The 71,438-nt window shown below is 47.3% G+C and overlaps 3 protein-coding genes across 3 annotated transcripts in view; all 3 read left to right on the plus strand.

Annotated features, from left to right (window-relative positions):
- Positions 1–8,945: 8,945 nt before the first annotated feature.
- Positions 8,946–42,702, plus strand: LOC309960154 (serpin A9-like; the record flags this gene model as incomplete). The annotated part of the gene is given in 9 exon segments (XM_082836785.1): positions 8,946–8,967; positions 12,939–13,038; positions 20,653–20,800; positions 22,415–22,510; positions 38,688–38,957; positions 40,888–40,930; positions 40,933–41,024; positions 42,503–42,593; positions 42,596–42,702. Coding segments are annotated over 9 exon segments (969 nt in total).
- Positions 42,703–52,360: 9,658 nt separating this feature from the next.
- LOC309960162 (uterine milk protein-like) lies at positions 52,361–60,320 on the plus strand (the record flags this gene model as incomplete). The annotated part of the gene is made up of 4 exons (XM_082836798.1): positions 52,361–53,122; positions 55,936–56,203; positions 57,920–58,067; positions 60,114–60,320. Exons 1-4 carry the CDS (start codon positions 52,486–52,488, stop codon positions 60,318–60,320), a joined length of 1,260 nt encoding a protein of 419 aa, XP_082692924.1. The 5' UTR covers positions 52,361–52,485.
- Positions 60,321–64,422: 4,102 nt separating this feature from the next.
- The window catches only part of SERPINA11 (serpin family A member 11), an 11,162-nt gene continuing 4,146 nt past the window's right edge, over positions 64,423–71,438 (plus strand). Inside the window, exons 1-3 of the mRNA XM_082835458.1 lie at positions 64,423–64,493; positions 67,762–68,407; positions 69,568–69,841. Of these exons, the coding sequence (XP_082691584.1) occupies positions 67,765–68,407; positions 69,568–69,841 (917 nt within the window). The 5' untranslated portion in view covers positions 64,423–64,493; positions 67,762–67,764. The remainder of the gene's footprint in view (positions 64,494–67,761; positions 68,408–69,567; positions 69,842–71,438) is intronic.

Below are 71,438 nucleotides of genomic sequence, written 5' to 3' on the forward strand. Positions count from 1 at the left end.
GTTCTAAATTCTATTCTGTAATGAGAGTTGTGTACAATATTTTCTATATTCTATTCTCTAATGAGAATTCTATATAGAGTTCTCTCTATAGACACGGATGATTTACATTCTATTCTATATTGAGAGTTCTATATGTCATGTTCTATAATCTATTCTATAATGAGATTTCTACATAGAGTTCTCTCTATAGACTCGGAAGATTTACATTCTATTCTATAGTGAGTTCTATACGGCATGTTCTATATTCTATTCTATATAGAGTTCTCTCTATAGACACGGATGATTTACATTCTGTTCTATAATGAGAGTTCTATACGTCATTTTCTATATTCTATTCTATAATGAGAATTCTATATAGCGTTCTCTCTATAGACTCAGAAGATTTACATTCTATTCTATAATGAGAGTTCTCTACCACATGTTCTAACTTCTATCTTATAATGAGAGTTCTATATAGAGTTCTTTCTATAGACATGGATGATTTGTATTCTATTCTATAGTGAGAGTTCTATACGACATGTTGTATATTCTATTCTATAATGAGAGTTCTGTATAGAGTTCTTTCTATAGACACAGATGATTTACATTCTACTCTCTAATGAGATTTCAATACGACATGTGTGAGCTCGTCCCCACACTCCCACAGGCAGAGGAGAGAGGATGAAGAACTTATGACTTTGTAGGAACAGAACCCCTAGGTGCTACCATCACTGGGTTTTCCTCCTACAGGAAACCGGCAGGGAAAGGGGCCTCAGGGGGACACGGCCAGACTTAGGACTGAGGCTTTAATGCAGGCCTGATGAGGGGCGGCGGTGGCACTGCAGTCACTCAGAGCCGTGCAAACGCACCTGGCGGGTCACTGCTGTCCACACACACAGGCATGCAATCTATGGCCAGCGAAGCAGCGACAGCTGACAGAAGCAGCGGTCCCCTCCCCGTCTCCCCTCCCCCTCCCCAGGCTCCAAAACACAGCCTCACATGACAGGAGTCTTGGCAGAGACAGTGGGCAAGCCCCCCACGGGGAAAGAAGGCCATGAGGAGGCCACTGTTCTCCAGGAAGAACTTTCCAGAAGCAAATGCGATTTCTCTCTTGGCAGGCCTTAAACTGGGGTCTCTGAGCAGATACCCCAGACCTGCTGAGACTGGAGTCCCCACGTCCTCTGCTGGAAGCGGGAGCAGGGCTTTAACGGGCTCCAGTGTCTCACTGGGGGGATTTTTTTTTTTTTACACCTTTATTGGAGTATAATTGCTTTACAATGGTGTGTTAGTTTCTGCTTTATAACAAAGTGAATCAGTTATACATATACATATGTTCCCATATCTCTTCCCTCTTGCGTCTCCCTCCCTCCCACCCTCCCTATCCCACCCCTCCAGGCGGTCACAAAGCACCGAGCTGATCTCCCTGTGCTATGCGGCTGCTTCCCACTAGCTATCTACCTTACGTTTGGTAGTGTATATATGTCCATGCCTCTCTCTCGCTTTGTTACTCCTGCCGTTGTGCCAAGGAGTAAGGAGTGCTGCACGCCCCCGTCCCCCCATCCCACAAAGCTGCCGGCGCTCTTGATGCAGAGGCCGCAGAGGGGATGACGCTTCAACATGTCTGTCTCCGCAAGGTAGCAGCCCACGCCTCCCAAGTGCTGATGCGCCGGGGCTCCGGGCCATAAAGGAGACATTCCACACTATGGAGGGGAAGCCTCCATCCGCTCTCCCAAGTGGCCCTGGCTCCAGGCAGCCGTGCTGTACAAAGCTTGCTGTTACACCTGCCGTTGGGCCTGGCCTTGGCCCTTGCTGTTTGCACGTCCAGGGGGTAGCGACTTCCTCAGCTGGGCCTCAATTTCCACATCTGGAAAATAAGGACGTCCTTCCAACCACAGAGGGGTTTCTGAGGATCAGCTGGAAAAGGAAGCCGAAAACAGCTTTGTGAATCTCCAAGGTCTGGCCAAATGCACGGAGGCGGTTTCAGACACCTGGTCAGCCTACTCACTTCAGTAGACAGGCCACGTCCCAGTGCACCTCCTTCTTTTCCAGAAGCCACCGCTCTACCCTTCACTGGGTTCTCCTTTCACTGACTGTGTCCTCCTGCCCTTGACAGCATATATGTGGCCGTGTAGTCCTGAGTGCGCCGTCTCCCTCCCCAACCCGCACCTGCCACGCCCTCAGCTCCCTGAGAGTGACTCTACTGTGTGCCATTGAGTTCCCTGCCATGGCTTCAGCTGGGGGTCTCACCCACAGTTCGTTCCCCCTCCCACGGAAACTAGAAGCCTTGGGGGCCATGGGAAGTGCCCCTGATCTGGCCCTGAGCACGGCCAGTGACTGGTTGACAAGTGAGGGCCCCTCTCTCAGGGAGGCACGGCACAGAGTGCATTAGCATGGGCTGGTGAGGTTCAGGAGTCCCAAAGCTGCAGAGGAACTGGGGAGGCAGAGGCAGAGTCAGATACAGGAACAGAGGCAGCAAAGGTAGGGAGGAGTTGAGTCACCTTCAGGACAGTGACATTCGCCCCCTCCTGAGAGCCTGGCAGCTGAGTTGATTGTGCCCAAGGGTGGTTCCAGCCCTGAGTGTGAACTGACAGTGTGGCTGCCCAGCCCCTCCCTCTCCCCCCTTACTTCCTCCAAATAAGCTCAACTACTGTGTAAGCTTAGTACTGCTGGTATTGCACCCATTTTACAGATGAGGAAACTGAGGTCCTGAGAGGTCAACTACTTTCCCGAGCTCACTCAGGGAGAAAGCAGCAGAGCCAATGTTCAAGTCTGGTCTTTCTAACTCCATATTCTGCATCCCTCAGAAACGCCGGTCGCAGCAATCAACTGGCTTGTCCACTCATCTCAGGGCTGGGTCTGCAGGAATCATCATGTAAATGTGCGCTGCTGGTGGGTTGCTTGCTTCACAAGGAGAGAAAACAACCATGCTGGCTGGGTTCCAAGCCCCCTCTGATCCTGCGTTATTCCAAACGCATGTCCCATGAAGTCTGGGGCGCTTCTCCAGGCTCCTCGCGTGTGTGTCGGAGTGTATAAGTGTGCACCCAGGCCCAGGGTCTGCCCCAGGAGGCAAGGAACACTCTGGGAAGCTCAGTGCTTGGTTTAGAGCGGAGTTTCTCAAGCTGACACTCTTGGCATTTGGGACTGGGTGTAGGTGCTGTCCTGTGCAATGAAGGATGTTTAGTAGCATCCCTGGTCTGTACCCACTAGGTGCCAGTAGCCCCCGCTACCACCCAGCTGTGACGACCCCAAACCTCTCCAGACATTGCCAAGTGTCCCCTGAGGGGCAAAGTCACCCCATTGAGAAACACAGGGGTAGAGAAGCCCGCAGCTCTTCACCAAGGACCCCGTCGGCCTTGGTGTATGCTCTAATGTGTGAATCTTACACAAAGCACAAACACGAGTCTTACATTCTCCTTTTCTTTTCCAGCCCTTTCCCCAGGCTAAGCCTCAGGAGCACCCATCTCCCAGGGGTGTTTCCATCTGGGATTGCAGGGCAGTTCACCAGGCTCGGCAAGGACAAGGCTTCGAGTCGCCAGCAGATGGCGCAGAAATCCTTCCCAGGCCTCCGTGGATCCTGATTTCTTCTCTGTGTCCTGAGTTAGTCTGAGAATCTGGCGCTGAAAGGGACTTTAGCGCCCCCGTCCTCAACTTGGGGTGGGGGGGATTTTGCCCCCCAGGAAACCTCTGGTGATATCTGGAGACATTTTGGATTGTCATCGTTGGGGGAGGGATTGCTACTGCCATCTAATGGGTAGAGACCAAAGACGAGGCTGAACACCCTATGACGCACAGGACAGCCTCCTGCACCAGGAATGATCCAGCCCAGAATGTCAATTGTGCCGAGGTTGAGAAACCCCTGTTTATAGATGGGTAAACAGAGGACACAGAGGGAGAACTTAATTGTATGGTGGCTTCCCAGTATGGTTATAGGATGTAGTGATAAGATGAGATGAAAACTGTGATGAGGGTTTATAAGTACCTATGCTTGAGGGCAGGGGGTCTGATTTCTTTGTTTCTCTCCCTGCATCCAGCAGAAGTGCTCAGGAAAAGTTGACTGAACTGGATTGAATTGGCCGCTCCACGTCTGAAGATGGGCAATAGCTATAGGTGCATTTTGGCGCTGCCTCCTGATCAGATGTTAACATCTGCCCGGAGCCCGGGGTTGAGAGGTGCTGGGCTCAGCAGGTAAGAGTGCTAGGATCGACTAGTCATGTCTGCTATGAGTGCAGAACCAGACAATCAGAAATTCAGCCATTTTGCTTACCCTAGAATAGATGATCAGAAGACTGGGAAGAAAAGATTCCCTTAGAGAGGACTTTTCTTAAAAATCATAAGTCCTCTGAATTGAGTCACTGTAAAACAGATAAACAAACACCAAGATGCATTTAGAGCATCCTAGGAAACATGGAAGAAAATATTAGAACTTTGTTTACCTTTTATCGTTTTAATAAAAAAGAAATGAAGCTCTGCTCGTTTGTAATACGTGGTTAGCACTGGCTCTCTTACTCAGTTACCTGTCACCCAGGCAACTCCACGTGCAGAGTCCAAGTTACATTGGTAGGGGGAACACCCCACGGTGTGCAAGGGGCAGTATTGTCCTTGGTCCTTGGTTCAACTTCTGACGATTGGTTCACATTGCAGTTTCTGGCTCAGCGCACTGACAGAGCATACAGAATATATTACCCAGGGGTTAGTTAAACTAACCCTCACAACATGAATAACCCACTTAAAGAGATTCCTACAAAGCAGCTATGGATTATGGATAATAAAACCAATTATGCAAACAGAACTGTACAAACAGGAAATGGCGGAACTGACATGTGTTGCTGCTGCACACAGTTGTGCAAGTTGTGGACTGCACAAGGGCACTCGGGCAGGAGGCAAGTGGGGGCTGAAATCCATCTATACTCCACTGGCCAGTCCTTCCTCCCAAGTGCGGGGCTGTATCCGTCTAGACAGAATGCCTTTTCCCCACCTGCCCAAAGGCTGCTCTGGCCCACTCCTGCTCCGAATACTGGCTTCCCATCAGCCCCAGCACAAGGCGCTCTGAAGGTCAAACCACATCTCATAAGGCACCAGCCAAAGTGCTCCAAAGGCCTCAAAGATCATTTGAAATACAGCTTTACACCCATGAGCGTAACCACTCCAGGCCTTGCCTTGTGACCCTGCTCAATGCTTCTCCAACAGCCAGCGTCTCCTTCTTGCTAGCAGAACCCCAGTTTTATACAGAGCAGCCATGTGCTCTACAAAAAAACTCCATTCCTAGTTTCCCTTCCTACTAAAGATGATAATTGAGCAGAAATCTTGATAAAGAGAAATAATGGGACATCTTCTAAGGATTTGGGGAGAATTTTCTTTTTCTAACGTAGGTAATACCCTTCCTCCTTGTGGCTTCCTCCTTCCTCCTTTCTGTAACACAGATGTGATGACTAGAGGTGTGGCAGCTCTGTTGTGATCTTGAGAGAAAGGACAAAACAGTGGTAAAGACTAGTCCTGAGGTCTGTGAGCTGCTGAAACAAAGCCAAGAACTCTCATCTTTCTGTTGTACGAAAAAACCTTCTAATTTGTTTAAGCTGTTATTTGGTCAAGTCTTGTGTTACTTGCAGCTGAACACAGTTCCAGAAGGTTGACTCCTCAGTAGATGTTATTCCCTGAAATATTAGCTCTGATCATGTGGAATCATCACAATTAGCCAGCTATGTAAAAACTAAGACCAATCTCAAGATTTTTTCAGCATTGTCTAAACTCATGTATTCAATCTGTCACATTACAAAGTGCTATTCATTTTAATAACACATTTTAGAAATCTCTTTAAATATGTTTTATTGAAGTGTAATACACATTTAGAAACAAGCACGTATTATAAGTGTACAGCCCGTTCATTATTCACAGACGGAACCCATCCAAATAGCCAGGATACAGATCAAGAAAGATAATGTGACCAGTTTCTCAGGAGAAACCTCTTTTTAGATATCTTTCTCAATAATGAAAACAAAAGGTCACATACTGTTGGTCTTAGAAAAATGACTGAACCAGTGCATGGAAAATAATATGGCAACAAACTAAAATGAATTCATTTGTTAGCAAATACTGTTTAATGAACCAGAGAAAACGTTGCTGAAGATCCGAAGCAGGGATTTGAATCAAACAAATTCCTCCTATGGGTGGTTTGCTCTATAGTTAGATGACAGTACTGAGACTAATATGTCTCAAATTAGGATGTTTGCTAGAGTCTTTTCAATCTAGAAGTTTGCTAGATTCTGTTTCAGCAGTCAAATATACCTAAAAAACTATTATTTTTTTGGTGGAACACCAAAGGAAAGGTTACTGGAGAATATATTTTTTTCAACACTATGTTATGTCTTAAGTCAAAACAATATTTTTATGGGGAAAGAGTGTAGGCACAGGGGCTTCCCTGGTGGCGCAGTGGTTGAGAGTCTGCCTGCTGATGCAGGGGACACGGGTTCGTGCCACGGTCCGGGAAGATCCCACATGCCTCGGAGCGGCTGGGCCCGTGAGCCATGGCCGCTGAGCCTTCGCGTCCGGAGCCCGTGCTCCGCAACGGGAGAGGCCACAACAGTGAGAGGCCCGCGTACCGCAAAAAAAAAAGAGTGTAGCCACAGATGCAGCATTTGTTTAGACTAGAAGATACAAAGAATTCAGGGCTATGTTTATACAGGTAGCACCACATGTGAAACTCCTTATATAGGTGAAAGCAAGCTATATTATCAATGTGTGTTATATTATCAAAACACACTTTATGTAGTAAGACAGTCATTTTCAAAGTCTTTATTTGAAAGATATTGTCAATATAATGAGTTTTATAAAATAAACATCTCCGATTGAATCTTTAGGAATCATAAGATAGGGAATTATTTATATTGAAAGCTTTGATACCACACAGAAATGTTCTGCTTATCTTACGTAAAGTACTTGAAAATATGATTCTTAAAGATGAGCTGCACATTTTTTTTCTTTTACACAGGATAGGTGTTTCAAATGTGTTGACTTTTTCCTCTGCAGTTAAAAATGGGTCTTATTTCGAAGTGGATTTACTTCCAAAACACAATCTGTCTCTTTGATATAAAAAAGGTTTTAATCATGAGTGAGAAAGTAACAGTTTTCAAAAGACAAACGAATAAAAACCAGCCTCATGCTTTGAAAATCTCTTGAAAACAGACATATGGAAACATTTCTATTGTTATGCAATGTTGCTACTGAAAGCCATGTAAAGGTGTCACCTGCAAATACCCTCATATGTGTAAACCTGCAAACACTTGGCAACAAAATTTTCCAATCTATTTAATGTTTTTTCCCAGCAAAGAGTTTCAGGGATTGTGAACCTGGAGTAGACTGCTGCCCCCTCCCTAAGAAAAGTTGATGTGTTGACTCTGGGCATTCAAGTAAGTGCAGAAGTGATGCATGTCCCTCCTGGGACCAGGTTTCACGAACAAGCACAGCTCACCCTGCCCTTTTCCCACCTCCACCGAGGCTGGGAGGGAATCTGGGTTCCAGAGTGAAGCAGACCAGCAGCCAGCCCGTGACTGACATCGAGCATGGGGCCTGGCAAATGTGGCAGGGGAGGGGTAGTGATCCCATCTGACTGAACCGCAGGGTAAAAGTGGCAGAAAAAGAAGAGATGAGGTCAGAAGAGCAGGTCAGGACCATACTGAAAAGGAGAACAAATGCGACTGGAGAACAGGTTGTGACTGGAGGCCCTGAGCAATCTGGGAAGGGTTGTGTGTCGACGGGCACCAGGCAGGAGCTCCCGCTCACAGAGATGAATAGCGCATCTTCCCCAACCAGAGCAGAGGAGAAATGAGAGGCATCTGAAGCGGGTTCACAGTTGGCAGTGGAGGGGAGGGCTCGGAACTGTGAGGCTGACAGAGCGAAGGTCCGTGAGTTCCTGCAAGTTTATCTGGAGCAGTGAGAACACTAGCTTTGACCCCCTTTACCGGGTATTGGGGTCTGTAACGTATACTTCACAGGCATGATAAGGATTATAACATTAGCTTACATTTGCTGAGCGCTCTCACACCAAGAATAGGGACCATTAATGTCTTCATTTTTCTATGTGCTCATGATCTTAGGCATCCCTGGTGTAGGTTACAAACATCACCCCGACTCTTCACCCCTTCCTGCACACATTCGCTTTGCGCATCGATGTGTAGTGCCCTCTGCTCGGATCCCGGGTTCGACCACAAGACTTACTTTGGCCAGCAGACTAAGGTTACTAGTTCTCAGCCCTGGCCTTGCATATTTCCACTTGAGTTCTTTTGCCTCTGTCATCACCGGGAGAAGAAGATACCCAGGCTGGTCTAAGGGAGAATGAGAGATATGTGGAACAGAGCTGCGTCACTCCAGCAACCTGGGGGAAGCCAGCTTAGATTAGGTGGCAGTCAGCCAACTTCCAGACATGCCAGCAAAGCCCAGAAAAAAATCAACAGCACCCAGTCCCCTAGCTGACTCCATTCATACACACCACCAGTGCCGATCATATACCACTGAAGTTTTATGGCTGTTTGTTACGCAGCATTATTATGGCAATAAATAACTGATCTCAGGACTTCCCTGGTGGCGCAATGATTAAGAATCCGCCTGCCAATGCAGGGGACACGGGTTCGATCCCTGGTCCGGGAAGATCCCACGATGCGGAGCAACTAAGCCTGTTCACCACAACTACTAAACCTGTGCTCTAGAGCCCGTGAGCCACAACTACTGAGCCCGTGTGCCACGACTACTGAAGCCCATGTACCTAGAACCCGTGCTCCACAGCAAAGAGAAGCCACTGTAGTGAGAAGCCCGCACAGCGCATTGAAGAGTAGCCCCTGTTCGCCACAACTAGAGAAAGCCCACGTGCAGCAACAAAGACCCAATGCAGCCAAAAAAAAAAAATTTTTTTTTAATTTACAAAAAAAGAACATTGTATCAAAAAAAAAGAAGAAGAGCAAGAAGGATGGTGAAAGATGGAGAAGGGCAACCTGTCAGGTGAGTATTGCAACAGCTGATGACAGGTGCTGGCAGCCTGCGGTTGGCTTGGGGGTGTGGTCGCCCCAGAAGATTTGTGGCAGCAGGACCTGGTGATGAGGGACAGGGAGGGGGCAGGGGGACTGCAAGGATCTGGGCTGAGTGCCTGGTGGACAGGCGTGGCATCCCCCGAGGTCATGAACACAGGCAGAGGAGTGTAGTAAGGACTGGGGACAGGGGAGGCCACTTGGGGCCTGGGAGCATTTGGTGAGATGTCCAGGGCAGTTAGACAAAAATAACCCGATAGAACAGCGTTTCCCATGGCTGGCTCCTTGTCCACCTTCAGCACTCGGATCAAACATCTCCTCTTCAGAGAAGCTTTTCCATACGCTCCCTCCATCCAGGGTGGTTACCTCCAAGTCACTCTCTGATCCATTACCTGTCCATTCTCACAGCATTTACAGTGTCTTGTTCGTTTATTTGCTTGTTTCTAGTCTCTCTCCCCACAGGTCTTTAAGTCCCACATTGTTTGCTGCCAAATTTCAATTGCTCGGAACGGTGTCTGCACGTGGCCAGGGCTGGATCAAGATTTGCCGAATGAAAGAGCAAACGAAGAAGCCCAGGAGAAGGCCCAGCGCTGCTGGCTGAGTTGGAGTTTGGGTAGAAGATGCTTGGCGGCGATCAACACCTGTGAACGGAAGTGAGGGGAGGCAGGATGGAGCAGACGGGAAAGTGGAACTGCATTACCAGCCCCACAAAACTTTGGCCAAGAGGGAACATTGTTCAGTAGAATTGTCCATCTTGGGCTGAATTGGCTGGGCTGTTAAATCCCCATCTTGCTCGGTTAAAGGAGCCGAGAGCTGAGCCCTGTCTGCTGACCACACCCCCGTGGCTGAAGGCAGTGAGACTCCATGTCCACCAGCCTCGGACTGGACAGACAGGTTCATCGGGTCATGGGTGCTCTTGGTGAAAGTAGTGTTGAAACCAGGGCAGTGAGCAAATGCCACGCAGCAAACAGCCCGTGAGCCGTGCCCTAGGAAACGTGCAGGTCAGGTACAGTGGGGAAGAGAAGGGTGTGGCCTCTTCTAACTGCAAACAACCCCGGAGGCTCTCTGGAGGTGTTGGAATTTGACTTGAAGGATCTATTTGTCTGCAGCTATAGGGAGCTGGATGGGAGGGAGTTTCCAAGAGGCAGTGCAGCCCCCGGATGTTTGGGAGAAGGGATGTGCAGCGTTAGCTGCAGTGTGGACATGTGAAGGGCTAGCAGGAATGCTTCTGGAAAGGTGGGTAGAGGCCAGCGTGTGGGGGAGTGGTGAACTGCAGAAAGCTCAGCTGTGAGGACAAACGCTTACCCGGCGATGGAAGATGCCCTTGCTTTCTCTTCGAAGACCCAGCACCGCAGCAGAGAACCAGACTCCTGCGGGGCTGCTTCGGAAACAGGAGCAGGTCAGCCAGGCAGACTGATGGTGGGAGGTTGGGCCCCCTTAGAAAGTGACGTTATGCAACGGCTCCAGAATCAAAGTCCTGTTGAGAGAGAAGTTCAAGGGAATGTTGGCTTAGGGCATCTCTTTAGAAACTGTTGGGAAGGACAGAAAGGAAACAGGATCACAGGAAGCCCAAGAAGTGACAGAGAAAGCTGTTTTCTACCACAATCCTCTAGAGGCAGAGTGGAGCGTTCATCATCCAAAGAAACCCCTATAGCTGTGGCTGTCACCGTCCAGGTGGGAGATGAGAGCTGCTGGCACACTTTATCCCTTCGATTAGAGACAGAGTGGGGAGGAAAGCCATCGGTGGCGCGTGCCAACCTGGAGATCACCTGATCGTGCTCAGTGCCTCCTGTCCGCACTGCAGGGGGCTCTCCCCAGGCTGCATTCCAGGTCCAGAGGGGCTTCTGCCCGCCTGGACCCCTTGGCCTCCTTCCCTCCTTCTCACTTCCTCCCAGGCGAATCCTGAAGCCCCCAAAATTCCCAAGACTCTGGCCACCCTGATTGTCACCTCAATCCCTTTGCCGCTCGATCACGGAGTTCAGCTGAGGGGTTATATGCCTGTATTTTTTTTCCTTTTATTAAATATCTGGGTTTGGGGACTTAATTATCTAGATCAGCAGACTTTGACATAGCAAACCTAGAGATGAGTTTTTAGACCTTTCTCCAACTGGATTCCAGATAAAAGGAGAGGGAGCCATTGTATTTTTCTAGGGAAAACCTACATTTGTGGCAACCTGGGGGAATATTTTAGCATTGTAGCCCCGGAGGCTACCACAGTGCTAGGCCCAGAGAAACAGTCAGTGAAGACTTGGACAAATGAATGAATGAATGGTAGTGGAGGGGAGGCTGAGAGTGGGAATTCCATCTTAGGCACCCCCTGTCCCACTCTAGGAACCCTCTGCTATTTCTCCCACCTGTCTGTCAAAGGCTACCTGGATCCCTTCAGAACCTTTATTCCCAGTTAGGGATAGATGACCGAAAACACGTCAAAGCTGAGGGGCTTGAAGGTTAAAACATATTTCAAGAAAAAGGGATATAACAGCACTTTTTCTGTCAGCCAGAAATTGTAATTAAATATTTATTAAGATAAGGATTTGTTGACTGTCTACACTGCCTCCACCACTGTCACTACTACCACCATCACCAACACTACACCACCAGCACCACTATCACTATCACCACCAGATGGTTGGCCACCAGATGCAGGGACCTTCCACAGACTTCTCACCAGCTCCCAGAACCCTGGGGAACCTCATCCCTGGAGTAATCCCTTATATCCCATCATTCACCTTGGTTTTGCTGTCCTGACAGAAGCCCAGCTGATCACAGCAGAAGCCAGTTTGCAGAGAGAGAGAGAATAAAGCTGGCACACAAACCAGTGCAAAGGTCGGAGCAGGTGGAAGCTTCTGGCAGCCTCACGTCACAGCTCTCGCAACCTGGGCCTTCTTGAAACCCAGTATCTCCCGCTGACTCAGATGCTGTGAGCTGAGACATTTCCTACGTTTCTCCTGAATTATGCAGTTGAGGAAACAGAGGCTTTGGGAGCTGCAGGAGTTTGCCAGGGCTGAGGTAACTAGCTAGTAGCTGAGACAGTTCTTCAAACCAGGTCTGTTTGACTCAAAACCCACAGCATGTCCCTGCCACGCTGCCGTCTCACGAGGTTCTGTTCTGCCAGGTTCTGTTCCTAAGGAGCTGGTATCCAAACACTCGAAGGCCAGCCATGCAGAAGTAGGCAGGCAGATGAAAGAAGACCATTTCGGAAGTGCTGAACGCTATGAATAAACCAATCCAGGGGGATGCGCTTCACACTCAGGGAGACGTGGCGGAGACCACAGCACAGAGAGAACGGCAAGGTCAGAAACTGCCGCCCGCCCGCCCCGCCAGAGTGAGAAGGTGGGAGAAAACAGTCTTTGGGGCAAAGAAGAGCTCCAGGGAACGTGCTAGGCGATCAGAGCAGTCTTCCAGGTCTTGATTTACTGCTTCTTCTCCCTGTCCTGCACCCAGCCTCTTGTCCCCCTGCCCACTCCCACCCCCCATGGCCTGGACTCCACTCCCCTTCGCCTGTGGCTACTGAAGCCCTGACTCAAATGACCGTGGACTCAAAGCTCCACCCCCTGCCTGTCTCCAGTCACCGGTTGCCACCACCTCAGAAGCCCCTGGGCCCTGCACTTCCCATGGGCCCCCTAAGTGCCTACACTGGCCTAGATCAAGTCCCTGGGATCAGATACACTGGTCCAGAGAACATCTGGGCCCACCTGCAGGCCTCCTCCCAAATGCCTGCATGGACCCAAATCTCATCCCACCCCAAGGTCAGCGACCATGCCCAAATCAGACTTCAGAGCCATCTCCAAAGACCCCCCCAGGGCCGCGCCCAGTCTCCCTCACCCCCCCACCTGGCACTGAATTCAGAGCATTGCTCCCCACCTCCACCAGCTGTACCTGAGAGTTGAGTCGTAGCCGCCAAGGACTGGCTGAGAGCACCTGCCTCCTGGTTCCGGCATCCAGCCCCACCCACACATCTGTGGCACAAGCCTGCTGACCAGCCCGGCGCACCCAAGGCCGCCAGAGTGTGCCAGATGGGAGACAGCTGCGACTGGGAGGTGGGGTGGGTGTGGCAAGACGCGGACCTATCTGTGGAGATGCTCTGCCTTCTGTGGCTCCATCTCCATAACCAGCGTCACCATAAAATAATAATTTAAATGATGTATAATAATGGTAAGGATTAAGCAATAATTCCCACAGAGCGCCTCCATGTCTCAGACACAGCTCAAGGGCTCTGCATGGATTATCTCAACAGAGGGGAGGTAGACAGGATTATGCCCATTTTACAGGTGAGCAAGTTGAGGCACAGAGACATGATAAGATTTGAGGAGGCACAAGGAATCTGACCTTTTCCAGACCCACACCTCTTCTCAGGCTGTGAACCCCCAGGAAACAACCAGACTGACTTGGCTGGTCATTTGAGGAGGGAAATCATTTCTGGCCTTGGAAGCGACACAGGAGCTGACTGGTCAGGTTTTTCTGGTGTTTAGAAACGTGCCTGGAGACTGTTGGTGGTTGTGTGATGTGTAGGTTTTAATCCTAACACCACACAGCTTTCGAGCTAGGCACACAGTATTTTTTTTTTTTTTTTTTTTTTTTTTTATCTCTGAAGGGAAGAGTATGAAAGCTACTGGTCTGGCCCCGAGGGACCCCTGCAAAATTCCAAAGTCATGGAACAGTTTATACAGAGGCAGTGATGCTTTATACCACCCCTATTACAGGCACTAGTTCAATGAATCCTCCCAGTGGATTTCTCAAGCATTCCTCCCCAATTTTATGGGTGAGGAAATCAAGATCATGAGAGATGAAGTATCTTGAGGAGGTGGTGCAGTTGGACAGTAGCAGATATGGAGACCAGACCCAGATTTTCTGACCCCAGATCGAATCCTCCAACCCCCGCCCTTCTGTTTCCCCGTTCTCTGATCTCTCCCAACTCAGAGATCTTTCTCCCCTGCTTCAGATTCCCAGGACTCTGCTGTTTCCTTCCTTGCCCCCATGAATGGTATCAGATAGCAGTCATTTACATCTTAGTATGAGTAAGTCTCAATCAATATATTCTTTCTCCAAAAGCAATTGTCCTTCATTTTATTCTGGATTGTAGAGCCAGTCCTCTGTAAAAGGACAATCTGGTATCAGCAAACAGGCGATGTCAGCTGAGAGCATACCCTTGCAAGTAAAGGGCACCTTCTTACCAGCCCATGCATGGTTTTCACCAGACTGCTTTCTTTCATCTTGGAAGGAGTGCTGGAAACATGGATGAATGAAAGGAACCTTCCTTCCCATTTTTCTGATATGCCTGGTGCCTCCTTCCATCCGCAGGGTAAGCCTGTGATGACAGCTTCCAGAGCTCTGTCATTCCTCATTTCTGCACTTGTGGCTTGTGGCTGGTCCTGGACCCTGTGTGGGATTGCGTGGAGCAATGCTGGAAAATGATATATAGCCTTGGGGGTTTCCACATCACTTCTTCACCCACATAGCTTGGCTTCCCCAGCCCTTGGCCCTTTCCTTGGTCTCAGGTAGACAGCCATTCTGTTTTCCTCAATTTCTAAAAACTCAGAAATGAGTATTTCCCATCCTTGACTGCACTGTAACACATAAAACACCCAGTAATTACCCAAAGACAGCCTTCTTTTCCTGTGCTAACTAAATTACCTACAGACCTCAGCCTTCCTTAAAACTCTGTTCTCACTGCCTGATCCATTATTATAGCATTTTCTATTTGATGGGGAAGAACTGCCCTGCTCCTGGGCCTCCAGCAGCATTAAGCCCCCAACACACTCTCTCTAGATGCCAGACGATGAAAATGATGAGCAGTACGTGACTTGGAAGACCAGAATCAGCTGTTCCTCATGTCCGTTACTACTACTACTATTATTATTAATTACTGCTATTATTACTGATTATTATTAAATCGCCACCTTCACATTGCCTGTTGCATTTGATAGCATTGCTAACATCTTGGTGGAGTGGGCAAAGCAGGTACTTCTGTGATCCCATTGGACAGATGGAAACAGTGAGGCAGAGAGAGGCGAGGCGACCTGGGCCAGGTGGCCCGGCTAATGCGTGATCGACTGGGATTAGAATGCAGGTCTCCCTGGCTTTAGGACCTGTGCTGCACCTCGGGACCACAGTGCCCCCCTGAGAGTGGGGCTGAGAGTGGATGAGGGAAGCCGGATGCTGCTGGGCTGTTTGGAGGTCTTGACTTCATTCAGTGTGCACCTGTGATGGGCGCGTGCAACAGTGAGCCCACCCCACCCAAGTCTCTGCCTGTCCTTGACTTGGGGTGGCCACAGTGTGCTGCGGCTTGAAGCAGGATCTCAGTTCCCTGATTGGGAATCAAATCAGGCCGCGGCGGCGCAAGTGCTGAATCCTAACCACTGGACCCCTGAGCCACTTCTAGTGGCTGGAAGCAGGGCCCTGGCTCTTGCCTTCTTCAGAGAAAGAACTTCAGCAAAGAGACGGAAATTTGTAAAGCAGATAGAGCGTTTATTAGAAGAAAAGTATGTGCAGAAAGACACACGGGTGGGTTCAGAGCGTGTCGGCCGCCTTGGGATGGTTTAAACATTTATACGGGGCAGTTTTCCAGGTTCCCTCTGGCCAAACATCTCGCGTTGTCTGGCTCAATGTCCATATTTGGTCTGACTCAGGGCCCTTCCAGATGTGCATGACATCTTTTAGCCAAGAAGGATTCCAGTGCGAGGGTCTCTGGGATGTCAGCAGAACATATTATGGGCTAGTGACCTCTCCCTTCTCTGACCCCTGAGGAACCTTTCTGTGAAGGTGTAGTTTGGGAGGTCTCCTTGACCTCAAGGATGAGGAATATGTAGCTACCTTATCGTTTTACCCAAGCAGGGCTCAGCTCCTCTCTGCTCCTGCCATTATATTGATCTTGAAGTGTCTGTCCTCAGGGGACACACTGCAGCTACTCAGCCTGGGGCCCATCTACCTCCTGCCTCATCCCGTCTGCCCACTTCCCTTCTCCGAGCCTGCTCAGCCCTGCCTTTCTCTTCTCTCTGTCCCCGAGCCCAGCATGATGGGAGAGTTTGACAAATATGCTGCAGGCTGTCCCCAAGAGCTCAGCACTTAATAGCAGTGACCTTAAGTGGAGCTGTGGAGAGAGTCCCAGTTTTTCCTCAATTTCTCCCAAACTTTTTCCGCTAATAGCTTCTACATTTAATTTTTTTCTTTCTTTTATATCAAGATATTCTTAGGAGGATGTACATCCACTTACTAACAATATGATATTCGACAGATTGTTCACTATCCCGAACCTCAATTTTCTAATCTGTATAGTGGGAGTTATAGCAGCCCTTCCCTCATACAAAGAATTAAATTTATATATGTGTGTGTGTGTGCTTGTGTGTGTGTATATGTGTGTGTGCATGTGCACACACTGCTGGAATCAAATTGGCGGGTGTAGTATTGTGATATAATAAGAAATATGTGTTTGGTTTTTTTCCTCCATTTCCAGCATTGAGCTCCGAAAACCCTTGGAATTTCCTGTGATGAGATCGATAAAGATGCCTTTTGTTATGTTAATGAGGTGACTTTTGGAAAGCGCTTAGGTAACCGAAGGATGAGGGGCTGGTTGCCAGGAGAACCAACTGTGTGAGTAGAGGACTGGGACTTTCCAGCCCACCCTTCTGTCCTCTGGGGAGAGGAGAGAGGCTGGAGGGTGAATGGCTACCAAAGGCCAATGATTTAATCAATCACGAATATGTAATGAAGTCTCCATGAAACACAAAACGACAGGTTTCAAAGAGCTTCTGAGTTGGTGAACACAGGGAGATCTGGGGAGAGTGGGGCTTGGAGAGGGCATGGAAGTTCCATGACCTTTCGCCCTACCTTTCCCTATGCATCTCTTCCATCTGGCTGTTCCTGAGTTATATCCTTTCACAATAAACCAGTAATCTACCAAGTAAACGGGTTTCCTGAGTTCTGTGAGCCACTCTAGCAAATTAATCAAACCCAAAGAGGGTGTCTTGGGAACCTCTGATTTGTAGTCAGTTGATCAGAAGCACAGGGAACAACCTGGACTTGTGACCGGCATCTGAAGTTGGGGGAGAGGGGGCGCTGAATCCGTAACCTGTGGAATCTGTTGCGATCTCTGGGTAGATAGTGTCCGAATGGAGTTAAATTGTGGGACACTCAGTCGGTGTCCAGAGAATTGCTTGGGGGGAGGTAAACTACCCATCCCCCCATTAGAATTGGGATCTGGACACTTTTAGTGGGCTTATCCTAAAGGGTAATAAAACCTTTAGGTTTTATTTATAATATTTAGGTTTATTTATAATAAATTAGGGGCTTTGGGGCGGGAGGGGAGGGGGGAGGGCCTGCAATTTACAATGTTCCTCTCATGAAGATTTTCTTCTGTTGTTCTGCTGTTGCACTAGACTCTCGTCCTGGCTAGACTTAGGTCTGTGCTATTTAAAGTGGAACCGATTGACAGCATTGTTGCCAAACCAGGCTTGTATGCCTGACGCACAGCAAGCCGTACGCTGAGATGCCGAGGTCTGCGGCAGAGAAAGTTTATTGACAAGGCAGCCAAGTGAGGAAACAGAAGAACAAACGTCCACCAAAGGCGAGAGACTTGAGATATTCGTAGGATAAGTAAGCTGGGTGGTCTTAGATGTGGGGAAAGCAGATTGGCAGGGGGAGAAAGTGAGGGAATCAGTGTTCTTCGCAGGCACATCTGGGTTACATGCTTCTTCATGGGATACATGTTCAAAAATGGAAGGGCTTAGCATAATATGAGGGCAGAGTTTTCAGCCCTCCAACCTCTAAAGGCCATCCGTCAGACACCTGTGCCGGCCCAGTCTGGAAGTCGGCGGTCCCAACCAGTCTTGGCCAGCTTGAACTGGGCAGGCGCTGACTCCAGGTTTCTGGAAAACAACTAAAGCCCCCCATTACTTTAGTGCCCCAAACATCAGTGGTGTTATCTATAGCGGTGGTTAGGAAGTCTTGTGATGTTACCTTGGCTACATGAAGCTTGGAGGGTATGCAATTAAAGGGAAAAAAAAGGAAGCGGCTTAATCAGTAAAGGCGGGTTGCAGGCAGAGGGGTTTTTGAACAGGCTGTTCCCTTGTCTGCTGTTCTGTAACGGCACAGAACACTCAGTCCTGCACACTCAAGGATTTCTGTTAAGGCACCAGCTTCTGTGCCTGTGCGGCATGGTTTCAGGATGAGTAGCAAGAGATTGGCCTCCTCGGGTAGCCATAGACCCAGCGCATCCCCCTGGCCCCCACTGAACACGGTGACTCGCTGCTTGCTTTGCACACGTGCATACCCGGACTGTGGACCCTTGGTGACCTTCATGTGAAATAGCCGTGGATCATTTTGATGTACGATCCTTTGTCTTGAAAACGTATATGACGGCGCCCTCGACTTCTCACAGGTGGAACAGTTCTCAGAGCTTTCTGAGAATCTGCTTCCTGGGTGATGATCCTCAGTTTGGTGTGAATAAAATTTCCTTCTTTTCTTCTTGACTTGAAAGTTAATTGCATTTTTGTCAACAGTATGTATGAAAGTGTCTGTTTCTGCCGAGATAAGGGTAACGGAGAAAGTAAGATAAAGAGAATGAGATGAAGAAAAGCAAAGCCAGACCCCATTCACAACGCTTCAATGCATATTTCCCCACATTCCTTACCTGCCCATTAAGGAGCATATATGGTTATTACTGATGCATAAGAAGTCTCCATTGTGAAGACCATTAGGTCTCTACCACGCACACACGTTCCTGTTTGTGATTGGTCCTTATTTTGTGTATGCTGTGCAGAGTTTTAAAACATGATATTACTTTATATCCATCTTTCCTTTCATGGTTTCTGGCTTTTGTATGTATAGTGAACTTCCTAGTTCACTTAGGTGCTTAGGAAGTTCACTCTAACAGATTTTCCTTTAATTTAATTTAATTTTTAAATGATGTGTTCATTTCCCAATTTTTGTAGAATTGATTACCTTGTCTCCATGGTTTCAAAATGCCATCTTGGATGCAACGGGTTTTACTATTTACAGAATACTGCCTAAATTTCTTATGACTTGTATTTATACCTCTCTTCTTCTTCTTTTTTTTTTTTTCTTACCTGCCTAGATTTTTTTTTTTAGGAAAGAGTTTCAACATTTTGTACTGAAACCTCTTTGGGGTGACCTAAAGTCTTGTTGGAAATTGCTTTAAAAATAAATGTTCATGGGGCTTCCCTGGTGGCGCAGTGGTTGAGAGTCCGCCTGCCGATGCAGGGGACACGGGTTCGTGCCCCAGTCCGGGAAGATCCCACATGCCTCGGAGCGGCTAGGCCTGTGAGCCATGGCCGCTGAGCCTGCGCGTCCGGAGCCTGTGCTCCGCAACGGGAGAGGCCACAGTAGTTGAGAGGCCCGCGTACCGCAAAAAAAAAAAAAAAGTGTTGAATGAATGGATGAGTGGAAAGGTAAGTTTGAGAGTCACCGGGCCTACTGTTGGTGTTTAAATCCACGACACAGAATGAGATCCCTCAGGAGGAAGAAAAGATATACAAGAGAAGAGGAGCAGTGGGGAGCCTGGGAGCACCATGGTGATGAGACAGGCAAGGAGGCGGAGCCGCGGAGGACGAGAGGAGTGGCAGTAAAGGACGGGGAGAGCAGAGGGCATGGACTTGGGTGGGAGCGCTTCGAAATGGAACAAAGCATTGACTGTCTAGTGCCGCTCTCGGAGATTTGGCTGCTGACTCTAGCAAGGCAAGGTCAGCGGCAACTCTGGAGAAATGGGTTGAGGCAATAATGGGAGAACGTGGAGATGGTAGAGACAACTTCTGCCCTGAAAGAAAGAAAAGACATGGGCTGGAAGCTGGAGGCGTGACTAGGGGCCAAGGGAGATGTTTTTGCTTTTGATTTGAGGGTGGGGGCTGTTAGAGCCTGCAGTCTGCCCCGGAGGGTGATCCAGTAGATGTCATTTATGGACGGTGCAGGAGAAAAAGGAAATGAAGGCAGGAATGAGGTCCTTGCAGAGGCAAGAAGAAATGGGGTCCACGACCAGGTGGACAGGAGTCCAGGGTCCACAGGTGCCTCAGGACATCTGACCCCAGGCCCGGGGCAGGGAGGCCAACCCAGGTCCCACCCACGGAGGACGTGAAACTGCTCCTTCAAGGCCAAGGGGAGACACTGACGCTGCTGAGAACCTTCCACGCATTCGCTTTAGCCCTCTTCTGGCCTCGTGGGTGCTACCATCGTCATTTTCATACAAGTGGCTTAGAGAGGTGAAATCATCTGCTCCGAGTCACAGAGCTCACGGAAGGCAGAGTGGATTTGAACTCATTTCTGCCTGGCTTCCGGTCTCAGGGCTCTGCTGCTTCTAGCACCAGGTTGCTGGGGTCACGATTAGCTCAGGGCTTGGGCATGGCTGAGGCTACAGTGGGGAGACCCTCAATGGCTGCGCTGAAGGCGTCCTGAGACATGGGGACTCGAGGACATTTCTGTGGATGAGGGCACGGGCAGTTTTGATGGGAAATAGGAACACAGTTCAGAGAGCATGGATGTTTTAAAACCCCATCCCAGGTTTAAGGAGCCTCTCCTCGTTCTGTGGATGGAGAGGAGTTCTGAGACCTCAGGGGCTGGGAGGACAAATGCCTCATCATCACCTCTCCTAAAGCTGCCTGGAAAAGCGGCAGGGTCCTTCTGCTCATCTGTGTCACTTTCTGCTCCCTAGGGGCACAGATGTGTTTGTGCCCCGGGTGTTCATCACCGGAAACCTCGACCTGAAGAAGACTCTTTCCTACCTGGGCATCACCAGAATCTTTGAGGAACACGGTGATCTCACCAGAATCTCCCGTCATCGAAGCCTGAAAGTGGGTGAGGTAAGCCTGCCTGGCCCAACGCTGCCCCCTCCAGCACAGGGAGTCTTCATACAGCCCCAGGCCAGAGCCACTGTCGCAGCAGCTGTACGAGCCAAGAGTTCACCCACCAGTCAGGCAGGGCTGAATCCAGCTCCGCCTCTAACCAGCCGTATGATCCTGAGCAAATCACACAACCTCCCAAGCCTCGTGTTTCTAGTCTTTAAAATCTGAACCATCAATCTCCTTGTCCTACTTTGGAAGTTGATTCAATGCAGCAAACAATGGATGGAGGCTTGGAACATTCATCAGGCCTAGAACTGACCCAGGCTTGTGAGGATTGAGTCATAAACATGTTCTACGTAATGTAGAGATAAGCAAGCAAAGGACTCCATGGTCTCCAGCAAGGCTGAGCACCTGCCTATTGGCAGCAGTCAGAGAGGACCACTCGGGGTAGGGTGCCCAGATTTAGCAGATAAAACACAGGACACCAGTGAAATTCAAGTTTCAGATAAGTGATGAATGATTTTTTTGCGTATAACTATATCCTGAATATTGCATGGGATATACTTGTGCTAAAAATTTCATCGTTTATCTGAAATTCAAATTTAACTGGACATCCTGTATTTTATCTGGGAACCCTACTTTTAGGCTTCAAGGGCACTGAGAAAGGGGAAGATTTCAGCAAGCAGAGAAGGGTGCGGGCAAGATCTTCCTGTAGGGGGAGCAGCATGGCCTAAGGAGAGGAAGTGGGAAGGCGTGGAGCCCAAGTGGGTGGGGATTGGCTGGGGCTAAATTCAAGCCAATCTAGGAAGGATCTGAGTTGCCAAGATGAGCTGACAGTAGGTGGATCACTCAGCTGTATTTTCTAGCTTGCAACAGGAAGAAAGACAGTTAATAGAACTTTATTGCTTTTAAAATTTTCCTGCTGCAGACTTTGCATAAACATTCCATACCACCTGCCCCTTTCCTATAGGCCTTTATTGAGTTCAATGGCCCTTTTCTTTTCCGCAGTCAGATGTGCTGATAGCTGCGATTCTATACGTAAACATCAGCTCTTGGCTTGCCAGTAAAATTGTTAGCATTTTGTAGAATGGAATGAAATGTATCAGTATTTCACAGAAGCCCATCAATTTCCCAGTGTCAATTACTTAGTGACAGATGTTGATGCCTTTCAGGTGGATCTGGGGTCTGAGTCATCAGTCTGTGGAATCTGACTCCTTAATGTTCCACCAGGAGGATGAAAGGAGTGTGAAGCGGGCTGGAGGCTTTGGGCCAGGGATGCCACCATCTCCCTTCCATCTAGCTAAAGTTCAGGATAGCTTTTCTGCCATTATTACCATTGATGCTGCCCTGTAAGTCATGGGAAACATAGCAAACCCCACTCTGTCCCCCTCCCTGTAGCTGATGCCCCCGCTGCATCATTTCTTTCCTTCATGCTGCATCTACTGTTGAGCATCCTTCAGTGATGACAGCAGAAAAGCCAGGAGCCCTGGGGCAGCTGGCACCAGCCAAGTTACTGCTGTGCTGGGTGACTCTGGCAGGGGCCTCTCCCTCTCTGGGCCTCTTGCTGGCCTTTGCCCAACCAGGACCTCCAAGCGGCTTCGCAAGCACTGACTTCGCTCCTGTTTCCCTCAGGTGGTGCACAAGGCTACCCTGAAGATGGATGAGAAGGGCACAGAGGGGGCCGCGGGCTCCGGAGCACAGACACTGCCCATGGAGACACCGTTTAAGGTCAAGATAAACAAACACTTTCTGCTGATGATTAGGGAGAATGGAATGAATAACCTGCTCTTCCTTGGAAAGATTGTTAATCCTTCTGGGAGATAAGGGGGAAATCTGACTTGCTACAGACCTCAACTATGTTCTGGGGTTGGATGCGTTTTGTCTCCCTGGGATTGAGACCACAGGGACTTTCTCACCTAATCTCACACTGTCATGCGCTCCCCAAACCACTGTCCGAACAGGCCGCACCACTAACTTGTGGCCATCAGTTTTCTCCCCATTCAAATGTCAGGATTAGATGCTCCACCCACAACCACTTGACAGTGATCTTCTCCCCCTCTGGCCAGTGGAGGGGTTCTGTGATTTAATAAACAACACCCCCAAGGTCTGGTGACTGTTGGTGGACAATATGGGGAAGCTGTGAGCCACGATGAGTACCTGGGGTTCAGAATGAGTGAGACCCGGGTTCTAATCTTAGAAATAAAGTGTCTTTGGGAAAGCCATACCCTCTCTGTGCCCCTGTTTCCCTACAGAAACAGACAATGATTGAGGACAAATGATAATCCCCTCTAGGGCTCTGAGGAAACTAGCGCACTGCTTCAGAGAGGTTAATTCCCCTTTGAGAGCCCTTGGCTTTGAGTGTTTGGCACGTGAGCTACACAGATATCTCCCCAACAGGGTCCACACGGGAGCTCTGGACTCAGCCCAGCAAAACAGGAGTGGGGCTGGTCCAGCGTTAGAGTACATGCAACCTAGAGTAGCCGCAGTCAGGACTCAATGCCAGGTTTGTCTGACTCCAGAGCCACTATTTCGGCCCAAAACGAAGAGCCCTGGGGCTTGAACCTGTCAGCAAGCTCAGCTGAAGAGTGAATGGGGTCCATGCACCACCCCTGGAAAGCATGCCCCTGCAGGGTCTGCATATGACCACCAGGGGGCACTAGTGTTCACAGGGCTAAGAATATGAGTATGAGGTTTCTTTAAGCACTTGATTCCGTTGTTTCCTGCTGTGAATTCCCAAAGCCAACGCTGAAGGTGTTTTGGGAGGACGGGATCCTCACTGGCTTGACCCTAAGGAGCCTGAGCTGGAAGCAGTTGCCAACCCCTAGCTTTCACAGCTCACAGTGCCTTTTGTGTTCTGGTCTCGGCTACCCCTTGGCAGTCAGAATGGACACTCATAGGCCAGATGTGGAAAGTGAGGCTCAGAGAGGTGAAGTGACTTCCCTTTGTCCTAGTGGCTAGGCGCAGGCAGCAAACAGCTGTGTCATCTGGTTTGGGCAGGAAGGGAGGGACTCCCCGTAGACCTGGGGGTCCGGCTAGTCATTCCTCAGCTCCAGTCCAAGGTAAGAGAGCTGCCCCGTCCCGGTTAGCGTGTGTGTGTGTGTGTGTGTGTGTGTGTGTGTGTGTGCACGTGTGTGTATTCAATAAGCACCTTCTCCTCTGTCCTGGGTACCCGCAGGGCCCTGGAGATCTACCCCCCACAAAAGTCGGTAAGGAAGGCAACCTGGAGAGGGATAGAGCCGGTTTAGGGTGTTAAGTGTCAAGATTGGGGAGCACCAGAGTAAGCAGCCTCTCTCTGAGAGGGTGGGGAGGGCAAGAAGGTTGAGATCCTGTACCCAGGACACAGATGTGGGAGCAAAAAGACCCCCATGGAGTACTTTGCTGACAGTCACCATTTCCCTGGCACCAGCCTGGGGATGGAGGTAGGAGGACACCAGATGAACACCAGAACCCTCATGAGTCGTCTCAGGTCCATGACGTATGCCACTGGGGACATGGGACGGGAGGGTAAGCCACTTAGTAGCTGGGTAACTTGGGCATGTCATTTAAAGCCTCTGAGCCTCAGCACCCCCTCCTTTGTTGAAAGGTGCTGTCCCCTCTACTGGGCATGCTCACCTCCTGCCTAATGAGCTCCTACTCATCCTTCAATGCCCAATCCTTTATGACCTCTTTATGGAATTTTCTCTACCAAGAAGCCCTTCAGTAAAGTACTCACCTCCACGCATTGTGATGGCTCCTGGGTCTGAATTTTCCCTCCACCCCCATGTGGGCTACAATCAAATCCTGCATGAAACAATGGGGCAGCAATCCCTGGGCTAGAAGCTGATACAAACAGACCTGGCCCCTGCCTTCATGGAGTTAATATCCAGTGAAAGAAACAGCCATGAATCGAGTAACAACACATAAATGTATGATCATGAGCTCTAGTGAACATGGTGAAAGGCGGTCATGGGGTGCTTTGAGAGTTTGTAATGGGAGGGTCTGACCCAGTGTGGGGGATCAGGCCCTGGGAACATGACAGTTGGGAAAAGCTCTGAATGCTGGCAGCATATCTGTTTTTGAACCATAGCTATTAATTAAAACTGCCTATGGGTGTATTTTTCCTCATGTAGTTAATAATATGTAAAACACTGGTTGGTCTTTCAAATGGAAATGAAGCTTAATATCTAGTGCTTTATTCATCTTTATTTTAACTAACTTTATTCTAAAAAGGACTGTTGCACCTCTTCAGTATTTTTCTATATGATTTCCTACTTTCACAGCCATATTTTCATTCTTCACTACAGAAATAAATTCTACCTGGGCAAAAAAGAGGGGGAAGCATCTGGGATGGGGAGCAGAGGGAAACCGTACCAAGCAGAGGGAACAGTATGTGCAAAGGCCCTGAGGTGGGATGGTGGTGTGGACAAAAAACTGAAATGAGATGAACATGCCAGAGCAACAAAATAAGGCAGGAGGAAGTGGGCGGTGAGGCTGGAGAGGAAGGCTGGGGCCTCGTGGGCCACGGGGAGAATGCTGGTCTTTAAATGAAGGACTGTGGACAGCTTTAGCAGGCATTTAGTTGGAGGGTGACCCAGACAAACTCGTGCGTTGTTAAGTGTCCCGATGGCTGCAGACTGGGTGTCCCTGTGTCCCCAGGGCCCAGAGCCAGGTCACATGGAGAACATGCTCAGTACGTGTTTGCTGAAAAGAAAGACTGTCCCAGAAATCACCCATGTTCCGGACACAGCCAGCCCCACCCAGAGCTCTCCTCTCCTCAGGGAGGGAAGGCCATGCGCCTTTGCCTGGCAGGCCTGCCGTGGGGCTCAGCCATGCCTGCTTCCTCAACACACCCTCTGCATCGCCACCTCCCTGCCCTGCTCCTGCCGTCCCACCCCTCCCGGATGCTCCCCTTGTTCCCCATACTCTCCCCCTCCCACCAGTTCCTTTCAACGTGTTACTCATCCATCCAGAAAAGGCTGACTCCTACTTCTTCTAAGAAACCTTACCAGGCCACATGTTTGGGGACTGACAGACCTCGTGAGCGGATGAATGTGTTTTGACTTTGATGTAACCAGCACTGACTATATGCCTCTCAGGAGCCCGGCACTGCATAGGGCCTTTCCCCAAACCCCTGACACCCCAACCCTTCAAGTTAGTGTGGCCATTCCATTCTACGGATGAGAAAACTGAGGCTCAGGGAGATCACTTAATTTGCCCAAATCCCCACAGCTAGAAAGCCACAGAGCTAGGACTCTGGAACATTTGTCCATCCATCCATCCATCCAACGAAGGTTTGCCAAGAGTCCACTCTGTGCCAGGGACTGTTCCAGGGGCTGAGACACATCAGTAAACAAAACATATCAAACTCCTTGCCCTTGTGGGGCTTCCAGGCTGGGAGACAGAGGCAGATGACAAACAGGAGTGATAACTAAATAAGAACATTGCATAGCGCAGGCCAGGGTGATTGGAGGGACTGCTGGTGGTCAGGTCGACCTCTGTGGGAAGGTGGCATCCCTGAGGTGCTGCTTTCCGTGGTCTCTGAGGTATGATCGGTGTCTGGAGACTTCTGACCCAGGAGATGCCCACGAATGGGTGTACTTGACGAGAGGAGAGAGGCTAGCCTCGGCCAAGGACGGAAGTGCCCAGCATCACAATCCCAGGGTAGGAAGGCCCCTGGGACGTGATCCAACTTGACCTTCCAGTAATGCAGAAAGCCTTTATGTGGCTTCCGAGCAGAAGACTTTTCAAGCACACGCAGGGCGCCAGGAGGCTGGTTTCCTGTCTGCCTGGGCTGAGGTCATTCGTGCGGTCACACACCGGAAGTGACAGGCTGGTGTGCTGGCAAGGATAATCACAGGTGAGAAGCCCTCCTTCCTGGCCCTGCTTTTCCTGCAAACTGTGTGGCTCGGGCAAACACCTTCTTCTTCCCGGGCCTCCATTTCCCATTTGTGCCATGATGGGGTGGCCCTGGATGGTCCCCCAAGGCCCTTCTATCTCAGACAATACTTTGACACTCATATCGGAAATGACAGAACTGACTCCAGAGTTTTATCTGCTTGTTCATTCTTCCACGCATTCATTGAGTCAACAAATATTTTTTGAGCATTTGAGGCTGTGCCAGACAGGGTGCCGGTGTGGGAAAGCCAGGCGAGAGCTTAGGATCCCGTGGCCGGCTTCCTCTGGCGCAGGCCCAGCCACGAGAGCGTTTCCCACCCTCCCGGGTCACCACGTCAGTGATCAGGGGTGACAATAAGAGTCCAAGGCCAAGGCACCCTTTTTCTTTGTGAAACGTGCTTTCCATTTCCACTTAATTTCCCAACTTTCATCCACTCCTGAACCACTTTTACGATTGTGGCTGAACCCCCATCTCTTTCATTCCATTATTTACCTAGATTGATCTTTAAATCGATGCACGTTTTAAAAAAAAAAAAAGTTTAAGCAGAAAAATTAACATCACAACCAAATATAGAAAATGAAAAATAAAGACTTGACACAAATAAAAATTAATTGTAAAAATATACAACGCAACCAAGGTGGTGATTATATTCCAGCGAGACCGTTTTCTCCTGCAGCCTCCGAACCTGAAGCCTGCTCTCTTTGTTAAAAAGGAAAGTTAACAGCCACCCGATGGCTGTAGAGACATGCTGGCACCGAGGAGAGACTTCCTCCTTGAGGAGATCAGGAAGGAGAGCTGGTAAAGGAAGGATATTGCTCCTGCACGGGTCCACGTCACAGGCAGAAAGCACCTGAGGCTGTTTCATGGAAGTCACCTTCCCCATCCCCTGCCCCGGAGTCTCAGGCCAAAGTTGGAAAGTGTTCATGACTTATGTGCCTGATTGGCCATTCTTCTTTCTTAAAATAAATGTTAAACTTTTGAATCACTTCAGATTTACAGAAAAGTTGTGAAGATAGTACAGAGTTTCTGCTTCCCCTGGCCCCGATTTCCTCCATGTTAGCATCTTACGTAACCATGAGGCATCTGACACAATTAAGGAGCTAATGTTGGAACATTACTCTCAACTGAACTTTATTTGGACTTCAACAGTTTTTTTTCACTAATATCCTTTTGTCTGTTCCAGGCTCAAACCCGATACTGTGTTGCATTTAATGGCCTTTCACTTTAAGGACTTCGGCAGGGGCTTCAAGGCGCTGGAGGTTGGCAGGAGGCCCTGGCGTCAGATAGGCTGAACTTCGAATTCCAGCTCTGTCTTGCATTTGGTTTGTGACATTAGGCAAGGAAGGCACTTAATTGGGCCCAATCCTTAGTTTTTCCTCTCTGTGAAGTGGGGATGGTCAGAGACGTCTCACAGGGTATTTGAGGGGCTTCCATGATGTAATGCGTGCGAATCTACTTTGCACGTGGTAAACATCCATCCGGATCTGTGACGCCTGTTAAAGGCATCCAGGCTGGGGAGGGAAGTGCACTGTGTGCGCTTCCATGAAAGCCACTTGTCCTTCCAGCACAGGTAACATTTTGACTGTTGTTTTTCTTGGCATGATGTAAACAAAAGACTCACAGATTCCTGGAATAGGCTGGGGAAAGGGGCCCCCCAGGAGAAAGATCCCTTCTGGAGCGGGAAGCCTGTGTGTTTCATAACGTTGAAATAGAGACCTCCTTTCCAAAACCAACCAGAAACAGATGAACAGTCAGAAAAAAAAACCTCCTCAGGGCTTGGGCATCTGTCTAGATCTACCCACCTTCCACATCTCCACCCTCAGCTTGACTCAGATGCCTACAAGTCAGGTGATCATCCAGGCAGGCTAAGAAATGAGCAATGTTGCAGCAAAAGAGGTTGCCAGGAGCTCTGGGTAGCCCTTCCCCTTGAGACAGGTGCACAGGTCCACAGTGGGTAATGTTGAGTCCTTGTTGGGAGGCTCTGAAGGGTCACTTGTGGTTAAGATGGCGTTGCAAGGTCAGCCTTGAGGCACCCGATCTGCTCCACAGTTAATAGCAAAAATACATTAAATATATACATATAAAGAGAAAAGTATATGAAGTGATATGAAGGTCTTCATAAACCAGGAATGGGACCAAAGCATAAAGATATGTGAGGCAGGCAGGAGGTCCAATAGCCCAGAAAGGAAGAGTCTAGAGTGGCCCGGACACAGCAGGAGAGGCTCTATGTTGGAGGATGGACTTGGGAGAAAGATTCCATCTTGATGGGACCATGGATGGGGGTCCACTCCTGCTTTGTTGCTGAGCCAGACAGATTGGTCTTATGATCTGGAGAGAAACAGGCCTTTGCTTTCCAGGAAGTCCAAGACCTCAGCAGCTGAGGAGCTCAGAGCCAAAAGTAATCTTGGAGAGCTTCTCTCTGGGGCCAGGGCACAAGCTGTGTGGGGAGGGAGCGGCCAGCTTTCTCCACTCCCAAACCTTCTCATATTTCCCTGGAAAGTCTGACTCTGCAGTTCTAGGTTGGGCCTGGGAATCCGAACTTTTACAAGACTACAGCCAAGCTTGGAAAACCCCATACTCCTTTAGGTTGCCAACTTGTGTTTCGCCAACTGTAGGTCTTTACAGAAGGCCCTGGGCGTGGGTGAATCAGCAAAGCCTGGCCCTCGGGGCTCCCACCTTTCCTCCCACTGCCCTCCCACTGCCTCCACCGTCTTTATATTTCCCTTTATTCTTCTCCCCATCACTCCCTGATCATAGTCCCTGTCCCGGAGGAAGCCACACAAGGTCCAGACTGTCTGACCAGGAAGACAGACACGTAGGAATGTAAATTGCTCTGGTTTGCTCCAGGTGTTTCTAAAGGGAGGCACAGACTTTATATGGGATCCAGGAATACTTGGTGAGTGGGTGATTTGGAACTGGAGCTGGCAGGTGGAAAGGAGTTTGTCAGGTGAGAGAGTGGCAAGGGCAATCTAGACAGACTGAATATCATGTGTGATCATACCGCATAGGGAAAGAAATGGCAGGGCTGCATTCATTTCATTTTATTTTATTTAGTCTATTTTACTTAGGTATAGTTTATATAGTGTAAATTACACAAATATTTCTGGCCATTTTTTCTTCAAAGCTTCTTCTGTCCTCCCCTACCCACTTTTTGCCAGACTCCAATTACACATATGTTAGACCACTTGATTTTGTCCCACAGTTCACTGGGACACAGTTATTTTTTTTCCCCCAGTTTGCTCTCTTCAGTCTGGAGAGCTCCTATTGCTCTATTTTCAAGCTTACTGACCTCTTCTACAATTTAGATTTTCTTATGAGCCTAGCCAGTGAATTTTTCATTTTGGTTACTGAATTTTTCATCTCCCAAAGGTCAATTTGATTCTTTTTTATACATTTGATTTTTCTCACATTATATCAATGTTTTATTGTTTAAGCATATTTAAATAGCTATTTTAAAGTCCTTGTCTGTTAATTCCATAATTTCAGTCATGTCTATGTCTGTTTCCACTGACTGATTTTTTTCTTCTGGACATGGATCACATGTTCCCATTTCTTAGAATATTTAACAATTTTTGATTGGATGCTGGACATTGTGGCATTACAATTTTTTGATCTGGGTTTTGTTGTCTTCCTCTATGGTGTGTTGACATTGGTTTTGACAGTGAACTAAATTACCTACAAAACTGCTTTATTCTGTCAATGCATATTTTCAGGTTTTGTTAGGGTGCCTAGAACAGCTTTAAACCAAAGTTAATTTAGCCTAATGTCAAGATGCAAAACTTCCAGTGTCTCTACTGAATGCCCCAGGTGTTCCATGAGGTCTTGTCACTCTGGCTGGTTATAACCTAAATACCTCCCCATGCTATGTGAATCCTAGGAATTGTTCTGCTTACATCTTAACAGCAGGGTTTTTTTGTTTGTTTATTTTTGTTTTTGACCAACTTTGTGGAATTTCACTTTGTGCATGCAGAGCTGAGCACTTAGCTTTGGATTTAAGCTAATGTACATTTTTGCTGCACAAATTGTAGCTTCTTCAGCTTTCCCAAACTCTGATACCCATCTTCTAAGCAAATCTACCGTGTTCTCCTTGGGCTCCCCTCCCTGTGTACAGAACGTGCCAATAGGCAGAAAATTGAAACAATTATAAGACTTACCTCATTTGTTTCCCTTCTCTGCCTGTTGTTCAGTGTCTGAATTGTTTCATATTTTTTGTGTCTCAATTGTTTCATATATTTTGTCCAGTTTTCTAACTGCAAGTCCAATGTCAGACTTATCTTGGCCAGAAGTGTAAGTCAATTCACATTTTATATACGTATATACCTGTGGAATGATCATCCTAATTAAGACCCTAAAAGAGTCTCTTTTGCTCATTTCCAGTCAGTACCACCCCTCAGAGATAAATCGCTCATTTAATTTTATTTCAATTATTGAGCACTTATTATTGACCAAACAGTGCTGTACAGGGAGAACAATATAGACAACTTCCTGATTCATTAAATTTTCAGCCACACAAATAAAAACAAAATTATGACAATGGTAGGTATTTCACTAAGAGGTTAATGGTGCTATGGAAACATTTCATAGGAGGAATTTTTCTTATCTGGGTAGCCAAAGAGATCTTCCTTGAGGAAGCAACATGAGCTAAGATCTAAACAATGAATATGAATTAATTAGGGGGAAGATCAGTGAGGGGAGTGTGGGTAACATTCTAGGAGTAGGGTCCAACAAGCATCACCTGTGAGGGTCATGAAAATGGGCAGAATGGCTGGACATAGCAGTCTGAGCATTGGCTTTCAGATGTGTGATGAAGTTAGAGAGGCCAGCAGAGCACAGGCTCTGTGGGTTGGATTAAATGTCAGCGCCCACTCTGGGAAATAGGAGGCTGTTGGAACATTTAACCTACGTAAGTGATATGTTGACAAGGGGAGTGAGGAAGAAGGAGGTGCAAGGATGAGTCCTAGGTTTGAATAACTAGGTGAGTGGTGGTGCCGTGGAAGGAGATGTTGAAAGGAAGTTTCGGTTGTAACTTTGGTTGGGAGATGGTGCTTGGGAAAGAGTCTCAGTCCATTTGGGTCACATTGAGCTTAAGGTTCATTTGCGACATCAGAAGGAGATATCAAGTAGGTGGTTAAATACATGAAGTTCAGAAGAAAGGTCTGGGCTGGAGCTTGAAAGTAATGAATGATTTGCGTCTCTTAGTAATGAAACCGTGGGCGTGATGAGGTCAGCTGGAGAGAACGGAGAGATTAAAATGAAGAGGGCAACACAGTCAAGTACAGATGCTGGCAGGCTCGCCAACACGTGAGGACTGGGAGAAGAGGAACCAGCAGAGGAGACAAGAGGGAGGAGCAGAGAGATACGATAAATCTAGGAGGACACGGTGTCCCAGAGCCAAGGGGAGGGAATGCTTAGGGCTGAGTGTGGTCTCCAGTGTCAGAGGCTCCTGGGAAGTCAGGTAAGATGAGAACTTAGATATGTTCATGGCCTGGTCCTGGTTCTGTGGACCCAGAAGCCAGGCTAGAGTGGGCCAGGGGGTGAGTGGAAGGTGAGGCCATGAATACACAGCTCTTTCAGATTTGGGCCGTGATGGAGAGGATGGAGATAGAGCAATAGCTAGAAGGCAATGTGCTGGTGGTAGTGGTGGTGGTTTGTCTTAATGGACAAGACTTGAACGTATTTATAAATAAATAAAAACAAACTTATGGGTACCGAAGGGGAAAGGGGGATGGATGAATCAAGAGTTTGGGATTAACATATACGCACTACCATACATAAAATAGATAACCAGCAAGGACCTACTGTATAGCATAGGAACTATACTCAGTATCTTTTAATAACCTGTAAGGGAAAAGAATATGAAAAAGAATAGATATATATGTATGTATAACTGAATCACTTTGCTGTACATCTGAAACTAACTCAAGTTTAGTTGTAAACTAACTGTACTTCAATAAAAGATAATTAATTAATTATTTTAAAAAGCCAGTGGCAAGGATCCAGTTGAGTAGTGTTTAAACACAGAAGAGAGAGATATAAGGGTCCTGCGATGGAGATAAAGGAAGGTTTCTAGAGTTTGGGGAGGGAGGTGGACCTTAGAAGTAATGGGGGAGGGGAGGAGTGCTGGGGAAAGCAGGGGTATGTCTGATGGAGGAGGGGAGGCAGTTCCTTTTCTGAGGGTCTCTCTTTAATGTGAGGTAGGAGGCAAGGTTGTCTGGTGTGTGTATGTGTGTGCACGCATGCGTGGGTACATGTGTTTGTGGCAGGGTGAGGAGTCCATCTCAAGGAAAAGGAAAAGGTTGAGAGATTCCCCAAAGTCCATGTGCGAGTGCGTTGGTGAGAGCTCTGTTGCCAGGCAAATAGAGGTGGCTGGTTGGGAATTCACAGTGGACCAGCCCGCCTTACTGAGCCTCCTTCCCCACAGCACGGTCAGAGAAAGAGCAGAGAGGTGGCTCATTCCAGGTGTGGGGACTCACCAAAAGTGAGTGTCACAGACACAGCGGCCCCGGGGAGCATAGGGTTTGGGAATGAAATGAAGCTCTTTGACAGCCAAGCTAGATAAGGAGGCAAATGAAGACAGGAGAGGGTGGGTGGACTAAGGGAAATGGGACCAGCTGTCCAGGAAACAGGACCAGCTGTGTGCTTACCTGGGGGGCAGGTAAGTTGGGGCCCAATGGAGAAAGACCTTGAATGCTAGGAGTTGGGCATCCCTCCCCAGGTTGGTGGGGAGCCATGGAGGGATCTGAGCAGGTGGGTGACCCCCGAGATTTGCATCTGGGGGAAGCGCAGGCTGTCTGCAGTGTGGTTAGTGACTGGGGCTGGAAGACTGTCAGGGATTGAAGGGGTGTGATCCTGTGGAGGGTGAGATGAAGGCAGCGGGGTCTGGGAAGGAGGACCCCAGACGGGTCGAGCACAGAGAGGACGGAGTGTCCCTGTCACCCCGTCAGGCAGAGCCCCCAGCAGGACGCACACATACCTCCAGGCAACAGTCGTCACAACGGAGAGAGGGGCGAGGGTCTTCATGGGGCTGGGGGAGAGAAGGAGTGGCCTCGGGTGGACAGGAGTTTGGGAGGAGAGAGGACAGACGGGGAAAGAGGTTGGATTTTTTTTTTTTTTTTTTTTTTTTTTGGTTGCACTGTGAGGCATGTGGGATCTTAGTTCCCCGACCAGGGATCGAACCCACGCCCCCTGCAGTGGAAGCGCCAAGTCTTAACCACTGGACCGCCAGGGAAGTCTCAGGAGGTTGGATTTGAAGAGCCGACAGAATAAGATATTTTCCTGGTGCTTTTCCCCCAAGAGCATAAAGACCTGCCTCTTGAGGCCTGTGGACGTGGAGCCCAGGCTGTCGAGTAAGGAGCCCTTTGAGGCCTCCTCCCTGAGGCCCAGAGAGAAGCAGCAACTTGCTTAAGGTCACGTGGAGGCCAGCGCCGTTGAGGGGCCCGGGACTCCTAGCAGCCAACACCCATGAGAGGCTACTAGTTCAGAGGGTGCCCCCTGCTCAGCCCAGATCCCCACTCAGCAGGATGGGGGGCACGGAGTCTGAAGTCCTCCAGCAAGGCCATGTCTGCTGATGGGGATGTGGGCTCCCGGGGAGGCACCGGGTGTTAGCGGGTGCCCCACCCCCCCAAGACCTCTCCAGGATGGGACTCTGGCCCCTGGTAGGATGGCCCCGTGCTCCCTGGTGCCTCATCCCTGAACCTGGCAGCAACTCCCTTCCCTCTGGGCCCGGCCTACAGCCTCTCCCCACTCACAGTCGCAAATATCCAGCCACAAGCCCGTCTCTCCACCCCGCTCCCAAGTGAAGAATGGAAAAGCACCAGAGCTATGAAGGAGAAGCGGCTTTGATCTATGCCCCCTGGGCCCAGGGTGGGATGGCTTAGGGGCTCAGCTTGGAACGTGTGGATAAAGAGTCCAGTAGGTGGGTGGATCTATGTGAGCCCCGCTTAGAGAGAAAACTCAACTCTAGTCAAACAGACACAAAGCTACAAAACAAAAGATGGGTGAATCAAATAAATGGAAATGGAGAGAAATTTGCAGTTTCCTAAAGGAATTACTCATTCAGCAAAAAGATTCCTCGTATACTTTCCTCTAATTTTAGTCACATTTGGTATAATAAAGTGTTATCCAATTTACATAAATTTAGTTTCAACAAAGAGGCTGTTGGGAACGTGGCTATCACGTTGGGGCTGGCCTGACATAGGCAAGCGCCCTATTGCTCTCCATCCTCTCTGAACAACTCTACAGGGTACAGGTAATTACCCCTATGTCACAGAGCGGAGAAAGAAAACTGAAGTCCAGAGAGGTTAAAAACTTGCCCATCGTGGGGCTTCCCTGGTGGTGCAGTGGTTGAGAGTCCGCCTGCTGATGCAGGGGACACGTGTTCGTGCCCTGGTCTGGGAGGATCCCACATGCCAAGGAGTGGCTGGGCCCGTGAGCCATGGCCGCTGAGCCTGCGCATCCGGAGCCTGTGCTCCGCAACGGGAGAGGCCACAACAGTGAGAGGCCCGCGTACCGCAAAAAAAAAAAAAACTCACCCATCGTGAACGTCAGAGTTGATACAAGCCCAACACTGACTTACTCCAAAACTGCTGGAGTTTCCAACTGCAGTCGGGTCACTTAGTCTAAAATCCTCCCGGCGCCAGTCTTGCGGGATGAGGCCCGTGGAGGGAGCAGGAATCTTAGTATTCTTATAAGGCAGGTGTGCTAGTGACAAAACCTCTGTTTTTGTTTATTATTGGAAAATGTCCTGATCTCTCCTTAACTTTTGAAGGGTGGTTTTGCCAAATGTAGAATTCCCCTGGTTGACAGGGTTTTTTTTCTTTTGGTGCTTTGAATGTGCAATCCAACTACCTTCTGGCCTCCCTGGTTTCTGATGAGAAATCAGCTGTGAGTCTTACCGAGGATATCTTGTACATGATGAATCACTTTTCTCTTGCTGTTTTCAAGATTCTTTCTTTAGCCTTTGCTTTTGACAGCTGGATTATGATGTGTCTAGGCTCTGGATCTCTAAGTTTATACTATTCAGATACTGTTGAGATTTTTGAATGCTGTACATGAATGTTTTTCATCAAATTTCAGAAGTTTTTGGACATTATTCCTTCCCATAATCTTTCTCCCTTCTTTCTCTCTTCTCTTTTTGGGATCCCATTATGTCTATATTGGTATGCGTTACAGACTGTCACAGGTCTCTGAGGCTCTATTCATTTGTCTTCATTCTTTTTTCTCTCTGTTCCTCTGACTATATAATCTCAATTGCTGTATCTTTTGGTTCACCAGTTTCGGGTTTTTTTTTTCCCTTCTGCCTAGTCTAAGCTGCCATTGAGCTTCTCTAGAGAATTTTTTTTATTATTTATTTATTTATTTATTTGGCTGCACTGGGTCTTAGTTGCGGCACGTGGGATCTTTAGCTGCGGCATGCAGGACCTAGTTGCCTAACCAGGGATTGAACCCGGGTCCCCTGCATTGGGAGCGTGGAGTCTTAGCCACTGGACCACCAGGGAGGTCCTCTAGAGAATTTTTTATTTCAGTTACTGTGCTTTTCAACTCCAGGATTTCTATTTGTTTCTTTTCAAAAATAATTTCTATCTTATTATTCATGCTCTTTATTGGGTGAGACGTCATTCTCATACTTTCCTTTAGTTATTTAAACATGGTTTCTTTTAGTTGTATGAACATGTTTAAAATAGCTGATTTAAAGTCTTTGCCTGAACTTCCTCAGGAAAATTTCTATTGATTTCTTTCTTTATTTTGGGGGGGGGGGCTGCGTTGGTTCTTCATTGCTGCGCACAGGCTTTCTCTAGTTGCGGCGAGCAGGTGCTACTCTTCATTGCAGTGCGCGGGCTTCTCATTGCAGTGGCTTCTCTTATTGTGGAGCACGGGCTCTAAGCATGCAGGCTCCATAGCTGTGGCTCACCGGCTCAGTAGTTGTGGCTCACGGGCTCCAGAGTGCAGGCTCGGTAGCTGTGGCACACGGGCTTAGTTGCTCCGCGGCATGTGGGATCTTCCCGGACCAGGGCTGGAACACGTGTCCCCTGCCTTGGCAGGCGGATTCTTAACCACTATACCACCAGGGAGGCCCTGATTGCCTTTTTCAGTTGACTTTATTTTTTAAGAGCAGTTTTAGTTTCACAGAAACATTGAGGGAAAGTGCAGATTTCCCATCTACCCCCCAACATGCAGAGCCCCCTCCTTTACAAACATCCCCCAGCAGAGAAGTATGTTTGTTACATTTGATGAACCTACACGTCATAATCACCCAAAGTCCGTAGTTTGTTTTCACTCTTAGAGTTTTACGTTCTATATTTTTGAACAAATGTATAATAATATGTATCCATTATCATGGTATCATACAGAGTGTTTACACTGCCCTAAAATCCTCTGTGCTCTGCCTCCCACCACTGACCTTTTTACTGTCTCCAAAGTTTTGGCTTTTCCAGAATATCATACTGTTGGAATCATACTGTGTATAGCCTTTTCAGATTGGCTTCTTTCACTTAGTAATATGCATTTAAGCTTCCTATTTGTCTTGTCATGGCTTGATAGCTCAGTTATTTTTATCGCTGAATAATATTCCATTGCCTGCTTGTACCATAGTTTTTTCATCCATTCACCTACTAAAGGACAACTTTGTTGTTTCCAAGTTTTGGCAGTTATGAATAAATGCTATAAAAATACAGGTGCAGGTTTTTGTGTGGACATAATTTTTTATTCCTTTGAATAAATATAAAAGAACATGGTTGTGGGATCATATGACAAGAGTATATTTGTTTTTGAAAGAATCCACCAAACGGTCTCCCCAGGTGGCTGTACCATTTTACATTTCTACCAGCAATGTATTAGAGTTCATAGCCCCACATCCTAGCTAGCATTTGGAGTTGTCTGTGTTCCAGATTTTGGCCATTTGAACAGGTGTGTAATGGTATCTCACTGTTGTTTTAATTTGCAATTCCATGATGACATATGATGTGAAGCATCTTTTCATATGTTTGTTTGCCATCTGTGTATCTTCTCTGCTGCAGTATCATTCAGGGTCTTTGGCCCATTTTTTAATCAAGTTGTTTGTCTTCCTGTTGTTGAGTTTTAGGAGCTCTTTGTATATTTTGGGTAACAGTCCTTTATCAGATGTGTCTTTTGCAAATATTTTCCCCCAGTCTGGCTTGTCTTCTCATTCATTGTGTTTCACAGAGCAGAAGTTTTTAATTTTAATGAAGTTCATCAATTATTTCTTTCATGTATAATGCTTTTGATGCTGTATCTAAAAAGTTATTGCCATACCTGAGATCATCTAGGTTTTCTTCTATATTATCTTCTAGGTGTTTTATAGTTTCGTATTTTAAATTTGGGTCTATGATTCAAGTTAATTTTTATGAAGGGTATAAGGTCTGTGTCTATGTCTAGATTTTTTTTTTTTTTGCATATCGATGTCTGTTCTTCCAGCACCATTTGTTGAAAAGACTTTTTGCTCCATTGTATTACCTTTGCTCCTTTGTCAAAGTTCAGTTGACTGTATTTATGTGGGTCAAGTTGGGGGCTCCCTATTCTGTTCCATTGATCCATTTGTCTGTCCTTTTATCAATAACACACTGTCTTGATTACTGTAGCTTTATAGTAAGTACTGAAGTTGGCTAGTGTCAGTCCTCTCACTTTGTTCTAGGGTTCCAGCCCTATTTTTCCCTTCAGTGACTGCCAGACTGCTATATCTCACTGCTAATTCAGGCCATTATATTTTCAGGCTACAAAAGACCTGGGAAGTGGAGAATGCAACTAGGGCAAGTTAAAGTACCACAAAGCTCACTGTTCTTACCAAGATTTTGTTGTTTTTCTTTAACAAATTGTTCCCTGATTTTCTGAAAGCATTTGGTTAATTTCCAGAGTTCTAAAAAAGTTAATTCTGACCATTATTGCAGTTTTCTCATTGTTTTTATGGAGGAAAGAGTTTTCAGAGGTCCTTACTTCACCATTCTCGCTGTCTTCACCTCACTAATTGTACTTTGACATAAAGACGTCTCTTCTCTCTTTGCGCTAGCCAAGTAGGAGAAGCGCTTTAACCCTGCATACACAAGTCAAAGCTTCCCATTCCTGGTGGGCAAGAGGACCACTGTGCATGTTCCAATGATGCACCAGGCGGAACAAGTTGGTTTTGGGGTGGATCCAGAGCTGAACTACTCTGTGCTGCAGATGGACTACGGCAGAGACACTGTGGCCTTCTTTGTCCTCCCTGGTGAGGGCAAGATGAGGCAGCTGGAACACGCCTTGTCAGCCAGGACACTGAAGTGGAGCCGCTCACTCCAGAAGCGGTGGGTATGTATGCCAATTTGCTGTGGCCTGAGGCAGGTGATGGTGCACACCCAAGGATGAGGAAAATGTCACGATAACAGCTGTTGCATAATCACTCCTGCACATTGAGCACCAACTACATGCTGGACAGTGAGCTTGGGACCGCAGACATGTTCTCCCTTGAACTTCACGAATACTTGACAGATGAGAAGTGTTACCACCCCCATTCACAGATAAGGAAATAGAGGCTCCAAAGGGAGAAGTGGATCGCCCTAGTTCATGTAGCTAATAGATCACTGCAAAAGTATTACGTCACAGTAGCTATTCTGTGTCAGCAGAGCTCACTCTATCAGCCAATTCACTATTGAATTCTGTAGAATTATTGCATAAACACACACACACAAAACTTGCTCTTCATCTATAAAGTGAGGATAATAATATTATCAAACTCACAGGTTGTTGAAAGGATAGAATAAGTTGCTATTTTTAAAGTGCTTAGGAGAATGTCTGAGGGATGGTAAGTGTTCAATAAATGTTACTCAGTCGTAATATTCTTAGTAGTTCTGTGGTTATTATGGAGGGTATCAAAAGGATGTTAATCATAAGATAACAAGGCATGTCAAAGGCTAATGCACAGTCTCTTAGCAATATTTTCTTGGCATCATTAGCACCATTCCCAGATGCTCATAGTCTAGGAGGAGAGAAAAGACAGTTTTAGGGATAACTGTAATTCAAGAAAGACAAAGGTCAATGGGTGGGCAGAGTCCTGAGGCGCTTCTGAGCAAAGAGAGATCACAGCTGAAGCTGGGATTGAGGGAAGGCGTCAGTGAGGTGACACATTTGAGCCACAGGTATGGAAAGGACACAGGGGCTTGGGAAGGGCATTTTGATGACAAAGGCAAAGCGGGGATCAAGGGACACTGTAGGATGTTTCAGGTTCCTTCTTTCCTAGACTGCAACCAGGGATGGATAGAGAAAGAGGAGGCAGCACGGAGACTGGGGTGGGGGAGGGCTCTCTAAAGAGCAGCGGACAGAGCAGAGAGAAGATGGAGATGGCCAAGCCAGCGCAGGAGACAGTAACAGGGGCGAGAGAGCTGTCCATTGTGCTAGATGTCCCAAGAAGTCCCCCAATGAGGAATTTAGATGTTCATCCAACACTTTTGTACTTTCACTTCTGTGACTAAGTACATGGCCTTGGGAAAAGCACTAAAACTAAGATTTACCATCTTTAACATGGAGATAATGTTGATGAATGTGTCTGGGACAATGCCTGGCACATAATAAATGCTCAGTAAACGTGAGCTATTCACTCTTGGTTCAGAAAAAACCATCACAGAGAAAGAGAGAAGTGTACCAAACTCTAGGCCTATGCTGCTCGATATAGGAGCCACCAGCCACACGTTATAACCTAAATTTAAATTACTTAAAATCAAGTACAATTTTAAATTTACTTCTTGGCACTATCCGCGTTTAAATTGCTTAATAGCCACATGGGGCTGGCTAATGACTACCATATTGAACAGCACAGGTAGAGAATATTTCTAACTTTGCAGAAAGTTCTCCTGAACTTTGCTGCTCTCAGGGATTAGCAGGGTTTGTCCCAGGAAGGGTGGTGAGAGGCACATTCTGGGCCAGGGATGGTAGACACACTTCCATCGCTGCCCAGTGCCTCCCCTGGGCCTCTGCTATAGTCACCTTTGCTTGTCCCCCTTCTCAGCTCTGCCCCCTGCTTCATTAAGGGCCCATTTTTCATCTCGTATATCTCCAAAGCTGGACTTGTTCATCCAGGAGGCTTGCTTCCAGAGCGAGCTGGGTTGGTGGTCTGTGATGTACTGATCCCTCCAGCAGCAACTGGTGCCTGGAGGAAGAGCGGAGGCTCCTGAAATGTCACCTGGAATGGTCGCCATGGGCTTGTGATCACATCTTGCTCTTTCTTCTTTTCCACAGGTGCTTAGAGGTGTTCATTCCAAAATTTTCCATTTCCTCCTCCTATAACCTGGAAATATCCTCCCCAAGATGGGCATCTGGGATGCCCTTGACAAAGATGCTGATTTTTCTGGAATCACAAAGAAAGACTTCCTTCAAGGTTCCAAAGTGAGTCGGTTGGTTAGCATATTTGCATGAAAGCGTGAGTCGGAAGGGCCCGAAGAGACTGGCCTGTGGAGCAACCTCACCTCGTTGATTAGCAACCAGAGGCCCCAGGAGGCAAAGTGACTTCTGTGTAACAGGAGGGCTGCATCTCACGGCTGCCAGGCCTGTGGCTTTATGGCCGTCATACCACTGATACACAGGCATCTTTTATCCCTCTTCAGATAAATGTTCCTAAGGTCCAACTACAGTGCTCTGAGAATCAGGCCTCTACTCGGCAGGCAGCTCTGCTGCCCCAAACCCACTGCAGATGAGTAGCTGTCCCCTGGCGTTTGACCTCACCTCCCTAAAGCCTAGGTGCTCACGCCAAGGTCATAATGTAGCTGCTCATAGGCCATGAGTACCCTGTAGATGTGTTGTGTTTGGTCTGCAGTCAGAAGAAAGGAAGAAGGAGAAGAAGAAAGGGAGGAAGAAAACGAAAAAAAAGAGAGGGAGGGAGGGAGGGAGGGAGGAAGGAAAGAAAAGGAGGGAAGGAGGGAGGAAAGGGGGAAAGGGAGCTGACTTCTAAAATGTAACATACTGGACCTAAAAATTTAGATTCTGATTCTCTTTATTGAGCATTTACTATGTGCCAAGCCCAATTCCCACATGGCAACAATGAGCCCAAACAGTCAGCCCAAGGGAGCCCTCCAGGTTCCCCATGTGCCCCCTGCTCTTACAAGACATCTCATCATCTCATGGGGGTTACCTGCCCAGCCTCTGTCCACATATGAGTTTCTGATCCCCAACCTAAAAATTTATTTTTATGACAGATTATAATGGTCAGAAGTGGTCCTGGGCCACAGAAGGGGATCTCTGTCACCGGCGTTCAGGGAAAGAATGCAGACAGGTCTCACTGGAATACGATGACCATAATGAACCTTTCCCATGAGATGCTTTTCTGCACATATGAAAAACAGTGATTAAAGTTCAAATTTTAAAAAAGAAAAAGAAAAACAGTGGTTGTAATTGTCGGGAATTCTCCAGCCCCCTGCAGTTTGGGAGTACATTAATTTCTTCCCTAGAAGACCAAGCAGGGATCCAGCATTTAGGAATCCCTAACCTAGGTCTCCTGTGCAACAATGGTAGCAATTACAAGTGCTAGCGAGTTCATGAGCGCTTGCTTTGTAAGATCTTTAACTCACTGGATAAACTTGTGGGAGGCATGCAGGTACGATCATCGTTTAACAGAAATGAAAATTGAAGCACACAGCACCCAAATAAGTTTTGCAACAGTACGTGGCAGAACTGGGACTCATTTAACTCCGTGCTTAAGGGCCAGCTGACCAGTGACCACAACAGCTGTACTTAGTTGAGCAAACCTAATGCCAGGTATCACCTTGGAGCCTCCCGAGGGGGTGTCCCTGTTCCTAGGCAGAACACCAAAACTCAGTACATAAATGTGTCTGCATGTGAACTGCTGATGTTTCTTTTTCCCTTGGCAGGTGGCTCACGAGGCTGTGCTGGACGTCAGAGAGGAGGGGACCCAGGCTGCAGCAGCCACCGTCACCAAACTCAGAGTCCAGTCCATGTCCCTTCTTACTCCACCATCTGTTTCGATAGGTCCTTCATGCTGCTGATTATAAACAAAGCCACACAGACCACGTTCTTCCTCGGGAAACTTGGGAACCCCACTGAGTTCTAGGTGGAAAAAGCCCTGTCATCTGAAGACACACCGACATGCACAGAAAATGCTCATCTGCGCTGCCTGGCGCCCCTGATGTGGAGGCGTGCCGCCTTCTGCTCTCAGGTTCCACCTGACCCTGGCAGAGCCGCGTTCCACTCAGTCATCCAAGGCAGCAGAGCTCCCAGTCACAAGCCAAAGCCCATTAACCTCCAGTTTCTTTTCCACAAATTCTCCCAGGTGACTAGCTTCATGGCACAGTTCTGGGTTGGTGTATTTCCAGTCCTCGGAGCCCCTGGGAAGGGTGACATATAGGTCAGTCACCTTTATTGCAGAATTACAAGAATAAATTCAATAAACCCCAAGTGTGAATCCAGTCAGCAACCGTGTTCCCACCCGCCTCCAGGGTCTTCACCTGAAGAGGGTCTATCGTGCTGACTGGCCGTGGCTGGGTTGTTAATATGTGACATTTCAGGGGCTGCATGAATTCATTCATCCATTCATTCAACAAAAACATATTGAGCACCTACTACGTGCTAGGAGCCAACCAGACAAACAAGTCCCTGGCCAATTGGGCCTCCATGGGGGCAACAGACGGCCACCACCACAACTGTAAAACCAAACCTATAAATAAACATGATTGTTGCAGGTTACGATCAGTGCTGTGAAGGTACGGAATAGGATGATTTGAAGGAAACGAGATGGCGAGGGGCGTTTCTGTGAGCACAAAGGCTGAGTCCGGGGTGAGCAGGTGTGTTGGAGGGACAGCAGGATGCCCTTGTGGCTGGAATGGCAGAACCAAGGTCAGAGAGGGAAGGGGCGGTCAGACCGCGTAGGGTGTTATCGGCTAAGGAAAGGAGTCTGGGTGTGTGGGGAGAGGGCATTAAACCAGTTGAGTTTCTCAAACCGGAAAGTGAAGGGTTAAGGTATGGGCTGTGAAGACCTCTCTGAGTCGTGCAATGGTTTTCCATCATCAGGGCTGCTGCCTTCCTGGCTCTGACGCTGTCACACACATGTACACACAGCCCTTGCGTTCGTCCTCCTCCCTGCTGGTTGGTAGTGACGACGGCCCGGCCGCCTTACTCTGATTCCTCAGGACCAGCGTTGCAGAGGGTGCAAGGGCCACAGGTGTCAGGCAGAGACCGCTCCATCATCCTCCCCCCTCCCCCATCCCCAAACCCTCTGCAGACAGGCCGTACTGGCTCCTTCCTTTTCAGATTCTGAGGGCACCAGTGTCCCACACCACCTCAGATGTGCTAGGGGGCCTCACGTTGTCTGTTCCAAGTTCTTTACACAGAAAGAAACGGGGACTGAAACCTGGCGGTCCAGTGGTTAAGACTCCACGCTTCCACTGCAGGGGCGTGGGTTTGAGCCCTGGTGAGGGAACTGAGATCTAAGTTCTAATTGATCCAACCTTCCAGATCCACCTAGCGTGGATGCTAGTTAGCCAGAGCGCGGCAGCCACCGCCTTTGAAAGCGAACTCCCCCGCAGTGTCTACTGCTAATGGGATTCCTCAGCTGTTAACTAACTATCCCTAGAATGTAAATAAAAACAGTTGCTACCTCCCTCATGTCTGTGCAAGGACATCATAGAAATATGGTCACTCAGGACATTGGAACACCTGGCTTTTCTAGGTGAGTGTTTCTTCTCCACCTCCCAGTCTCCTGCCCAGTGGACCCACATGCAGGCATTGAGGTGAGTTGAGTACATTCTGTGGACCAGACACGGCACTGAGGCTGAGGCTACAGCAAGGAACTAATCCTGCCTCGTGGGGTTTACAGTCCGGCATGGAGGAGGCGGAGATACCGTAAGTGATGTTCAATACGGCCCTTCACGAAATTTTAGGACAAGAATCTGGAGCTACGATGTGACTCGAAAGCATCCACTTGGGCACAAGCACTAAGAAAGCCCCCCGAGTGCAGCACAGTCACCTCAAGTGGTACCATGGCTCCCTGGGGAACGGCGGCCACCCTTGTGCCGAGGCAGGCAGAAGCTGGGCCTGGGGATGTGGCATCCGTGACCGCCCCCCTGCCCCAGCTCCACCCCTGTGCGGGACAGCTACACAGCACGGGGACAAAAGGGACGACGAAGCTCAGGAAAAAGGATTTCAAAAGCCTCCAGTTCCAGCTCCCAGTCACGGTCGGAAACCCAGGGCTCCTGCATCACTGGGTGGTCATGTGAGTCAGCACAGAAAGTCCTCAGGACAATGCCTTGCAAAGTGTCCACGTCCAGAGAAGGCTACCCATTAATGTCATTGTTCTTATTGTTTCCATATCAGGAACACTTTAAAACAACAAAGACGTTTCTTTCTTACTCCTTTCCCAGCTGGGAGTTGAGAAGAAAAGGCAAGCATTTGTGCAGAACGTTGTGCCCCAGAGCAACCCTCACAGTGTGCCCAGCATCCTCTGTCCCACTCAGACCTCAGGACCATCTACAACCCAGAGGGTCCCTTTTCATTCCCCGGTGTGCAGCTGATCTCTGGTACTAATATACCCTCATTCCCCCCAGCTCAGCAGATCCCACAGGAAATGTGTTCAGAGGCCCAGCTTTTAAATGAAATACTACGGGGCATACTTATTAGTTGAAGCCAAAAATTAAAATCTCTCTGTACCAAGGAACTTACATAAAATTTACTTAAGAAAGGAGGCTGATGTTGCCGTCCTTGATAAATAATGTCATTACTGAAGATGAGACGAAGCATTTAAAGAATTTTTAAAAGCCCTTATCCCTGAAAGTTTGCTCGCTACACTTTAGTCCAGGATCTACTACCAAAAGTGGAGATGACTGGCCAGGAGATGACTGGGTTAGGAGCACGGCTGTGGTGTCAGGTAGACGTGGGTGTGAATCCCAGCTTTGTCCTCTGCTAGCTGTGTGACTGTGGGTGAGTGACTGAACCTCTCTGAGCCTGGATCCACAGCTCTAAAACAGGAACAGTAATAATACTACCTGCCTTGGTGCGATTGTTGTGAGGGTTAAATGAGGTACTGCAGATCAGGTGTGACATTCGGTGACGTTCGGCACAGGGGTGACCACTGTTGCTATTCAACGTACACAGTGGTCTAGGCAGAATGAGGGCTGGTAGCCCCACCTCCTCTAGCTCAGAAATGCCCCAAGGGACCCACCTCATATGGGCAGAGAGGGTTGGCCCTTGGGAGGGAATGGGGGCTTCTCTGTGAAGACAGGATCCCTCAGAGGAATATAATGGACTCATTTGTTCATTTACTCAATGTTTGTAAACCTACTGTGTGCCAGCACAAAGGAGAGAATCATGAATTACATGCAGATTATTCCAACAAAGATTTCACAGACTCGAGGAAATGAATCCAAGTATGTGAGCCAGCGTGATGAGAGGTGAGCACGGAGTATTATGGGAGCTCACAGAGCCTAACCCGGCCCAGGTGGAAGGAGAGAAGGGTAGCTGTCAGGAAAGGCTTTCTCAAGGAGAGATCTGAGTTGAATCCTGAAGAGTGGGTAGGAGCTGAGTTAGCCTGAGAAGGGGGAGGAGTGGAGGCTCCCAGGGGACTCAGAACCCCCTAGAATGTCCGATGTCAGCCAGGAGAGCATCATGTATTAGGTGCCTACTGTGTACATACATTAAGTCATCAAGCTCTCAGAACAAGCTACAAAATAGATACTATTTCCTCCATTACCGAGGAGGAAGCTAAGGCTCAGAAAGGTGAATAACTTGCTCAAGGTGCCCCGCACACGACAGTCAGGGCTCTGGTATTCACTTTCAGGTCCATGTGACCCCAGCCCATTATCTTTCCCACAAAGCCTGCCGCCACTGCCCATCTTTCTATGTTTTAAAATGGCTTTATTGGGTTCATAATTTGCATACCGAAAATTTCACCCATTGTACATGTATAATCAATGATTTCTCATTCATTCATAACATTCTGCAGCATCACCTCTATCCGGTTTTAGAACATTTTAACTACCAGAAAATGTCCTCAAGCCCATTTGCAGCCTATCCTAGTACTCATTCTCCGCTCCAGGCCACCACTAATCTGCTGTCTCTTTCTAAAAATTTACCTTTCCTGGATTTCTTATATAAGTTGTATCTTACATAGTCTTTTGAGTCTGGACTCTTTCACTAGACTAAAATGCTTTTGGAGTTCATTGATGTTGTAGCAGGTATCAGTATTTTACATTCCAACCTGCAATAATGTATTAATATGAGGGTTCCACTTTCTCCACATCCTTATCAACAATTGATATTTTCTTTTTTATAATAGCTATTCTGATGGGAGTGTAATGTTATCTCATCATGTGTGAAATTTGTATTTCCCTAATGACTAATGATGCTGAGCACATTTTCACGTGCTTATTAGCTATTCATATGTCTTCTTTGGTAAAATGTCTATAGAGTCTTTTGCCCATTTTCTAAAATTAATTAATTGATTTATTTTTGGCTGCGTTGGGTCTTCATTGATGCACACGGGCTTTCTCTAGTTGAGGCGAGCAGGGGCTACTCTTTGTTGTGGTGCACGGGCTTCTCACTGTGGTGGCTTCTCTTGTTGTGGGGCATGGGCTCTAGGCGCGTGGGCTTCGGTAGCTGTGGCTCGAGGGCTCTAGAGCGCAGGCTCAGTAGCTGTGGCACATGGGCTTAGTTGCTCCGTGGCATGTGGGATCTTCCTGGACCAGGGCTTGAACCCACGTCCTCTGCATTGACAGGCGGATTCTTAACCACTGTGCCACCAGGGAAGTCCCTTTAGCCCATTTTTAGATTGGGTTGGTTTTCTTTTTATTGTTGAGTTATAAGAGTTATTTGCATATTCAGGATACAAGTCCCTAATTAGATACACGTTTTACAAAAATTTTCTCCCAGTCTGTGCCTAGATATTTCATTTTCGTTATGTCCAAAGCACCAAAGTTTTAATGAAGTCTAACATCATTTTTTTTATTCTTGTATGACTCATGCTTTTGGTGTCAGGTCTAAGAAGACTTTGCTTAAACCAAGTTCACAAAGATAATTTCCTCTGTTTTCTTCTAGAAATGTAATGATTTTAACACAAACTTAAATCTGTGTCCCATTTGAGTTGAATTGGTATCTGTTGAGAGGTAAGGTTATAAGCTTTTTGGTTTTAGTTTTGCAGATGAGATTCTCAATTTTCCAAGCACCATTCGTTGTAAAGACTAACCCTCTCTCCCTTTAATTATCTTGACACCTTCTTTTCTGAGATACGTATTTAAAGTTATAATTTTCCCTCTAATAGCTGCTTTAGCTGCATCCCATAAATTTTGAAATGTTGATTTTTTTTGTTTCATTTACTTTAAAATATTTTTACTGTCCCCTGTGATATTTTCTTTGAACCATGAGTTACATAGAAGTGCTTTGTTTGTTTTCCAAATATTTATGGCTTTTTCAGATTTCTTTCTGTTGTAAACGTGTCACAGTCAGACACCATACTTCTTATAATTTCTGTCTTTTCAGTTTATTGTTAGACCTGTTTTGTTGACCAGACTATATACTATCCTGAATAACATTTCCCATCATTTTAACCTATTTATGTCTTTGAATCTAAGCTGTGTCTCTTGTAGACAGCATGTGGGTGGGTCTTGCATTTTTATTCAGCCTGACAGTTTGTTTCACTTAAATGCAATGTTTAGTGCATTCATATCTAATGTATTTATTGATATATTTGAATTATGCCTCACATTTTGCCAGCCTCATGCCTTTTTTGCTTTTCTGTTCCTCCTTTATTGCCTTCTTTGGGGTTAAATAAAAAAATTTTAGTGTATCACTTTAATTCCTCTTTGAAAATATTTTTCTTCTTGTTGGCTCGAGGGATTACAATATACACCTTAACTTATCACAATCTACTTCAAAATAGTATTAATTTCAGTAAAATATAAAAACTTGAGACCAATATAGCTTCATTTCCTCCTCCTCCTTTTTGTTATTATTGTATGTATATTGTGTGTATATATGTTATAAATGCAGCAACACATTGTTGTATTTATTGCTTTACACAATCTTATGTATTTTAGAGAAGTTAAGAGAAGAATGAGAAAACATATTTAGAGTCTCTATATTTACCATTTATATCATTGTTTATTTCTTCCTGTAGATTCAAGTTACCATCTGGTGTCATTTCCTTTCAGTCTGAAGGACTTGTTTTAGTATTTATTGTAAAGGAGGTTCTCTAGCAACTATTCTCTGAGTATTGGTTTACCTGTAAATGTTATTATTTCACCTTCATTTTTCTATCCAGTTTTGCTGGATAGAATTCTTTGTTGACAGGTTTTTCTTTCATTCAGCACTTTAACTATGTCATCCAACTGCATTCCTCCCTCTATTGTTTCTAACTAGAAGTCAGCCACTAATTGTTTTGTTATTCCCTTGCATGTGATAAGTTATTTTTTCTCTTGCTGCTTTCATGATTTCCCCTTTGTCTTTGCCTTTCAATAATTTAATTATGGTGCCTAGGTGTGGATCTCTTTGAGCTTCTTGGATTTGTAGATTAATGTTTTTCCACCAAATTTGAGGAGCTTTCCGTCAGTATTTCTTCAAATATTTTTTCTGCCCTTTTCTATCTCTCCTCTCCTCTGAGACTCCCATTACAGTTATGTTAGTATGCTTGATGCTGTGTCACTGGTCAATGAGGCTCTGTTCACTTATTTTTCAATTTTTATATGTTCCTTTCTCTGCTCATATTGGAGCATTTCTATTGGTCTAGCTTCAAGTTCACTGATTCTTTCTTCCACCATCTCAGATCTACTGTTGAGCCCTTTAGTGAATTTTTATTTCAGTTATTGTACTTACAAATCCAGAATTCCCATTAAAAAATAATTTCTATCTCTTTACTGAGTTTCCCTATCTGTTGTATCAATGTCTTCATATTTTTCTTTCATTCTTCAAACTGGTTTCCTTTAGTTCTTTTGACATGTTTATTACAGCTGCTATGAAGTCTTTGGCAGCTAAATCCGACATCTAGGGACACTCAGAGACCACTTCTATTGACTTCATTTTTCCTGAGTATGGATCACACTTTCTTATTTCTTTTCATTTCTCACAATTTTTTTGGTTGAATTCTGGACATTTTAGATAACATATAGCAGTAACTGGATTCTGACTTTTCCCTCTTGAGAGTTTTTGTTTTTGTTTGTTTAGTAATTTGCTTGGACTGAATCTGTGAAGTGTGTTTCCCCTGAAATTTATGACCAATGATGTTTCTTCTCAGTCTTTATTTTTAAACCTGCCTCCTAGAGGTCACCCCTGTGTCTGTATTGCTTATTGTTCAGCCACATATTGGCCAACCTCAAGTACCATCATATTTTACTTTCCCCCTTTCTCTCTTGCTTCCCCAAGGGCCAGGGAGGTGTGGGTATCTTGGGTCTGCTCCAGTCTCTGTTTGCACATGTGCAGAACCTCCTTTCAACTTGGGATATGCAGAGAGCTCATCAAGCCCCCAGTAGCTGTCACACGTCTTGGGACTCCCTGTTTAATCCCCTGCTAATCCATTAGTCCCTTTATTGCTCCAAACACAACTCCAGGCTAACAGAACCACTGCCCCCACCCACACTCACACACACTCTGCTTGCCACCGATGTCATCACTTTAACTGGCAATGCTCCGAGTCAAGTGAGTCTGCTCTGGAGACAGCAACCCCCCTCCGGTTAGACAACCCACCAGCAGAGCTGGGTTAGGGTGGAAGCAGCCCCAGACACGCATGCCACAGGCCCACTCTGTCCTTACACGGAGTTCAGTACCTTTCATGAATGAACACTTATCTGTTTGTTGTGGGCCTTTGGTGGATTTTCTATAGCACCGAAACGGTTGTTTTTGACAATTTTGTCCACCTCTTTAGTTGCTATTGAAGAGAACATTTGGCATTCACCTCATTCCACCATGCCAGAAGTGAATTTCTCCTAGACTTGGAGAAACCCCGCACACACAGCCTTGACCACCACTCCCCCAGGGAACTTCACCCCAGCCCGGCATCTAGAATTCCCTCTTCAGGCTTCCTGGACAATACATTAACTCTTGTGTATTTTTTTAAGACTTAGAGGAAATGTTACTCAATCTCTCCTAATTGTCCTAAATTATTAACTGTGCCCTTCTCTTTCCATGCACAGCCCCTTACTGGTAATGCGGACTCTCCACGAACTAGTCAAAATGTAGCCCACAGTCCTTTTACATGTTTGTTTCTTCCTCAAAACCAAGATCTCCTTGAATTCAAGGGTGAAGTCTCCTCAAGGGTGGAGGTCAGGCCTGAAGCCTTGTGTCCCCCCAGTCCCTAGCCCAGAGCATGGCTCTTAGCAGGAGCTAAGTAAATGTTTGTTGAAATATCACAGGAGTAATTTAATGAACAGTAGCTCAAACGGTACAACAATCCATTAATTTGTTTATTGTCTCACTGGGAACTGACATGATTCATCTCTTGTTTGTTCTGGACAATATTTGAACACAATCTTTTGGCCAAGTTAATATTAATTCAGGTTTATCCATTTCATTACACCAGTGGCAGTATAAATAAGTCACTGATGGATGCAGAGAACAGCAGCAGTAGACAACAGCAGGCTCTCCTGGAGGGTAAGTCATCTTTCTCCTCTTGGGGACAGTGAGGGTCCACATGGGTAGGCATTTTATTGCTCTTTTGCTATGGTTCAAGTAGCATCTGCCTTAGTGCACAGCAGATGCTATTTCAGTAGCCATGAAGAAGGTCACCAGTGGTGGCAGTGATGATGCAGAGAAGTGGACCCTGTACCCAGAGCTGAGCTGGTTACTGTAGGAAAATAAGGAAGGGAGGACATGGCCCTGCCCTAAAGAGGTGAAACTTGAACGCAAGCTCAGGTCATGGTTCTCATCTTCTCCTTTCCCATCAGTGGGGCCAGAAATCCACCATTGGTGTCCCCTTCAGATGCAAGGCCTGACTTTTGGTCTCAGTCAATCATGGGGGGCACTTATGGGGGCAGAGAGGGTTTTTGCCCTGACAGTGGGTGAGGGACCATAGCTGTGAGCACAGGGAGGGCTTAAGTGAGGTGACCAGGATTTCCTGAGATGACCTTTGCCAGGCCCTTGATTCAGCTGATGCCCAAGTCGCCTGAGCACCACCTGGGCTTTACTTTAGAAATCACGCTGGCAGCTCTAAAGCCAGATCTGGCTGGGTTGCACCTGGGCCAGCTACTACTAGCAAGTTGCTTTTGGCAAGATTGAATTTTCATGTAAAAATATGGATTTCTAGATGCTTCAGAAACAAAAAAATCCGGCACCACTGACCCAGCACTGCCACTAATCACAGCTGGAGCTGAGTGACACCTGCCTCTTCAGCCTGGCTACGATGACCCATTTTCCACAGTCCCCAGCACACCTTATTGCATTACACTGGCTGTCTTTCCACGTGGGTATTTCTGGCCAGATCTCTGCAGATGTTTGAATCTGCAATCTGTGCTCTCTCTCTCCTCTTGTTTCTTTCCTTTCCACACTTTTCAGGATTTTTGTCATGACCTCTGTATTAAAAAAAAAAAAAGAAGAAGAGCAAGCAAAAAGGATAGAAGAAACCCCAGTGTGGATGGAGAAGACCCACTTGCAGCGTAGGCTAGGGGCAGAACTGAATCCCTGTTAATCAGGTCACTTACCTTTAATTTGTCTGAAGTCATGTTCCAGAATACTCATTAGACTTTCCTTGTTAGACTTAGCTAGGATCCTTCAATTAAGGACAAATAGCAACCCCACCCAGGTGAACTGCACCCAGGTAAGAATGAGCCTTTTTCAATCCCCTCAGCATTGAGAACATGTTCCATAGAATATTCACCCGTATACCTCTTCCTTCCAATAACAGCTCTGGATTGTTGCAGAAATGTCCCACAGGAAAATACATCTGGTGCTGTCTCTGGTCCTCATCCTCTGTGGCCTTTTTAATAGCATCTTCTGTGAAAAGCAGCAAGACTCCCAAAAGAATATCAACTTAGTCTTATTAAAGAAAATTCCATCTCTCTCCCAGAAGACGGAAGCTGGCCATAAGGCGTTTGCCCAAGAATTGTTCAAGGCTTTGATAATTGAGGATCCCAGAAAGAATATCATCTTCTCCCCTGTGGCCATCTCCATCGCCCTGGTCACCCTCTCCCTGGGGATCAAATCCACAACGCGCACCAACCTCATTGAGGACCTGGGACTTGACCTCAGAAAAATCCAAGTGTTAGACAAGGACAAGCATCTTGTCCAGACGTGGAATGAGCTAGTGAAGCAAGAGCAACTGAAGCACAAGGACGTTCTCTTTATCGATAACAACAGGAAGATCAACAAGATGTTTCTGCAGCAGATAGACAGAGTACATGAAGTGGACATCCAGACGATTGACCTTAAAGATACAGAAAAAGCCAAGAAGGCCATCAATCACTATGTGGCTGAAAAGATACATAAGAAAATCAAAGACTTAATCACCCACCTGGACCCTCAGACTCTCCTATGTCTTGTCAACTATGTTCTCTTCAAAGGTGAGGGTTATTAAATGCATGAATTCTCATTTGGGGTAAACTTTGCCCTTGTGTTTCCTAAAAGATTTAAGTCAGGAAAAAAAAATTTTTGTCAGTATATCCCATTTTCCCAGAAACATTCCCTAGGAATGTTCTTCCTCCCCTTCCAAAACTTTTTAAATGGACTTTGATATCATTGTGTTGTCTAGCATTTTTCAGTATTTCTCCTATTAATCTTCTCAGTCATCTTGTTTGCCGTGCTTAAGATATTTTGGAGTAAAAAGGCAATGACTCTTGCTGGTAAAAAAGGGAAAAAGAAATCTTTTTGCAGAGGCAGGAGCATTGGCTAATTCACTTGTTTTGTAAGGTCAGATCAGCGTGAGATGAGATGCTTTTCGAAGTTTTGTCCATTGTTGAATTCAGGATCACACACCAGGTGTCTAAACTAGCAGTTTAAATTCCAGGTCACAGATCTTGACGTGGCCCTTGTTTCTTCAGGTGGGCTCAGAGTTACCGCTCACTGGCATCTATTTATACCCTCTTCCTCCACTTAGCATTACCAGTCTCCTTCCGCCATGGACTCTCAGTCAATGGCCTTGCCTCCTGCCCGAATGGGGACAAGAAAGCAGTTCTGACAGGATGTCCTCCATGTGCTGCCCAAGACTCACACACCTCTCCTCTCACTCTCCCCTCTGGTCACAGTGAAGGAGAGCTTGTCCCCTCCCCTTCCTCAAGGCAGGTCCCCTTCCATCCTCCCTGCCCAAGGACTCCCTCCACTTTCCTCTTACCCCATAGCTCATGCCTCTTTTGTCTCCTTGGCTGGTTTCTCCTCTTCTGACTTCTACAACTGTCTCCTGCCTCACCTGAGCTCACGACCTCAAACACCATCTGTACTCGGACTATTCCCCGCACTCTAGATGCAGCCTGGACCACCTCTTCTGAGATCCAGACTCTAGTACTCATCTGCCTACTGACATCTCTTTGGGGATGTTTCACAGACCCTCGAACACAATCCCCCCAACCATGCCTAGCATCTGCTTGCCTCAGAGAATCACAATGCCATTCACCCACCTTCTCCTGACAAAAGCTCCCCTCCAGCCTCCAGATTCAAGAACACAGTAAGTCCCATGGATTCTGCCTGCAGAGCTGATCTGGAGTGTGTTTGCTTCTCACCATCTGGTCTACCACATTTGTAGCCAAGGCCACCACTATCTCTTGCCTGGATGACTTGCCCCAGCTGTCTAATTACTATGTTTCTATTCGTGCCTGCCTCCAATCCCTTCTCCATTAAAAGACCAGAACAATTTTCTTAAAACATAAATCACATCATTCCCCCATCTGAAGCCCTTCCATAGCGTCCTGATGCACTTGGAATGCAATCCCACCCAGACCCAGCTGTTTGAGCCCTGTTGATCCCTCCAGTGTCTCCCCACCACTATCCCTCTCATTGTTATGCTTTGCCCACAAAGACCTTCCTTTCTTCCTTAAATGCATCCTGCTTTTTCCTGTCTTAGTCCATGATGTTCCTTCCCTAGGAATGTTCTTCCTCCCCTTCTTTGCCAGGTGGAGCACCCTCTTCTTTTAAACCTCAGCCTCAATGCTCCCTCCTCAAGAAGGCCTTCCCTGGTCTTTCAGAGGAAGTGCTCCCATGCCAGCACTCAGCTCTTTACTTGCATCTTTCCTAATGCTCATCACACTTTTAACCATTTACAGTGGGGGATTGCTTTTCTCTCTGTATCCCCCTTAGAAAGTAAATGCCATGAGGACACAGGTCCTCTGTTTTATTCACTGCTATAACCTCAGTTCTTAGTATGGTACCTGGCACATTTTTTGAGCTCAAGAAATTTCAGATTTGAATGAGTCAATCAATGGATAAACTGTTGTGGATTAAACAGGATTCCTACCAGGACATGCAGATTGTTTGTTCTTTACATGATAAGTGAAGGAAATGTTCATAAAAACAATGCTTCCCAGCACAGGATGCTTGCTCAGGCTACTGGGACCATTATTCATATTTGGACTCACAGTTCCAGACTAGGCGCCTGGGACATAGAAAGTGCTCCACAAATGATCTTGGAGGGATCATGTCTCTGGATGCTTCAGAGAACTCTTGGGCATGATTCCCTCTTAAAAGCTTTATCTATATCACACTTTAGAAGGCAAGTCGTAAAAACAGAACAGAGAGGACCGTAAGCCTGGCTATAGAATCAGAAGCAAGGCTAACACTTGCAGAGATTTTCCAGACCAAACTAGATGGCCGTCACTCTGGGTGACATGCATTTTTTAACTGGTGTGTACCTTGAATCTTTTTTTAAATCCACTGGGGAAGTGCATTAGCTAAAGTAGGATTTCACGCAGGGGTGTGCATGTATGCGCAGGTGTGTGTCTTTCTGATGAAAAGTTTCCCTCCTGGAATAAGTTACATAAATTTTAAACAGATTTCTTTACCATAGGACTTCTTTGAACTCTTAATACACTCAAATGCAGTGGGAGTTTTCAAAGAAGGGTTGCTGTGGTCAATGTTTCCTAAATTATTTGATGACAGAATCCTTTCTTGGTGTTATAGTTCCAGAGGCAGGTATTTTGGTAAACATCCTTTGAGAAATACAGATTTAAAGAAATTCTATGGTGAATATCTTTGAAAATCATGCGTTAGCTTTTCTTTCCTTTGCACCAGTCTGGAATTTTAAATATTCTGTTCACTATGGTCAAGGTATCACCACCAATAGACTGCTTCCTTCCCAAGCTGATGACCTCTGGGGTCCCCGAACCTGGGGGTGGTGATGATTTTCCGCCAGATCACTCTTTGACTTTTTCCTTCCTGATTCCCCCAGGCATTTGGGAAAGAGCTTTTCAGAGCAACCTCACGCAGAAGGAGGACTTCTTTGTGGATGAAAACACCAAGGTGCAGGTGGACATGATGAGGAAGACAGAACGGATGGTTTACAGCCGCTCCGAGGAGCTGCTTGCTACGATGGTGAAGATGCCTTACAAAGGAAATGTGTCCATCATTCTTGTGCTCCCAGATGCAGGACAGTTCCACTTGGCTCTAAAAGAGATAACTGCTAAGCGAGCTAGACTCCAGAAAGCCAGTGACTTCAGGTATCCTGTTCAGGAGAGACATTCTATTGCATTGCACTTTTGCTCAGCCCTCACTTCCTCTATGTAAAAGCCTTATTGTGGGCAGGGGGGAGTTTGGCATCTGGTTATTTCCTAGCATATTTGTAGAAAATGAAACAAACCAAACAGAAAGAATAGCAGCCTGAGTCCCCTTACCAGCCAGAAGCCTCTTAAACTGTTAATTATGGTTCTTTTTGTCACATGTACAGCATCAGAAACCCACTTCATACAAGCTCAGGATGGGTAAAGAGAGGACTTTATTGGAAAGATACATGGGAATTTCACGGAACCCCAGGGAATATACACAGCCGGGTCTCATGAGGGATTGGAACAAGGGACTACAAGGGCACCCAGAGCCCCATCTCTCTTGGTGTCACTAGTCCTTGCTTTTAACCTCTCTAGCTCAGCAAACCAGCTTTTCACACACATGTTAGCCCATGATCCACTCACCCAAAAAATACTTTCTGAGCACCTATTGTATGCGAGAAACTGCTTGGTGCTGGGAATATAATGGTTAGCCAAACACTTCCCTACTATCGTGGAATTTTCAGTCTGGTGGAAGAGGTAGAAAGTCAACTAACAAATACACAATTTCAAACTGTAGTAAAAGCTAAGGAGATAATGAGTAGGGTGACATCGGCGAATTCAGTTGTGAAGTATTAATTAGGGCTCTTAATTAGTTATGACGGTCAGGGGAGGAGCCTACGCAGGTAAATTTCAAGCTGAGACCACTGTAGACAGGCATGGCTCTCTTTCATTCAATCAAATGCTCCGCCCCACACTGAACTGAGTATCTTTCGATTCCCACTGCATATGCCTGGAAGGGAGCATTGAACTAACCGAGCTTGGGTATGATATCCACCAAGGTCCCATCAAATGTGGGTAAATTAAATAGTGAAATCATGAGTTTCAATGGCCCACTGATCTGAGCGGCAGGGTTGGGGAGACAGTCTTCAGGCAGTAAATGTGTAGATTGGGAAGAAATCTCTCAACAGCGTTTACTCCTACAGTTGAGGGCCACGGCAGAGGGGGTCTGCCATCTTCTGCCATGGTTGTGCCTACCACAACGTTCCTGGTTGGGACAGAGGGGGTACAGCAGTAGAGAGACCCAACTGAACGGGTTGCTAGCCCATCAGAAGCTCAACACCGCACTGACATAGTCTAAAATGTTGGGTGGGAGGGCTGGCGCTACGCATTCTGATACTCTCCCTTAGTCATAGAGTGGCTGGTCTATAGAGGGAAGAGTCCTCTCTGTTTGAAAGCTTCTCATGCAGGCTGGAGCTTCCTCTCCTGTGAAAACGCCCTCTGCTCTACCTGCAGCATGGGGACCTCATGCCCTCCATCTCCCTCACCACATTTAGGGTCATTGCCTAATTTAAACCCCTGCTTCCAGAAGAAGGGTTGGAGGGACTCAGGACTGGATGCTCTTGGGCTGACCCTCATCTTCTCTTGCATAGAGAGCCTGTGAAGGGAATCATTTGAATAGCAAGGTATATTTTGAGTAAGCAGTTTGCTTGGAAATTCAACATTGCAGCTCATACCCCGGCATCTTTAATCTCTCCCCAACCCAGCACTTCAGAACAAATACTTCTGTTACCTTTTCACTCGGAAGAGGTCTTTCAGCCTAAGCAAGGTGCTTCCCCTAGACCCCAGGAGAGGGACATTGTTCAGCTTCCTTGTCGTTTTCATTCTCAACAGATTGGTGCACTTAGTTTTGCCCAAGTTCAAGATCTCCTCCAAGATAAACTTAAAACATCTGCTTACCAAGATTGACGTCAAAGATGCGCCTACTACAACAGCGGCCACCCAGAGCATCACAAAGAAGGCTTCTCTATCTATTTTGGAGGTGAGTGGGGCAATTTCTAGAGTCTCTGTTTTATCTACCACAGTCCTGATTGAGAAACATTTTTTTTTTATACAGCAGTTATAACTCTTATCTGACTGGGTCCCTGGGCTTTGGGGGTTCTTTCGTCATTCACTCACTCAAAAGTAATTGCATCAAGCAATGGAGGCACTGAGGGTGAAGTCGTGAGCCAGCCAGACAACACCTTACTCTCGTAGCCGTTCCATTCTATTGACGGGGTAGGCAGTGAGCACACCAACAGACAGATATGTATTGCGTCCCCCAGTGATACTTCCTGTGAAGAAAGGAAAGCAGAGAAACTGGGAACGGCATGCTGGGGTGCAGTGAGCAGGCTTGAGAAGGCCTGGGTTGGCCTTTATGCCAAGGCCTGAATGAAGGGCAGGAGAGAGAAGGGAGCAAATACCTGGGGACGTGTGTTCCAGACAAAGAGAGCAAGTGTGTCCTAAGGGAATGTGAACTTGAAATTTCTGAGGAACCCCAAGAAGGCCCAGGCAGTTAGAGTGCTGAGTAAGATGGAGCCTGGTAGGAGGTGAGGGCAGAAGTCAGGCAGGGCCAGGTCATGTAGGTGTCCCAGGCCCTGGACAGGACGGGGGTTTATTCTGACTGACATGGGAGACCAACGAGGCTGACATGAGCTGACATATGTTTTACAAAAGACCACTTCTTGCCGCGCGGAGAACAGGCAATGGCCCTGGAGGAAGAGGGGGACCCATTAGGAAGTTTGGCGGGTAACCCAGGTGAGAGATAATGGAGGATGGATGGGGCCTTCGAGGGAGGGTTAGCTGTGGTGAGAAGGCTCTGTGTGCCTTTTGAAGACAGAGCTGGGGAGCAGGGAGGGAAGAGTCGGGCTTGTAAGCTGGAGCCTGGGAAACGATGGAGCCAATGCCTGAGGCAGGAAAGATGGAGCAGGAGTGGTTTGGGGGAGCAGACAGAGACTGGCTCTCTAAACTTGAGGTGCCAGTTAGACATCCAGATGCCGGGGAACATTTATTTATGACATAATTTTACTCATCCCGGTGGGCACAGGGGCTGCCCTCCAATGACTCCACCAAGGTCACTAACTGGCTGGCTGCTATGTGGCCACCATAGGGGCCAGGATACTTTGAGGACTTTGCCCAGGACAAAAATAGCAAACACAATCCCTCCCTGTGATACAGCACCTGACAAATTACAAAGCACTTTTTCATGGTTTCTCTTGCTTGAGTCTCCCAATGACCTTGGGGGTCGGGACAGGGCAGGGGTCCTGTTCTTTAATTGGGAGATGATGAACCTGTCACTCACAGACACTGGATGGAGTTCCCAGGGTTGGGACCCCGAGGGGATGCCATGCTTCCCGTGGCCCAGTGGGTATAAGCACTACTTACTGTGTCCAATTCAAACAGAACCAACCCGGCAGGTGTGCACTGAGTGCTGGTTGTTGGGCTGGGTTTGAGAGATGTTGAATCCATCACCAGTAATGCAAGCAATGTCATGGCCACGTTCCCCAGCAGGGCCTCTTGCAGATCAGGGAGGCCAACATGCATGTTCTGGCACAAGCACTTTTACACGGAGGTTAAATTGTCCTTGCATGGATGGAGACAAGAACAGCTAGCCCCCTAGTAGTTTTTATCACATTTTTCTTGAAAGTGTTGGAAATGACTATCTCTCAGTCGTTCTATGGGATTTTTTTCTAAGCCTACAGACCACCCAGCCTTCCTCTGTGTTTTATTCCCCTTTCCTCCCTTTTAAACCTGTTAACACCTTGAGCTGTCTGCCCTGCACTGAAAATGTCTGAACTCAACAATTACCAACCCTAGTATCAACCCCACTCGGGGACGTCTGGTCTTCAATGGTGAACCCAGCTGCTGGGAGCTGAGGGTGGTTTTCTAGGAATGGAAGTCAGCTTTCCTCCACCTGCCATCGGCCATGGAGGGAAGCTGCCTCCCTGATCTTGACCACAGGAGATAGTTGGGCACACCGCCCTGGCTTGCTCTCCAGCCAGCCAGGTGAGTTCACTCCCAGAACTGAGAAGGAAACTGTCTCTCCCAGGCCGTGCATCAAGCTGAGATAGAGGTGAGCGAGCATGGCTTAATCATGGATGCAGCCAAGGACGCGGACGTGTGGAAGGTCCCCGTGGACACGAAGGAGGTCCCTGTGGTCGTGAAGTTCAATAGACCCTTCTTGCTGTTTGTGGAGGATCAGATGACTCAAAGAGACCTCTTTGTGGGCAAAGTCTTAAACCCCAAAACTGAGTAGAGGGGCGAGGCTGTGCTGCGCAGGAACTTAGCTGGTCATGAATAAAATGAATACAATTCACCACCCTGTGCATCAAAATGCTGAGACTGACAAGTGTGGTCTGGGAATGGAGTGGGGAGGGCCACTGCTGGTCTTCTGTCCAAGAACAGAGCAAGATAAGAAGCAGGTTGAGGGCCTGCCAGACACATTTGGCTGGGACACCTTCTGTCCTGGAAGAAGGCTGATATAGGCAGGGAAGCAATTCTGAGGGGGGTGAGCAGGTGTGGGGGAGCTGTTTCCGTCGGTGGCTGTCTCATCAGCCTTGCTTCCTGTCCAGCTGGCAACCAGAGCCTGTCATCTCATCTGTACAAGAGTTGCTGTACTAACTCCCCCAGGCAGCTGCGGGCAGAGGCAGGTCCCACAGCAGAGAGGAGGCTGGGAAGAGGGTTGGTACCCACAGACACCTCGGTGGGCTTCCATGTGTTCACCCAGCTCCAGGGGGAAATGGGGATACCCGGAGAAGCAGAGGATCCCAGAATGTTGGCAGCATCTTCTCTGCCCCATGCTCTAGTCTCTTTTCATCTTTACAACAAGCCTCTATGAGGGAGTTATTATTGCCCCCTACTGGAAACGAACTAAAACTGATGAGGAGAAAACAGGATTTTGTGTGTGTGTGTGTGTGTGTGTGTGTGTGTGTGTGTGTGTGTGTGTGTGTGTTTGAGAGGCTGGGACTTGGGAACTAGCTGGCTGGCCATGACTTGCCTTGGACATATGGGAGAGATCATGGAGTCTGATGGAAACCAGACATTTGACTAGGGAAGTCAGATCCAGAGGCCATGGGCACAGCTGGCAAAGACACTGGCCAAACAGGCTGACCCAAGAGTGATACCCAAGAGGCGGGACCTTGCCTGGGTGGGCTAGTTCAGAGCAGTAACTGCAGCAGACTAGGACAGAGAAATAAAACTCTTCTGGTAGAGAGCCCAGGCTCAGTGCTGAAAACACAAGGCCAGGAATGAAATTGGAGGCCAAAGATGGGGCAGGGGGGACTGACTGCAGAGCCATGCGATGACATGACCAAGCCAGAGCTACCTGGGGGCCCACAATTAGACCCAGGAGCCTTGGACTGGATGAGAGAGGGCTGGTCACCTCAAACCACAAAAGTCCCTCTGTGGTGGGGTTTAGGACACAACCCAACTATTCTCTTCTGGGAACAATGTGACCCTGAAGGAACTCCATCTACTACCAAAGGAGTCACTTCAGGGCTAAAACGTCCATTCCTTTAACAAGGATGCTCAAACGCCCAAGAAAAGAGCTTGTCACTTGCATCACCACTTACAACCCAAGCTCCAAGAAAGGAGAGGTCTGGGGATGGGCCACAAGAGCAGCTTGGAGAAGTAGCTCAATAAGGAAGCTAACTCAAGAGAGGAACAGTAAAGTGGATTGTTCTAGAAAACGTGCAGGAAGTGAGTCAACAGCATAACCAGAGGGAGGAAGGGCTAGAGATCCATGCTTGTGTATGTCTTATCTCCAAGCAGATCCACGGCAGAAGCAGAGGGGGAAGGTGCTCGTGAGGATGTTGGGGGCCTGGACCATTTAGTAGAGGGTATCCGTGGAGGATATTGAGGGTTCAGTGTCCCACATGCTAAAGGGAGGTAGGCAGTGGCACGTGAAACAAGAAGATTATTGGCACATATAGGAAAAAGCCCGGGAAACGACTGAGAAGTAGTCGGCACCCAGGTCAACTCTGCAGACTTAACCAAGCCCACCTGCCCAAGCTCATGGCGAGCTGCACCATCTCACAAACTTTGGTGCCACAAATGCGGTGTCTTCACTAGAGGCCAGGTTGGGCTTTTTCTATGACTGCAGCAGTGAGCTGGTGTGATTCCAAGGTTGACGGTGAGAGGAGTTTATGTGTAAGGGCACATTTTCCTGCCCTTTGCCTCTGAGATTGGACACACAGGTGAGGTATCTATGCATCAAGGTCAAAGGTTTGCACTCCAGGAAGGAAACCAAGCAACCCAAGGAGGTGGTACTCAATCCTCTTTCCTACTAACACATGACATGCGTGATAGTTAATTTTATGTGTCAACTTGCCTGGGCCACAGTGCCCACATACGTGGTCGAACATTCTTCCGGATGTTTTGGTGGGGGTGTTTAGGGGAATGATTAACATTTAAATTGGTGGACTTTGGGTAAAGCAGACTGCCTTCCATAAGTTGAAGGCCTGAATAGAACAAAGACTGACCTCCCCTGAACACGAAGGAATTCTACCAGCAGGCAGCCTTAGGACTTGACCTGCAATGTCCACTCTTCTTGGGTCTCCAGGCTGACAGGCTACTCTGTAGACTTTGGACTTGCCATCCTCCATAATCACGTGCGTGAACCAATTCCTTAAAATCCCTCTCTCTCTCCTTGCTCTGGGCCAGGCACTGCATAAACGTTGCCCACGTACAAACGTTTCATTCCCACCACAGCTCTGTGAGGGTCTCTACTGTGGCGGGGTCTGTAATCGATTCCAAAACGTGGGTGTCCCGGGATCGTTTCTTCTTCCCTAGCGTGTGACACACGATTGTAAAGAGCCAAGTAATTTATGTGCAAGCCAAGAGTGAACTGGATTCCTCTTGGGTGAGAAAGGAACTCTGGCCGTGTACTTCAATTTTTTGTTTATTCATACTGCAAATGTGTCTTTATAAAGCACCCAGAAAGTTCTCGGCACTGTTCTAGACCCAGGGGTAGCGTCTCAAACATCAGTGGGTGTACCAGACTCCATCAGTGCCTGGCCAAAGTGTCCTTGGCTTTCACCTTTCCACCACACACCTGTTGGGTCCTACTGTGAGTACCTTCTGCTCTCCATCTGGGGCTTCAGCACACCGGACAGGCCAGAGGTACCTCCAGCCCCACCCTATAATAGCATCAGATTCAGTATCCTAGGAGCCTTTATGTTTTAAAAGTGCCTTTTGATTGGAACCACTGTGCCGACCTGAATGAGCTTTTATTTTGCTTTATGTGTACAATTAAATAATTCTACTTTTTAACAATGTTTTATTGTTTTTTGTTAAAAATAAAATACATGGTCTTTTTGAGAAATTAAGAGAAGACAAAAATCTACAAAGAACATAAAAATTACCCAATTCCATCACCAAAAGACTCACTCATAAAAAATATTCATTTAGTTCCACGCTTGGTTCTAGATCTTAGGTAAACAAAAATCAATGATCGGGCTTCCCTGGTGGTGCAGCGGTTGAGAGTCCGCCTGCCGATGCAGGGGACGCGGGTTCGTGCCCCGGTCCGGGAAGATCCCACATGCCGCGGAGCGGCTGGGCCTGTGAGCCATGGCCCCTGAGCCTGCGCATCCGGAGCCTGTGCTCCGCAACGGGAGAGGCCACAACAGTGAGAGGCCCGCGTACCGCAAAAAAAAAAAAAAAAAAAAAAAAAAAAAATCAATGATCCCACTTTACAAAGCTTTTGATATGGCGGGAGAGAAGATTTTGCTCTATTCTCTGAATTTCCTTCCAGTCTTTTTTTTCCTGTACATGGATCATATTTATTTAAAGCATCAGTGAAATACCAGAACGGTTTAGTGTTGTAGTGAAGGCCTCGTCCGGGGGGTCAGATCTGTCTTCTGAGGATGGATGGCTCCACCACCCACTTAGTGAGCGAACGAGTTACTGACCTCGCTGGGCCTCAGCTTCCCATTTGTAAAGTAGAGAGAATCATGCCTCTCGCATTCTTTAATGGTCCCAGTTTTACTGAGAAATAATTGACATCCATCACTGTATAAGTTAAAGGTATACAGCATGATGGTTTGACTTACAGATACTGTGAAATGATCACCACTGTAGGTATAGTTAACGTTTCACATTCTATTGTGAGAGTGGTTCATAAAGAAAACTGCCTGCAATACACCAAACACAGGTAATGGATCAGCAGCCTCCGCATCACGACCCCCTGCTGCCACCTCCAACATGAGAACATCCTCAAACCAAGCTGGGTCCAGAGTCACAATTCGCTTTGTAGGACAGGCTGGCAGGGCAGAAACTTTGAAGAAAAGGTCACTTCCTGTTTTCATACCGGTTCCAGGAATTGACCTGACAAATATTGACTAGGCTGCCGTGACCTTCAAACACTATTTTCCTGTGGGTAGGAGGTGATGCAGCGCTGAAGACCCAGGGCCCCCAGCCCAGGGACCTTGCTGTGAGTACCACGCTTGTGTCTGAAATGAAGGCCGGGGTGGCAGCTCTCTCTCTCTCTCTCTCTCTCTCTCTCACTTTGGTAGAATAAATGGGAGAACTGAGTCCCCTAAAGGAAAAACGTGATGATGTACTCCTTCTAAGGCTTGAAGTAGGAACTTCAGGTTTTAAATAACATTTTATGGATAGCTTGGCCTTTAAATTTTTTGAGAAATTCCCAGTATTCCTCAAAAAGTTAGACAAGAAAACGGAACAATACAACACAAAACAAAATGATAAAGTTTTTGCAGCAACTTTACTGGAAACTCTGTTATATGAAAGAGTGATGATTCAGGGGCCTGGTCTGGAATTTGAATCATGCCCCTGCCACTTAATATGTGTTTCTCTCCTTAATAGGTGTTTCTCTCCAGGGATAATATTACCAAGATCTTAAGGTTCTCATAAGGATTCAATTTAAAGAAATTAAGCAAGTTTTTCTCCACTGGGGCACTGCTGGCATTTGGGACAGACCCTTCTTCTTTGGCTGTGACTATTCTAGCATTTCGAGAGTTTTCTCTCTCCCATTAAACTCCAATAATAGCACCTCCTTCTCCAGACTTTGAGATGATCCAAATACTATCCCCACTTCACACACATCCCTCCCCCTGCATTTGAGAACAAATCTGTCCGGGAACAAATGATACAATATAGCTAATATCCCTACCATGAAAGAAATGATAAATAGGGATATTATAATTAATTATGGAGTTCTTAATTTTCCTCTGGGATCTTTCTGGAAAAGGAATAAAGGAATAAATTGGGTGTAACTATATCTAGCCTCAGTAGAAAGGAGTGAAAATTAATACTGCGTACTTCCTATGTGCTACGTGCTATATACGTATTACGTCTTATAATCCACAAGCAACCCCACCCCCAGGAGGTAGGCATTGTCATTTGCATTTTACAAATAACACACTGCAGTTCAGAGAGCTTCCTTTACATTGTATCACCCAGTGATTTAACTGCAGAGCCTTGATTCAAACCCGGACCCCCTGACTTACAATTCAGTCCTCTGGGAAATAGATCCTCTGCAAGTTTGGGTATCCCGGGGGTTCAGTAAGTAGAAAATGGTGGTGAGTTCATTGGGGTAAGAAGAATAAACTGGAAATAGTTTTATTACAGCTGTACTTCTAATTTTCCCCAGGAGCAGACCAATTTTTAAATTGTTCTGCTTCCCAATATGAACAGAAATTAAGCGGGCCTACAGCAAGCTGTGCTGGAGGGGGTAGGACATGGCATTGGGAAACTGCCTGCAGTACTTTGACCAGCAAATGTGTTTCAACGTAATCGATAACGCGGCTAGATTCGTCCCTCCTGACAACTGGCCTTGGGGGTTTGGTTGGGTATTTAGAGCACCAGGCGCTATAAATCATCTACAAAAATATGTAAGTGACCCAGAGATCATTGGTTTGGGCAAAAGGTATTAAAGGTGCTGATTAAGACACAAAATTTATCAGGACAGATGAGCAACAAGGATGGGGTGATTAGCTGTGGGCAGCCGCTGTGGCAATGGGACAACAGAAGGGTCAGTTTTGAAGGGAGCGAGGGGACGAGACTCCTTATGGAGGACAGCAAGGCGGGGGATGGGGGGGTCCGAGTGTGTGCACGTGGGGATGTGTGTGTGACAAGCACATTGTCTACACTGCAGCTTCACCTTGAGCTGGAGCTTCGCTCCCAACCCTGAAGCACTTTGAACCCCTCGGGTGACACGAAGGCTCTTCTGGCACATTTTATAACTTAAAGCACAGGAGTTACTGCATTTGTTTCCTAGGGCTGCCATAACAAACTTCCACCCAGCTTAAACAACAGGAACGGATTCTCACAGCTCTGAGGACTAGATGTCCAAGATCAAGGCGTTGGCAGGGCTGGTTCCTTCTGAGGCTCTGAGGGACAGTCTGTTCCAGGCCTCTCTCTTGGCTGCTGGGGGTTTGCTGGCAATCTTTGGTGTCCCGTGGCTTGTAGAGCATCACCCTGATTGATTTCTGCCGTCATCTTTACATCTCCTCCCTGTGTGTATGTCTGTGTCCAATTTCCCCTTTTTATAAAAACACCAGTCATATTAGATTAGGGCCCATATTAACCTCATATTAACTAGTTATATCTCACTGATGCTATTTCCAAACAAGATCACACTCTGACATGCTGGGGATTAGGACTTCAACATATGAATTTGTGGGACGAGGGGTACAATTTAACAGATATCTTTCCTTAAACTCTCCATCAACTAAGATACAGGTTTCAGCCCTTGCGTGTGACAAGAGGTACTCGAAATAGCGGGTTTGATGGAGACAGAGTAGATCTTTCTTGTCTCTTCCCCACCCTCAGGCTCCATCCATCCTGCAGCTTTGCCACCCCTCATTCCTCATGAGCTGCGCCCACCCGCAAGGTCCCCAGGGCTGATCGTCGCATTCACACTCCAGCAAATGGAGACCAGAAAAGTAGAGGGCACTCCTCTTTCTGGGAGAGCCTGGCCCAGGAGTTCCACACATTATCCTCTCCCCTCCAGTCAGCAAGATTCTAGTTACTGGCAACACCTAGGTGCAGGGGAAGCCCAACATCACTTGTGTCACAGTGTCCTGACCATTCGTTCCATAGTATTGAGGGTTGCCCCAGTCTTTGAAAGTTAACGAGTGATTAAAAGAATGACTGGAAAGGAGAAAGATAAAAGAAAAAGAAGGAAGGAAGGAAGGAAGAGAGGGAGGAAGGATAGATGCAGGGAGGAATGCAGGCAGAAAAGACCACAGAAGTTCTATTTTTAATAGCCCAGAGTCCTTTTCTCAGCAAAATCTTACAGGCAAATCAATATGTAAAGCAGACAAGAGGCTGCTGCTCTGACTCTAGCCTGGGGGAAAGCATCTGGAGCCCGCTGGCTCATCACCGCCTCACCCTCCGTAGCAGTGGTCCCCAAACTTTTTGGCACCAGGTACCGGTTTCGTGGAAGACAATTTTTCCATGGACGGAGTTTGCGGAGCGATGGTCCAGGCGGTAACGCAGGCAATGGGGAGCGGCAGATGAAAATTTGCTTGCTTGTCCGCCACTCCCCTCTTGCTGTGCGGCCCAGGGGTTGGGGACCCCTGCTTTACGATACCCCGCCTGACACCTCTGTGGGATCCAGTTTGGATGGGAGGTTTGCCGAATGTAAATGTAAATGTAAATTCCCTGACGAATGTAAATGTGAAGCACTGTGAAGCTACTTATGAAGGAGAATGATGTGTTCACCATCTTGTTTTTAGAGGATGGGGCCAGCGTGGCAGTGGCTGCTGGGAGCGGGGATCCTGGCCTCTGTCTACTGGCAACCCTTTCCTGCCCGCGGAGATAAGAGCCTGGGGGTGCCTGAAGCTCCCCGTGGCCAGCTCTCGGAAGCCCTCCCGGCCTACCGCAAAATCACACCCACCATTACCAACTTTGCTTTGCGTCTATATAAGCAGCTGGCAGCAGAAACCTCAGGAAACATCTTCTTCTCCCCGGTGAGCATCTCCAGCACCCTGGCCCTGCTCTCTCTGGGGGCGCAAGCTGACACTCCAGCTCAGATCCTGGAAGGTCTCGGCTTCAACCTCACGGAGACCCCAGAAACTGACATCCACCGGGGCTTCCAGAGCCTCATCCACACCCTTGACCTGCCTAGCCCCAAACTTGAACTGAAAGTAGGCAACTCCCTGTTCCTGGACAAGCAGCTGAAGCCTCAGCAGCACTTTTTGGGCAACATCAGGGAGCTGTACCGGGCTTTCGCTTTTTCTGTCAATTTCACGGACTCTAATACAACTAGGAGGCAGATAAATGACTTCGTGAAGAAGCAAACGTATGGGCAGGTCGTGGACTTCCTGGAGGAGCTCACCCAAGACACGCTCATGGTTCTCTTGAATTACATGTTCTTCAAAGGTGAGGGCTACCTCCGGCTCCTCCATCCCCAGCCCTGCCCCTAAAAGGCATCTATCTAAAAGCCTGTAGCTGTTTCTTCTGAAAGTTGCCTCTGTATATTTAAATAATGTTCTTATAGGGCTACTTCTTAATTTATCAATATTTGATTTCTCTTGCCATGTTTTTCCTATTCTAGTTTTATCCTGATTTTTAATACCACTGACACTCAATCTCACTTTTCTATTAATACTTCATTTTTTAGAGAAATATTTTATTTTTTATATTATTGCCTATTTCAAACCTACAGAGATATGCAGAGAATGACATATAATCCACCACGCACTCCCTCCCACCAAGAATTAGCAAATATTAACATTTTTACTATTTACTTCAGATTTTTATTTTTTTAAAAAATGTAATATTGCAGATACAGTTCAATTCCTTTTTAATCATCCCTTGGTCCCATTTTCCTCCTTCCATCCCCCCCCCCAGAGGCTACCGCTATCCTAGGGTTGGTGTGTATCCCTCACATCCATGGGTTCAACCATTACGGTCTGAGTCTGAATCATCTTTGATTCTCCAAAGGTGAGGAAAGGTCCAAGGAAAAGAGCTACCATTGACTTTCAAGAAACAAATTTAGTTGGACTGGAACATAGAACACAATAGTGGAATGCCTAGGTGGGAGTGCTGAGAGTTGTAATAAAAAAAGTAATCAGGGGCTATGTTGAGAACCCTAGACTTTATCTTAGGATCACCAAATCACCAAAACGTTCAAAGCAGTGCAGTGACATACCTGTCGTAGAAAGTTCAGTCTGGCTACAATTTGGGAAATGAGAATAAGGGTGGAAGAACAGAGACAAGTTAGCTTAGTGAGATGGTTCAAAGTAAGACGGTGGTCTCAAATCAAGGTGTGGCTTTGGAGGCAGAATCAGCAGTACCTGGTCACTTGGAAGTGGGTGTGAGGGACAGGATGAGCCAGCCCCCTCTCCCTGTCACCAAGATCGGTGCTGTCAGGAGGTGGTTGTCAGTGGAGATGATAAGTAGAAAGAGACGAGATACTACACACGGGGACAAGACTGTGACAGATTCTGCATCTCTAACCAGTGTGGCTTAGTGCCTGTCTGCCTAGACTTGCTCTCTTAGAGTGTGTTCTCATGGTTTTGTGGGTTTTGTGTTCCAAGCCAAGTGGAAGCATCCTTTGAATCGCTACCAGACCCCAAAGCAAGAGAGCTTCTTTGTGGATGAGAGGACCTCTCTCCGCATCCCCATGATGCACCGAAAGGAAATGCACAGGTTCCTCTACGATCAGGAGGTGGCCTGCACCGTCCTCCAGATGGAATACAGTGGAAACGCCCTGGCCCTGCTAATCCTCCCTGACCCGGGAAAGATGGTTCAGGTAGAGGCTGCCCTGCAGCCAGAGACCCTGAGGAAGTGGGATCAACTGCTCCTCCCCAGGTAAGTGCCAGAGTGCAAGGACTTTGTTCAAGAACTTGAGCGGGCCTTGATCAGCTCCAGTTGCAAGACCCTAAGCCCTGGCTTGGCTCACTGCCCTACCAGCTAACCAACTGTGTGGTCTTGGGCAATTCTTGCTCTTTGGGCCTTGAATTTCCTCACATGTAAAATGGGGCCATGATAACCACCACATTGGTTAGTTGGAGGATTAATCGAGTTAATATGTATAGAATATGAAATTGGTACCTGGTGCAGGAGAAGTGCTCACCAGGCATTAATCATTCTTATCCCCTCCCAGACATCTTTCTGCCTTTGCTCTTCTCTTTTTCTCCAAATAATAATTTACTACCAGAAGGTAGTTAAGTGTAGGCAACAAATCAGATCAAGGACAATTATTAAGAATAATTATGACCCCCACAGAACAGTGGGTATTTCTTAAGAGTGCCTCTGTTTTAATTAAAACATTTCTTTAAAAAATTAAATACCAAGAAAAGCATTGTAAGAATCAAAATGCCAATTGCCAGTTTGGGGGAATCTCTACCTACCCCCTTCTATCTCACTTGCTTTTTGGTTTGTGGTTTTTCTCACAGTGGTTTTAGCCTTTTCTGATTTCCCTAGACCCCATACTCCAGCTACCCATTCTTGAAGTGTATCTTCCTTTATGGGGCACTCTGGGATAAAATCTGGCCTCAAGTTCTAATTACCTCTTGCTGGATAACAAACCACCCCAAAATGGAATGGCTTGAAAAAACACCCATCTGGTATCTCTCTCAGTTCTGTGGTGTACTGGGCTCAGCTGGGTGGTTCTCACTTGGGTCTCTCAAGGATGGAGTCAGATGGTGGCCAAGGGGGGAATATTGAAGACTCCTCCACTCAGATGTCTGGAGGCTGGGCTGGCCGGCTGGCTGAGCTAAGGGCCGAGCAGGCACCTCTCTCCCTCTCCATGCAGCATGTCCATGAGGCTAGCTTGGGCTTCTGCACAGCAGCTCAGCACAGTTGATATTGTTATATGACAGCTCAGGGCCCCAAGAAGGAGCGTTCTAAAAGGCAGGAAGTGAAGGCTCCCACTCTCTTAAGGCCTGGGCTCGGAAATTTGCCAGTGTCATTTCTGCCATATTCTACTGGTCAGATCATTCACAGAACCCACCAGATTCAAGGGACGGGGGGCGTATAGACTAAACATCTTGATGGCCATCTTTAATCCACCATCACCAACTGGTAGGCGTCAGTCACCTGCATGTCCATGGGAGCCTTCTCTCAGCACCCCAGTGACATTGAGGTATCAAGGATAGAGAAAGGGTGTATTGTTTGGGGGTAGAGATTCAAGTACCAAATAAAAGAGATACAGGTCAAGAACAGAAGCCAGGATTTAAAGTATTATTCCTGTTGTCTGTGAATCTACATAGCTCTGGTCAGTTTCTGATTCCAGCCCCATATTCCTAAGCTCCCTTGGAGTGAACCTGCCCCTTCCCCCATCACAGGAGGAAATACTATAGGATCTTCTAGACCAGTAGGTTTTCCCTTAGGAAGGGTCTCTTTTGACCTCCCACTTAGACCTTCAAAAATCAAAACCAATCCAAGTTATTTTTCTAAACCTCAA

The sequence above is a fragment of the Leucopleurus acutus genome (genome assembly GCF_964270905.1).
Source record: "Leucopleurus acutus genome assembly, chromosome: 1".
NCBI classification, from domain to species: Eukaryota; Metazoa; Chordata; class Mammalia; order Artiodactyla; family Delphinidae; genus Leucopleurus; species Leucopleurus acutus.